This window comes from Phoenix dactylifera, chromosome 6, assembly GCF_009389715.1.
Source record: "Phoenix dactylifera cultivar Barhee BC4 chromosome 6, palm_55x_up_171113_PBpolish2nd_filt_p, whole genome shotgun sequence".
NCBI classification, from domain to species: domain Eukaryota; kingdom Viridiplantae; phylum Streptophyta; class Magnoliopsida; order Arecales; family Arecaceae; genus Phoenix; species Phoenix dactylifera.
In genome coordinates this window covers 16,170,388-16,235,398 of record NC_052397.1, presented here as the reverse complement: position 1 = coordinate 16,235,398, position 65,011 = coordinate 16,170,388, and the positions used below count along the sequence as shown (strand labels likewise).

The following is a 65,011-nucleotide window of genomic DNA, read 5'->3' as shown; positions in this document are numbered from 1 at the left end:
AAATTTGATTTAGACTTAGCTCATTAATCATAGCACATGAATGTATCAATATATTGGATAAAATATCAAATATCACACAATCACACATAAGGTAACAAGATAAGGACACAAGGACATAAAATTAATTGCATATCCCACTTCTCATCATCCAAAATAATATAAGAGCTCCTAGATGTGCACATGCCTCTTCTGCATATTACAATGTCGTCCTAGACGTGCACATGCATCTTCTACATATTTCAGTGTTATTTAAAACTTAAAAATGCATATCAAAATTGTATCTTACAGACTACCATGATAAAATTGAGATAAAAATAACATGAATTAGATCATTAGAGCCTTAAATAAATGTGCAGTTGACTTATAAATAGTATTTTACATATTTACTTGGAGATTAAAAAAAAAAAAGAGCAGTTTCAGTCAAATTTGGCCAAACACAACTAAAAATTTCGGTCAGTTTTGGTTCACTCTTGGCTGAAACCAATTTGTTTCAAGTTTCAACTGAAGTGGATCAGGGCCAAAACAGAACGGCTTCAAACCTTGATTTGGAGCAACTGCAGAAGACAAGAGATGTCATTGAACTCCCAATCGAGTTGCAAAATCAAAACGAAGCCAGCAATAGGCATATTGCCAGTGCCACACTCATTGGGCTGACTGCATTTTGTTAAGAGAAGCTTTTATGGCTTGTAGCCCCCACAACCTCTCTCATTCACCTTATTTTATTGCAAGATAATTCTAGACTACCTCACCCTCTCACATGAAGTCCCAATTTCCTCCAAATCTTTCTACCTATCATTTGAGATTCCAGGTGCTCATCAAGTCCTCATGTTGGATCACAGCCATCAACAGGTAATTGCTGGGTGGATCTGGTCATAGTTGTTTTGTATGAACTTCAGCATATTTCTTTAGAGAGGGGTTCCTTGGAATCAATCTAGATTGTGTTTTATGTAACACAGTTTCTGGGAGTTTGATTCATGAAAAAGAAAATATTTGAGAGTTGTTTCTTGGGGGGGCTAGGCTTCAGCTTTCACCACCCTTTTTTGGCTTTTAGCCCTTTTATTCATTTCACTGCTCAATGAATGTGAGTTGGACCGTCCACCATTGCTGAAAAAAGAAAGAAAAGATCATAGCCATTCACTCATGCTGTCTCTCTGATCTCTCTCATGTTAAATTACTGCAATCCACGTCACTTCTCATGTCAAGACTACTCCTGTAGTGCTAAAACATTTTCTGGACAGCATGTTTGCTTGGTGGACTGCTCAATCATGACTGAAGTTCTACTTCACCGTGTTGGTGTTGATCTCAAAATGTTTATCAACTTCAACGTACCAATAACTTGCAGTCTCATTCCAACTTGTACATGTACCACTTACGTTTGATGCTAGTATTTCTTATTGTTCAGAGGTCTTGATCAACAGGCTGTTGCTCTATGTCATTTGTATTTTGCTTGAAGTATGTAGACTGGCTGAACGAGTCTGCTTTGTCGCAGGAGGAGCTGCGCAATCGCATTGTTATGGAGGTTAAGCAATCGGTAGTCCTTAATGAAGAGGGTTCTGAGAAATTAAAACTTAGACAACTTTCCGATGGTATTTATCAAGAGCTTGGGTAAGCTGAGCACTTTCTCTTGCGGTTTGAGATTTGTTTACCTCTTCAGCTATGGATTGGTATATATATATGAGTGTACCATGAATGCCTTATTATTCATACTGATTGTTATAATCTTTGCAGGAGCAAGATAATGGGACAAATCTCAGATGAGGTGTGGAAGGTTATCAAATCAAATGAGAGCGACGTCAGAGGGACAGTGGAATCAGTGTATAATAGAATAGTTAAACCCGAGGAGAGGAAAGAAGATCGCTCTTCTCCCCTTAAACAACAATCAAGCAGTGGTAAAGAAGATCATGCTTCTCTAACAGCTTCTACAGGTGATTCAAATGCTACTGATAATGGGCCACAGGAACCACCAGGCTTTGCTGTAGCTGATCAGCAGGGCAGGAAGAGCAAAGAAGTGGAGCACAAGGACATGCTTCATGATCAGAAACCACACTCCAACAAAGATGAGCTTCACAGCCTACAGCCTGTAGATGATGCTGTACCACCTGGCTTTGGTCCACGAATTAGTGGGATGGAGCAACCAGATGGCGGCAGTGATGAGGACCCTGATGTGCCTCCTGGTTTTGGTTGACAATTATCCATATGTAGGCTACCATAGTTTGTCCCACAATGTGCTTGTCAATTTTGGAGCGCTCTCTCTCTCTCTCTGTGTGTGTGTGTGTGTGTGTCTGTCTGTCTGTCTGTGTTGTGAAGATATCATTGCTATGTTTGAACTAGTTTCTCTCCCAGGAGAAAGGTGATAACCAGTGGGCCAAAGTTCTGTTGGTATCATCATTGCTATGTTTCATATATAGAAGCTCCAGAATTCATGGGTGAACCTGAATGCTGAAGGCATAAAAGGTGTTTTCAGATGCTCTTTAGGCTTTGGAAGATATGGACCCGGTGTCGGTTCAGGCCTGGTTAAGTCAAGGTTGTGAGTTACGAATTTCGGTGGAAGGGAGCAGGGCTATAAATGGATTGGATTGACCTGCCTCCGATCTGAATTGATCTGGCCTAACCCAACGAAGTTATCTGGATTAGGTTTGGATTCAAAACATATTCTCTTTCGCATAGGGATGGAATTCGAAGAGCCAGAATTGATCCCATAGTAGTATAACATGCACTACAGCCTTGATTGTGAGAAATTAATTTTATTTTTATCTTATAGTTAGATAATAAAATATGCTGTTAACTATAACTATAGTATAAATGTGGTTACGTTCAAATATTATATAATATGTTTTTCATAGTGTCAACATATTTCATACTGCTATTTTATTGCATAATGTGTCAATGATAATAAGGTAATCTATTTATATATATTTATTACGGTCTATGTTAAGATTATTTTTGACCCATTTTGATTTGAAAAATCTGATGGATTGCTTATATTTAAATATACCTCTAATCTGATCCAACTTGAATGGAATTGGACTTAGATTTGGATTTGTTTTTTGTGACCTAATCCAAATATATATTGGATTTGGATTATAGCCGTCCCTAATCTAACCCGATATACTTGCAGCCCTAGTAGGGAGGGGTAAATATACCCAGGACCGAATAATGATTTTTTTTAAAAGGAAAGGGAGGGCAAAAGCCCCAACCCCGATTTCGTTAAGAAATGAAATCAAACATAAGAAAAGATTGCAAAGTAAAAGAGCCAACCAACGATCCTTTGAACTTTCAATCACTTTCAGTGATGATCAACCTGAGAATTCTTAGTCCAGCACGGCTTGATTTAGATAGGCAATGCCCGTTCCAAGATCTTAGTTTATTAGTTTATCATGCTCGACTCTATGCATGCACTAGCTTGAGTCTATATGCAATTGAGTGCAAGTTAATATTTAGATATGCAATTCATGGTGCTTGGAGTTATGACGTTGCCCATTATCTCTTGTTCTATTACAATGTGAGCTATGAAACTTATGTCGTTCACCTACAACTTTAGGGAGCACTCCTTTTTCTTTTTCCAATAATTTCTGAGAAGAACAATTCTTCCGCACTAAAAGTGAACCAAAAGCAACCAAAGTTGGAAATCCTATTATCATCTAATTTATAGTTTGACATTGTAGAATTGCAATCAAATTTTCCGCTTCTTATCACATGCATCTCGTGGTTAATACTATATTCTAACTAGATGTTCAAATTGAGTATCCATCTTCCATTAGTTATCTCTTCAAAAAGGAAAAAAGCACACAATCAAAATGGGAGTAAGCTTGCCAAATTGTATAAATAACTAAAAGTTCCTTTTTAATTAGGCAGATGATTCAACAATTGATACTTTTGCTCATTTGCATTTTAATGATAATACAGAGATTTTTTTATAAAAAAATTTAGATAGTCTCGTAAAAGTCATATTATGCAAAAAAATACATATTTGGAGAGAAATTATTAGGTAGACCAAGTCCACGGTTCATCCTAGATAAATTCATTTCATCCTAAGGTGAAATTATTACATGGATTCATTTCGCTCTAGATCTACAGTGGATCTGATCCACCTAATAATTTCACTATTTTGAGGAAAAGCGGTGTTCTGTCATTTTGAGATTTTAAGTTAAGGTCACATCAATTTGATTTGTTTGGAACTAGAATTAGATTATTTTACCAAATATAATGATTTAAAATACCATAATCATACACAAGAAGTTAGACATGATATGGATATCCGTACTTTGTTAGTTACAAACCTTGAACTAATTTAGTTTGTCTAGAATAAAAGATTTAGTTGTGCCATTTACTTAGTCAATTCATTGATTCACAAAAGATTATCATAATTAGGTTCAGACGTCCCAATTACCTCTTCTCCTATCCCTTCTTTTTGATAGGGAAACTAGAAAGAAAAAGAACACTGCCACCTTTGCAAAAAGAAACAATCTAACTGTATTCACTTGAGACTAGTAAGAATAAAAACCCAGAAAACCAACATATAACAAGCTATTTAAAGGTATATTTGGATATTTCTAAAGAATTAGGCTAAGAATTCTGTAAGAATTAGACATGTGGGCCCATCCGATTTAGATCCTAGTCTTTGGGCTGCAAGAAGTAATAAAAAAAAATTATGGGCAAAAAAGTATTTGGTTAATACGTTTATATGGATAGCTTTATTTATGAGAGTACATAATTTTTGCCGACCTAACTGCTTCTTGGATTTCCCCCAAATGAATTTGGCTGACATTGTGAGCCATTCACGTTCCAACCCTAGCTATTCTTATCTTGGTCAATGATTTTGTACTTCAATCTATTTATCCAATCGAACGTAGAGAGGACTATTATACTAACTCGGACCGTTGTGTCAAATAAGGAGAGACCCAGACTTGGAAAGAGGAAGAGAGGTATGGTTACCTTGGGAGGTGATGTTACCGCAAGTGGCTGCCGCCCTATAAACCTAGGGTTTGGGGCGCCCTAGGGTTTCTCTTGCTCTCAGAGAGGTGGGTTGGTGTCTCGGTATCTCCTCCCCCTCTTTCCGGTGTCCGTCCTTTTCCTAGGGTTAGGGTTTCTGCTCTTTCTTCCAAAACCCCCTTCTCCGATGACTACTGACGTCGAATACCGCTGCTTCGTCGGCGGGCTCTCCTGGGTCACGGACGACACCTCCCTCGAGAGGGCCTTCAGCCAATTCGGCGAGGTCCTCGAATCCAAGGTCCCGAGCTTTCGATTCTAGGAAAATAATTTTTTTTTTTGTTTTTTTGGTGTTTTCATTGTACCTAGATCTCAGATCTGAGGGTTTCTTGGTGCAGATCATCAACGATCGGGAGACGGGGAGGTCGAGGGGCTTCGGATTCGTGACCTTCAGCAACGAGCAGTCGATGAGGGACGCCATCGAGGGGATGAACGGGCAGACGCTGGACGGGAGGAGCATCACCGTCAATGAGGCCCGGTCTCGGGGTAGCGGCGGCGGCGGCGGCGGGTTCCGCAGCGGCGAAGGGTATGGCGGAGGACGCCGCGAGGGCGGTGGCGGTTACAGCCGCGAGGGCGGTGGCGGTTACAACCGCAGTGGTGGCGGCGGCTACGGCCGTGACCGTGGGTTCGGCGGTGGTGGGTCCCGCTACCCGAGGGGCGGCGGCGCGCCGGACGGGTACTGGCGGAACTGAGGCGTGTTCGCCGGCCGCGGCCGGCCGCGGTTCGAGAGGGCCGGGCATAAGGAGACGGTGTCTCTCGTGCTATCTATCTGTTTGCGGGGTGTGCGGTTTTATTATTTTTGGTTTAATCTTGTCTTCCGTTTAGGGTTCCGTTCCGTTTGGTTGAGAGAGAGAGAGAGAGAGAGAGGTGTTTGATGCTTTAAAAAAATTAAAAATGAAAAAAAGAGAGTTAGGGATAGTGTTTGTGTGGATAGGGTTGATGTGGTTTCCATGCCTTTCATGTTAATAGGTGCTTTACGTTCTGGACTAATGGAAGGACGTTGGTTGATGGTTGTAAAACTTCACATAGCATGCAGGATTACCAATGGAACCTAGTGTTATCTTGTGCTTTCGAGATGAACGTTCTTGCTCTATAAGCCACCTCTACATATGCTTAAACTGTGATGGAGTAACTATTTTTGCTGTTTTAATTAGTTGCTGTGATTGAAATTTATCTTGTGAAGTGCCAAAGTTTTGACAGATGATGATCATAAAGGTTTTCCAATTCAGCTTCAGGCAGCAGCACAGTGGAAAAGGCCAGTAAAAAATAGCATGGAATGTGTGTAGAATGGTTAATAGGTGATGAGCCCCACAATTACTATTCTTTTCAGCCATCGCTCAAAACAAAATTATTGTGCCGTGAAACCATGTATGGCAGAACGTTTTTCACTGTGATTATGAATCATCCCCAATGGCTGTTTCCCTGGTGTACCTGTTCGCAGAAAATCTTCATACCTTCTGCTAAGATCTTGGACAAAATCCTGGGCATCCTCTGCTGAATGTCGATATGTTGGCCGGCTTGGGAGCTGGCGGTACCAAGGCTGTAAGCATATCTTTATGATCTTGAGGCCGAAAATATGGACAGTGATCTCATCCACTCAACCAAATGGTTCATTTGTTATCCGATAGGTTTTTGAGAAAAGAATGCCAAGCAATATGAAGACCACAGCATTCCAAACTCTTCGAAGAAAGTTGCAGCCATACACCTAGTATTGCCAAGGGAATTTCCATTATTGTGATCGGTTAGAGATCCAACTGGAGGCCAGCAAAACAATGCAATAGGAAACAACATACATCATTTTTTTTTTGGTACAATAACAACAACATACATCATATGCTGATAACTTTATATCAAGTAAGGAACTAGGAAAACTAAGTATCATCTGGTGATGCTCAGCAAAACATAGAAGTTGCTTGCATCTGCTAGTACTAAAACGCCCAGAGAATGTGAGCACTCTGGAAGTTGGATATAAAGACACAAGGCATTGAACATCGCCACTTCCAAATTTTCACCGGGACACGGTTGTCTGAAGGGGCAAAGAACTATCAACTTCCTTGGCTCCTGCAGTCCTTTCCGCAACGGCCTTGGACATTCCAAACATCTGCAACAAAGAACCCAATGGAATTTTGAAGAAATGCAAAAATAATATTCCTAATTGCCTTTTCTCAAGATAAATAAACAAATCAAGTAGTCCTGCTCCACACGAATGTTGGAGTTTATGTTTTCGTTGCTGCTTACCTTTTGTATGGTCTTCGTAAAGCAAGTCTTGTGCTCATCCATGGAAGCATGCATAAACTCATCAACGTGATCTCTCAGATCTTGCAAAATTGTGGTGTCCTCTGATTTCTTCTTTCGACATGATGTCATTGCTGGATCGACCGTCGCAGAGGAATGCTGCTTTTCAGATTGAAATCTTTCGGACTCCATCCTGAGATCAAGGAACTAGTTGAGTTCTGTACACGTTCACATGTAACTATGATGCTCATACCCTTAATTTCTAGGGGCAGACGAATGTCTATCACAGATCAAGCACTAGTGCAACCAACTTAAATAATGTCTGAGTGCCTCATCGCCATATAAATGGGGTCAGACATTAAATATATATAAAAAAGCAGTCTAAAGATTTCTATTACACCTTAGCCTACCTGTATGCTATTTTTATTTTCCACCTTTATCTCTCTCTGTATAAGGAATAGAGAGGACAAGGCATTAGCAGATAGCAGGAATTAGATCAACTGCCTCACTCCCATCTAAAGTAGCTTTGAGACAAGAAAGTCCACAAATTTGACATGCAAGTTCATAGTTCCTCCAGAACTAAAAGTTACAATTAGTAGCATAGAAACCAATTTTGGACTAGATAGCTATATAATATTTCATAAAAGTTTCAAAAACTTTCTCTCTTGAGCTAAGCATACATCTTCTAGAGAAATGAAATTAAACTTCTTAAGATTACCCTATAACTAAGGGCAAAAATAAAAATCTTGGAACTTAGACTTGACCATTCATCCCTAATTTTCATAAAGGTCCAACATGCTAACTTTATGAGGCATTTAGTTACCTGACAGAGCAAAACGCCAACCCAACAAAGCGAAAGGCCCTGAGACCTTAGAAATTAAACATTTCACATAAAAAAGGAGCTATATTTAATCTCACATTACAAAAATCAAGATCCAGCCACCATCTCCAAGTTAATCCCCAACTAGATTCTAGATCAAAAATATTTGAAAAATCCTTAGTATTAAAAAGTTATATCTGATGCCTTCATTTCGGTCCATTTCACCTCCAATAAAATTTTTTGGTATAGATAATTGATTTTGAAATCCATCTTCCAACCTGTGCCTCCTCTAAGTTCTCCCATTTGACCTTCAAAAGTCTCACCTAAAGTCATTATCCTACGTACCAAACTTCCACATGTTTAAAAACCCATATGCCATCCTGTGAAACTTATATAGAAAGTAAAAATTTATATACAAGTGAACAACTGGATAGTAGGGAACAACTGCCACAATGTTATGAGATGTGTATTCAGCTAGACTCCACTAATGCTTAGAAACTATCAAAAGTTCATCTAAAAACCAATTACCAACAAAGATAAAATGAAAATTGCCTTAACCAACTAACCGAAATCAAATGACCTAATTAGAATTAGCTGATCAAACTATAATGAATTGGTCAGGAACTAAAGTAAATGAAATCACTAAAGCATATGACAAGACTAAGAAACACAAGAGAAAGGTCAGGACCCAAGAAGTTTGCAACATAAGACAGAAACTACAAGCCTAACCCGATTAGTATATCTACCAGTCAATACCCAAGTATTCCGATCCCAACTCACATGTAAGAATAAGTGGAAGGTAGATGAATTGATATAGATGATTGGACTCAAAACTTAACAGCTTAAACTTTTAAGTGGAATTGGATTTTGACTTGTATATCAAGGCCTTCTCCTGGTTGGACTCAAACACTTTGTTTCTCCCCGACAAATGCTATCACATGTCAAAGCCGACAGCAGACAATCCCAGACAAGTCTCCAAACTAAAAAGAAATCACAATCATAGCTTTTGTGAAGAATAGTAGCATGCGGACTGATCCTAGTGGCCGCAAGGTGTGCCGAGTGGTGTGGCAAGTGGACTCGATGAAGCAAGGTGATGAGATTGAGCATGGGCTTGGGCATGGTTCTTGGACGAGTGGATTCTTCTATGGGTGCAGTGAAAATGTGGCTCTTGAAAAGTGGAACTCTTGGATTGGAGCAGTAACATACTAGGTAAAGTGTAAGATGACTCTTGAACTGGAACGGTAACATGTGGTACATGCAAGACTAATTGGATATGGAGCTTGATTGAAGAGTACTAGTGCACCGGACTCAAAGGAGAGTTAAATTGACTCAAAAGCGAAGTGGGAGAATATTGAGGACCATATATCAGGTTTAGAATAATTAGTGGGAGGTAGATGCATGGATAGAGATTATTAGACCCAAAACTTAACGGCTTAAACTTTTAGGTTGAATTTTGGTTCTAACTCGTATATCAAGGCCTTCTCCTAGTTGGACTCAAACTCCCCATTTCCCCCAATACATTTTTGATTCATACAACTAGTTTTGCTGCACTCTTTGATGAAATTACCATTCAAGTATCAATTGTATCACTAATTACCTAGCAACCAGATGGTGCATCCATAATTGATCCAATCTCCAAACAGAAACTAGTTCTAGAAACAAATGCCTATAAAAAAATATTATGCTTGAATCAAATGCACATAAATTCACCCATATAATCTATTTGGTCGTTCAATTTCAACCATAATTTTCTATAATAAAATTGTTGACGCAGCTGAAAGACATCTACGGATCACTGGATGTTCCGATGGAGTTAGACCCTCACGTGGAGACCGAAAAAGATGGGACCTGCATGTCAAACTATGGAAGAGTCCTAAATCTTCTCAGGTTAGTAGGTAGTGGTAGCAGAACATAGAGAGGGAAAAAATGATGGACAAGTGAAGGTTCGCGACAATGAGCCCCAAAACAACTTTTTCCTCCCCAAAGATGAAATTTTCGATCAATCTGCCCATTCATGAATTTCACTCTCAATTAAGTTTTGAGATAGTCTCAATTAATCCATTCATGGATTATGAATGGACCTGAGAGGGAATTTAATGTCGACACTCCTTATATCGAATCGAGCAAAGTGGTAAATATCAATTGTCATTATTTTCGCCCGGCTGGGGTGGGGGGGGGGGGGGGGGGGGGGGGTGGGGGGGTACATATGATCAAATCCATAACCCATGAGGAAACGCAGAGAGGATCAAGGCGCTAAAGATTTAATCTTTTTTCCCCTTTTTTTCTTCGATCTTCAGATTGTCTTAAACAGCTAAAGAAATAAAGTTTTCTGAATCTGAACGAAGTAACAAATGATCATACAAATTCCGGTCTAAAAATAATATTGCATACGAAGAATAGAAAATATCTGAACAAAAATCTAAAACCATAAACCGCTTATTCGAAAGAACCCAAAGTCATTTGTGAGGGAAAAAGAAGCCCTCGAAACCCCAAAGCCATAGTTCGATCAATATAAAGCATGAAATTTAGACCCAAGAAAAGGAGGAAATAAACCGAGATTCGAATCGAGAAAGAGGAGAAGAAGTGCACCTGGGAGAGAGAAGAACAGGGTCAGCGAAATAAGGAGAGGGCGACTTAGGGCGAAGCGCTGAGCATCCACGTGTACTTATAGGACGGGAAGAACGGGCTTTTTGCAGGCAAAGCCGGAGTGGGCGGCGAGCAGCGCACGGAGCGACCAGGTTTAGATTTCAAGGTCCCGGCTTTCGACCATGCTAAGCTTCTGCTTTTTTTTTTTTTAACTTTTATTATTTTTATTTTTATTTTTATTTTTTTAAAGAGACTAATGAAATTGCGGCTGCTGAGATATTCGGAAAAAGTTGTGAAGATTGCTTCTAGATTTATTGTTTCTAAGTTTATTGGATGTATCCGTAAATTATTTATTTTAGCAAATACATATATATAAATATATTAAAAAATAAAATAAAATAAAATAAAAATCTCACCCCAAATCCCAAACCCACTGTTTTGACTTTGGGCCAATCCAATCCCGATGAAAATCTTAAAGGGGTGGTTCCACCTAAACCCTACCCATATCCATCTGGCTTGGTGACCGGAATGGGCATGTTTGAATTCAGCTACTCAATAGAACCATGCATAAAAACTAAGAAAACAAGAATGTATATAGCAATGGAGACCTTCAACTAAGAAAACAAGAATGTATGTATATATATATATATATATATATATATATTAATTATTTAAACTGTCTAATATTTTTGGTTATTTGATACATCATATTAGATTATTTGATTTTTGGTATATAAGTTGTTTAGATATAGTATATCCCATCCAATGATTTGAATCATTGATATGAGATCATCATCGTCCGCTATAGATCTGATCGAAACTGAATGAAAATCCATTCGAGTGCAGATGAATCTAATGCAATCTTCTCCCTCTCTCTCTCTCTATATATATATATAAAAGAATGACTAATTATTGTACATGGGATGACAAGCGTTGAAATCCTTTGATAAGAGGATATACAAAAGGCCAAATAACGGTAGTAAAAAAAAATTTCTTTTTAAAAGATAAAAATACAAGAGTAAAATTATAAAAGTTATATTTCTAGTAATTTATCCTGTTTGAGTGGAACCAAGTTTGGGTCGGGCATAGTTCTAAAATTTTATCTTTGGATCCAAAAAATTCGCAATCTAAATCAGTTTGTTGGGTCAAGTCTATAACTGTGGGTTGGCTTACTACAAGCATGACCATATCAAAGATCAAAGGTGGGGAAAAAAGGAGGAAAATATGAAATCATGCAGGACTCAGTAGAGCCACATACATATAATAAGACTATTAACTTCAAGAGGGAGAGGGAATTTAATTTTTTCATAAAGAAAAATAGTTTGAAGATTATGATAAAAATGATGTCATGTTCAACAATTACTCAATATCAATAATTGCTCAAAACTATGTTGTGATTGCAGAACTATTTATATGAGATAAATAAAATCATGAATTAATAAAAATACTTCTTAATTATATTTAATTTAAAAGTTAGTTATTAGATGCAGTGAGTGACTACAGAATCATTCTAACTTCTCTATGTCAATTGTCAAAACATGTGAAATAAAAAGTTAATAATGATCTCTCATTGTTTCTTTAATTATTTTTAGATGCACCTCCATGAAGATTTATTACTATTTGAAATAACTCTTAAGAAAATCTATCCATATAGCACTAAAAAACATTAACTAGATATTAAATTAATTATATATGGAGTGCACATGTATGTATTTACGTATGTATATATGTACATACATACATATACGTATATATAGAATGTACGCACACATTTTGCAAGTCATATTTTCATTGTCGATGGTTCCTATATTTTTTTATAAGGGAAAAGATAGCCGATATCACCTATACCAAAGATAAAAAGGTCCGTATATCAATTTTTTTTGGTCGCCAAGGTCTAACATTTTTTTATCCTTAGACTATGAGGGGCTAATCCTCATGCCAATTTATACCCATCATCATGACCTAGGTTAAAGCCTAAGCCTCGGGGCAGACCGACTCAAAATTCGCATGATCAAAACTTTGTTAATTGGGAATTGAGGGGCAACACTACTTCTAAATTGCTCCCTTGCCTCTTGTCTAAGGCACAAGTGCGTGCTTGGTGGTAGGTCGGACATGCATTTTGCCAATCAATTTATCCTAGCTTAAGAGAGTGACTCATTTTATTTTCCAATCTAATATGGCACTAATGTAGCATTGTGGCAGGGATATATTAGAAACCTATAATCCCTTGTGAAGCACAAAGATGCACTTGCAGTTGATTGTATGAGGAACAAACAATCAGCTAGTGGAACTAGGGTTTTTTCCTAAAAGAAAATAATCCAGAACTTTCCCATGGGCAACCCCAGAAAAGGGGCGTCCACCATTAGACCCAATTCCTGCTAGCAAATTGAAATTGCTTCTCATAACAGAAGATTGATTAATTAACAAATAATTCTAGGTTTGTATTTTTCTTTGGAGTTTGGAGAGCTTTTACGGTCAATTTGTTATATAATGTAATGTTGGTGTAACGAAATTAAAGTTACAGAATACCCAACCAAAATGTTGAACCATAATGCCAATTCACCAAACTTTAACGCATTACAATATACTATAGATATGTTTGACACTCTTGAAGTATATATGAAGTGATCTAGTTCTATAAAGCCATCTATCTTACAATTAGATAGACCAAATCCATAAGAAAATTCTTGTTTGCAATGTTCCTCCTGTGTTTAACCATCTTGAACCATTGTTTTCTTGGGTCTCATGTTGGATCTTTACCTCAAGCACTTGCATTTTGTGGACATCAAAGTAATCAACATCCAAGCATGCGCCAAGAATTATTCTAAATTTTTAACAGAGTTAAATGTTTCTTTTACAATCTTGTAGAACTGATTTCAGTGGCAGTGCAAGTGGAGATGATCATGAAGAAGTTAGCAACTTTGGATAATGGGGGGTCTCTTCCATAACCTCCTCTATACCTTTTTCACTTCCATGCATTATGTACTGCAAGAAAATATGAATATCCTACAGTTAATTTACAATGCACTGCTGCAGTAAAACTCCAATTCTCTCTTCTTCTTTTTTTTTTCAAAATAAGCTAACAAAACAATATCTCTTCCAGTCCATGATAAGACATTCTTGAGCTCTATCTAAGAACTTGGCCTTTGGGTGCACTTAGCAGACATACTAATGCAGTCAGGAGGAGGAAGAAGACAGGCATGCGGAAGGTACAAACATAATTCAGTGGGAAAACATTCATAGAGTTTGAAGGTACAAATGGAAGGATTCAATATTTGATTCTGCAATTACTTTTTCTGGGGGGAAATGTGTTTGTTCATACATTTAAAACCACAATACACAGGCAAACAAAAAATAAACAAGAAACGTGAACAGATATGATGATGAATCCTAAATTTGAATATTTTCAGTGTCCTACAGAAAAAGAGGTAGTTGGCATAAGCTAACCAAGAACTACAAAACTTAAAGCTAAATCATTACACTATAAATGTTTTAATTGATCTCAAGTATAAGAGACATGCTGGTTAAGGCAGTGTAGATCTTGTCACCATGGAGCAAAAGAAACTTGAGCAACTATCCAAGTGAATAAGCGAATATTTTCAGTGTCCTACAGAAAAAGAGGTAGTCGGCATAAGCTAACCAAGAACTACAAAACTTAAACCTAAATCATTACACTATAAATGTTTTAATCGATCTCAAGTATAAGAGACATGCTGGCTAAGGCAGTGTAGATCTTGTCACCATGGAGCAAAAGAAACTTCAGCAACTATCCAATTGCATAAGTGAATATGTACATAAGGACCGAAAGAAACACTCTGCAACTACAATAGAAACAAGAATTTAGCAACGTAATAACAAGCACTGGTTGCCAAATGGACAATACTCTTTGTTGTTTCATGCAAAAACTGCTGCAGTGGTTGAAGTAGTGCATACTCAGCTCAAGTTAAATTACTGTAACAATAAAAACAGGACCAGGGAAGGCATGACCAGTTGTCGGTTTGCAAGTGTTTCAACAGATAATAACAAGATCTCAAGGCTGCACATCACTAATTACTGAAACTAATCACTAAATTCCTCAACCAAAAATAGCAAGAGCCCCAGGATAACGCAATGAATCACAAATTACTGCAAAACTTCGAGTGAAAAAGTAGCTGAAAAAAAATGCACCATGGAAAGTGCGTAGAAGGTATCCACCATATGTCCAGTGCTTTAAAAGTAAAAAAGAAATTAGTCTTATGACCTAAAGAAGACTTCAAAGCTGCCAAGATGAATTCTTGCCACCTATGAAACTACTCTAAAACTGTCATCAAGAACAAATCATCAACCATGTTGGATCCTATAGTGATGTTGCCTCGTGGACCGACATCGAACTTTCTTTTTCTTTATCACCTGCTGAATCCCTCTCAGTGACATCCTTTGATGATTTCACCATCTGAAAACCCAATACCAAAATTCATTAACTGAAAGATTAACAAAGGGAAAGGACTTATCTAAATCAGAGCTTGAAGAGGAAAGGAATAGGGAATCACCGCGCCTTGTTTCTTGAGCCTAACATAGTCCTTAAGTTCCCTCATGCTCTTCTTGAGGCAAATCCTGTGCTGCTCCATTGAAGTATGCACAAGCTGATCAAAGTGGTCCTTAAAATTAGCCACGAAGCCCGCGTCCGCCGACTTCTTCTTCCAACAAGGGGAAGTAGGTCGCGGAAGCTCCATTTCAGTCTTACCTTCCGGCGATTCCATATCTAAACGCAACCAAGATACAGAAAAATGTTCTCATTCTCTCATATTTCAAACCCAGCTTATCAAACAAGCAAACATGAAAGAATGCTTTTTGTTCAATAAACAATATCACATAATTCAATAATATCATATCAGCATACTTCAACTCTTATCAAACTAAACACTTGTGAATTGCTATATCGGCTCAGCCGCAACATAAAAGATTAATTTAAGGTTTGATGTGAACTCAAGACTCAGAATTGAAAACCAAACTTTATCTCAATATAAAATATAAGCCATGGTGGCACTGTGTCATTAGTCGAGATGTCACGCTAACGTGAAGCAAGGCAATCTACTGAGTTAAATATTTAAATCTACATATCTTGAAGAAAGCAGAATGAATCTAATCCAAACACTGATGGATATAAAGCTTGCAAGTAAATTAATAAGATAGATAGCACACAGAATCAAGAAGGCAGTAATATAGACAACTAGAATATAGAGACTAATTAAGGAAGTCAACCACCAATTACTAGAAAGAATCAAGATGGTGGACATACCGAGGGAGACACAGTTCTTCTACTACCAACCTTGAAGAAGATTAGGAGGAGGAGGAGGAGGAAGAGGAGAGGTCTATATTTTTTCTTGAGGAGGGGAGGGAAGAGGAGGGGAATACTATGGAAAGGGGAAAGCTTGTGGTTGCTTGAGATGAAAGCTAGCATATAATATTTTCTCGGAGGGAAAGGTAGAGCCAAAAAGCCCGTGGGCTTGCGGTGTGGAGTAATGGATAGATAAGAATCGTGTGAAGCCGCTCCTCTCTTTGAATCCCGCTCCTCTTCTCTGCGGCGCCGCCTCCGCTGGGACTCGATGGATTTGGCGCCGCTTCTTCCTTTACCGCGGGCTTTCTTGTGGTCTTGCGACACGCGTCATTCACATGATGGGGACGCAGATTGATGGCGGGTCCCACGTCGTGGGGCACGTCGGATGGGATGTCAAATTCTGGAGTCCCCTTGTCATGTCTCGCTAGGAGGCACTATGCCCATCTTATATCTTCGTGTGCTGTCCCGCGGAGCAGTGTAAGAGACCGATTCTGCGCAGTTGGAACTCCTCCTCCATTATCGGGGCCGAGTTCCAGAGAGAAGAAGATGGCTTCCAGGGCTTCTCTTTTTAAGGTCCCCCCTCTCTCTCTCTCTCTGGTTACTCTATTTTTATAGAATTTAATCATTGTTTTTATTTATTTTTCATTATAACTATTTTAAATAATCGCAGGTAATACTGGGGTCGTCGTCGGCGTCTCGCCGACGAATACTGGCCGAGATGGGATACAAGTTCACGGTCATGGTTTGTTGTTATTTCTACCCACCTTGTCTCTCTCGTCACGCTCTTCCCGTCCTCTTTTTCTCTCTATATATATTACGATAATAAAAGAATAAAAGGGTAGATGAGGTGTCATGGCTTTATGGCTTTTAGGGTGCAGACATCGACGAGAAGGAGATACGGAGGGAGAAGCCGGAGGAGCTGGTGATGGCCCTGGCGGAAGCTAAGGTTTGAGTTCAAAGTGTTCGACGATTTAACTACTTAAGATTTACCGCATCTGGGTTTTAATTTGTGTGACATTTGATAACCAACGCTGGAAATGGATGCTTTTTGACCTTCTCAGGCGGATGCCATTGTAACAAGGCTTCGCAGCAATGGTTTTAAAGAAGATCATACTGACCCGACCCTTTTGATAACTGCCGATCAAGTGAGATTTCTTGTCCCTTGTTTCATTGTTGCTAGGCAATGTAGTATTGCAAGTAATACTGTTGCTATTGCTTTATGAGTGCTAGAAGTTCGATGTAGGATGTAGTTGGTATAAGCATGAGGGAGGATTTATAAGCTGACATATTGCGTTCATGCTAGCTGGTTATTTTTTTCAACTGAAGTGACAATGCCGACAAACCAATTGCTGGTTAGAGATTAGAGAGCTTTATGATGGAGATATATTGAACACCTGAGAAGATTTTAAAAGTGAAATTTGTTGTTGAGATGGTAGGAAGCTTCAAGGAATGGGTACACTAATGACAGATATAGCTGTTGCTTTGTTCTCTTTACACTTGTTATGAATGTGCTTACTGCAGATTCCTAGGACAAGTCTCTATGGTACATGTTAGAGAAGATGGTGTACCATCAATAGTTATGATGAAGACATGGATAAATGTTGGATTGAGAAATGAAGAAAATTTTGAAGTAGGGTCTAAAAAATAATCAAGTGATAGAGACGATGTTTATGATTTGTATTTGGACCAAAGAGGTTTAGCAGAGTTATATAAACATAAAAGTTAATGATCTTATTTTGTAGTTGCCATGTTCAACTTCTTCAGACTCCTGAATGAGAGCAAGAAGACAGTGGAATAGATTGGACTTGACAGACCCATGAAAGCAGGTTTTTTTACAAGGCTGCCAGTTGATTTTAAGGGGATTTCTTCTATGAGTCCCTTACTCTGAATAAAATCATATCTAATGAAAGACTTAAAACAGAGTACTCCTTTTAGTTCCTAACACCTCCTGATTAAGAACTGTCGCTTTGTGCAGAACAGATTGCCATTCAACAATACTATTAAATGTGGTAAGTTCAGGAAATTCACATAATATCGTTAGTAAATTCTTACCGATGGATGGCAATTGTATCTGTTAAAAGGATCTTAGCATAACGAAGGCAGTGCAATCCTATGTTTAAAATATCAATGTGAATTATGCTATTCATCATTTTTGCAGTGTTACTGTTTTACCATAAACTAGTGGAGGTATCTCGATGTCAAAGTTTTCTCACTTAACAATGATTGGGAGATCTTAAGGTGTCAATTTAACTTTTCTCATTTTATCTCCCATCGTCAACTCCTTACCTCTTCTCTTGCTCTGCTACATCCCTATCCTCTGCCATTATACCATTATGTGATCATAATCCTCTGAAGGGTGGCAGCTGCTTGTTGTAGTGCCTTTAATTCTTTTTGATTTCACAATTTTGAAAATCTCATGTTTGCATCAATAGGAGGTGTAAAACTATATATTTAGTCTAATGGATAGAAAAAATGATTAGTATTTTCAGCTTTGTTTTACATTTCATGGAACTGTTTATACACCTCAAACTGCATCCACCAGACTTACGTTTTCTTTTCTAATGGAATATTATGTTTTATATAAAGCACATTCTATCTCGGTGCTGATTTTTTTTTTTATACCTTGAAGGTTGTCGTCCATGGAGGGATGATTAGAGAGAAGCCATCTGGTGCAGAAGAAGCACGTGAATTTATTAAAGGTCTCTTTGAGAGGGTTTTTTTTTTCTTTTTCACTAAGAAGCTTATTCTGATGCAGCCTTCATTCGCACTGTTGTATGGGATGCAATTTTCAGGGTATTCTGGGGGTCATGCATCGACGGTGGGATCTGTACTTGTCACAAACCTCAAGACAGGAGCAAGAAAAGGAGGATGGGATAAAGCTGAAGTACTGTTTTTGTTTCACTTGTAGCATCTCAACTTTAATATTCGCATTCAGCAAGAATAGATAGTTTGGTGGATTTGAGTGTTAAAAAAAACTTAACTTAGCTCTTTTTTAAAAAAAATACACGGCATGTTTCTCAGAATGTTATCACGATGAATTGTAACTTTTTCGTCTTTCTTAATGCATCCATTTAGAGGACCTGATTGTATTGTAAGAAAAAAAATTAGCAGTCTTATGCAATGTAATAGGAATCTATAGTGGTGTCAGCATTGCAGATTTGTTTCATGCAGTGTACATTTTTTCTGATGAATTTACAGCAGTACATGAATTTTTATGTGTGGCTGATTTGCAGGTTTATTTTCACAAAATACCAGAAGAGGTCATAGAGAGTCTGGTAATTGCGTCTTTTATGCCATATGATTCTCAATATATATTGGTTTTATGGTATAAATTGATGGTCTCAATATTTTTTGGATAGGGATAAGGTTGATCTTTAGCTATTTTTGTATCGATATAATTTAATGAGCCTGTTGGTGTCCATTTCAGATCAAGGAGGGGGATGTGCTCTATGTTGCTGGTGGCCTGATGGTGGAAAATCCACTAACTTCGCCTTTTGTGGAGGCAATAGTGAGCTTTTCACATCTTTTTTAAATAATATTGTGTTAAAGAAAACGCCTATATTGCACCAAGTTTGCATCTTGTGCGTAATGGATTGATTGATTTATGTTGTAGGTAGGAACAATTGACAGCATAATGGGACTTCCAAAGGCTCTAACAGAAAAGCTTATTCAGGAGGCCCTTGAGTAGGCAAAGTTATCTAAAAAATCTTCCAGCTAATGACTTCAGTTTTTGGTGGCCTTATGTCACTCAATATGCAATGTTAGTTCAGGTAGACAGGCACTGAGAAACTTGCAGAAAATTGATTGTTAAGATTTTTATTGTCACCAGCAATGGAACACTCATCATTTTATATTGGTCTATGTTGCAACCCCTTAATCGATGCTGAAGATTTTCATAGTATTGGCAAAACAATACCGCCATTAATTATGCTCAATGTTTTTTTTGCAAAAAAAATTCAAGACACTTGCAGCCATCATAAGCTTTGGAGGCATCAAGATCATGCTATATCGAAACAGGATTTTGCTTCATTCTAAGATCAGTCCACTGTTCTTATTTGATCTCAGCACTGACATGGCAATGTGATGGCAGCAATACTTTATAAATTGTTAGGCTGAACCCTATAATTGGGATGCTGTTGAAGCAAATCTGAGGTAACAGATCCTAATATTTCCAATAATGTTCGACAAGCATTTTAAAGAAGATTATACTTGCAGTTGTTTGGAGTTCCTCTCGTTCTAGTACTTCTAGTAGAAAGCTGTTCATAGCTTGTTCTCTGTAAGCTTAGTGTGGATAAATAAGAAAATGCTGCCTTCCAGCGCCTGTTGGTTTTTGATATTAATTTCTGCCATGTATTTGTCCGTACAAGGGGTTTGATGCTGGGTGGAATGAAATGACATAAGCTTTCAATAGCAAAACGATTGTCCAATCTATCCATTGATGCAGCACCAGTGCGGGGAAAGAGGAGAAGAAGGAAGAACAAGAGAAAGAGAAGGAAGAAGAGGTTGTAGAGACGCAGGAAGAATAGAGGAGGAGAGGAGAAAAAGAGAAGAAAGAACGAAGGGGGAAAAAAAATTCCAAATCATTTAATTAAACCCTAATCATGAAAATAGTTCCCTATATATAGGGCCCAAATACACAATTTGCATAAACCCCCTTACACAGAAATAAATCCTAATAAACCCACAAATAACACAAATAAACCACAAATAAGCCCTAAAATGCAAATAAGCCCAGAAATAAAATAAATCACAAATAAACCCTAGAATGCAAATAAGCCCAGAAATAAAATAATAAAATAAATATGCAAATAAACGGGTCTGACTCAATCCGGGGGCTCAGGATCATCTGGATGAAGGGCTCTGATATCCCCATCAACTCCTCCCGGGTGAGAAAAACTCGACCCCGTCGAGTACAGGTCTGGCCGGCTGTCGTATTGCTCCAGAAGATCGGGGTCAAGGCGCTGCAACTGTGCTCTGGAAATCCACGTCACATCAGACTTTGGTCGACCTTTCCACCGAACAAGGTAACGTTGGTAATCACCGTTCCTGGTTGAAATAACCTGCTCATCCAATATATGTTCTATTTGTTCTCTGCGTGCATGAACTTTGGGAAGTGGTGGCTCAACAGCAGGTAATAGGTCAGGGTGTCCAACATGGGCAGGTACATCAATAAAGGGATCAGAAGGCATGAATATTATCTTTTTGTATGGGACCAAATCTTCAATATTAAATGAAGCACTAATCCCATTGTCATCAGGAAGATCCACAACATATGCATTCGAACTGATTTTCTTTAAGATTTTGAACGGTTCTGCACTACAAGTTTGCAATTTCTTAAACATATCTGAAGAAAATCGTTCAAGCCTAATTCTTATCATGATGTAATCTTTTTTACTTAACTCTTTATAACGTCTATGTAAATTAGCAAGGAATTTATATTTTAAGTTATTAAAGTGACTACAATTGCTGATTTCTTGATGCAATGAATGTGGATGTGATGCAATTGATTGTGCAGACTCAAAGACTCTATACTGATGAGATATGAAAAACAGGTCTATGGGTTGCCTAGGTTTGTAATCATGCACCAATTCGAATGGACTCATACCTATGGACTTGTTAACCGAACTATTACATACAAACTCAACTGTCGGTAACATTAAATTCCAGGTCCTAGTATATGCATTCGGTCTGAGCCTATGATGTGGAAGGTTGGACAGAGATGCTCCGGAAACTAGATCGATTGCGCGTTGGATATCACGCATTGGAGAAAGTGCATCCGGAAGATCATCAGGGAGTGCATCATGAAACTCCTCTAGAAGAGAAACTACTACTGGGGAATGTTCAAGGTTGGACTCCGCATGGGTATCTTTAGCTACAAGTGCCAATTCAGGTGACTTGCTCTCAATATCTGTCACTACCTCTTCCACAGTAGTGATGTGAAGTGGCTTGGTTGTACTTAGATCAATAGTCTCCCTTTGGAAATCATTTTGGACAAGGTCTAATTCTGTAGGTTCACCTTCAAAGTCTTCTTCATAGTCTTCTATATTTGGTTCATAGACTTCTTCGACATATTCGGCCTCTTGGTTCCTAACTTCTGGTTCAGTAATCGGGTAGGTCTTAGTGGAACATTGGGGCGCTATATGGCCGAATTGTTGACACCTAGAGTATTGGGTTTGGTGCCTAGGAGAGTGGGGAAGGATACAGGTGGTGCGACCAAACCGATTTTAGGTTGGGCTGTAACAGGGGTTGGCGATTTAGGGGTTCTAGAATTTTGCACGAGCTCATGGATCTCTTGTTTGAATTCCTTGTATCCAGCCCGCATGACAACGATCTGTTCTAAGAGAGACCTCAAAATGTCGGAATTCATGGTAGCTACAGGGGTTTTAGGTTGATTGAGATAGTACTCCATATCACTACAGGTTAGCATGCAATGATGACACTGGGTGATGATGTGAAATGCAATGTCACTAATGAAACCCTAATAAATATGATGCAAGATCAAATTTGATGCAGGACAACCTACTAATGCAATCTATTATGATTGCAGAGATCAGCAAGTTTTCACAAGAATAACTTAAAGTTTAAATGTTGCTGATTTTTTACTTCGATTATTCAGAATTAAGGATTAAGATTATTCAATTTAAGAAATTAGATTGCAATCAAGTAGTACAGTTGTTCTTCTCCTAAAGTAATCTGATCGAATAATGTTGAGAAACGTCCTGTTACTAGGGTGTGCTAATTTAATGTTAAGATTTAAAGGGTAATAGGACGGGTTCGGAAGTGAAACGTTTAATGTTCTGAATTTTGACAACAATATAAATTTTCAAGAATATAGCTATCATGCAAGAGAACTAGAACATAATTAAATGATCAAGCCAGAAAAAGTAGAAACCTATCACCTGTCGTGAAGTAGTCGACCAAAATCGTGTGCTTGTGGACTGGGGCGACGATCAGGGGCACGAATGCAGCTGGTAGGCTCTTCAATTGGCGGACCAAATTTGACTTAAGCAATTTGCAAACTTGAATAATTCTAACTAGTAGGCCTATACTCAGCGGTTCTGAAAAGGAGTGGCGTGCCTGGCGACAGTGGCCCGATTGCGAAGAAAAGGGTGGTTTTCAGGCTGGGTCTGATGGGAAGGAATGGGCCAAATACTTTTTTGTGATGGCCTGATGAAGGGGGGGTGGGGTGGATTATGCTTACGGTGGTGGCACGGACCTGACACTTGTTGGCCCGAAGGTTGAGGAAGGGGCAGGCGAGTGTGTGGGTGTGGGGCCTGATGAAACCCCCGTGGAGTCGGCCCGTGGGAGTTTGAAGGGAAGAGGGGTTTTGATCGGAGAAGAAGGGAGGGGAAAGGGGAACGGGGCGGGGGCGCCGGAAGTGGGGGAGGAGAGGGACAAAGGGAACCGGACGCGGGTTGGGGCGAGAGCGGAAGCGGCGAGAAGCGGCGAGGCAGCGGAGCAGAGGCAGGGGGATGGATCTCGGCGCCGAGAAAGAAGCACAGAGGTGGGGCGGCTCGGTGGTTCGATGGCGGCGTGCTCGGAGGGCACGAAGAAGCGCTGCGGGTGGTCTGCTTGGGGAAGGCGGCGTTCGGAGGGAAAGCTCGGCGGAGGGCCCGACGGAGGCGGCGTTAAAGCAGTGGAGCGACACTGCGGTCGGCCACGGAGAAGGAGTGTCACGACCCCCGCCCCATTCCCGGCGGGCCGCCGCGACGGTCCTAGGGTGCGGGTAGGCAGAAGGCCACCAGCCACCACGTAGAACCCTACTACCTATCAATCATCAATAAATTCTGAAAATTTTGGCATGATGCATGCACAAAATGATCACCTTTCCTATGGTGACCTGTCAGGATTATCTCATTACATACAACAACGCTACCTGTCAGAGCAGCAATCACATAATCTGTCACATAATAAACCTGGACAATATATAGCAATACATTATCACAGGCACACAACTGATCTGCACACATATATATATACCTGCTTCCCAATCCATCCATGGTCAAACCCATATCCACAACAGGATCTATGACTGTAACTATGCACTATATACAATAGAAGGTTTATAATACACCAAAAGGTATAAACCTCTATTTACATTATACTATACTATACTATGGAGCGGCACAGCTAGCAGGCAACCATTAATCCTGCTCTTCTCTATACAATACCTGCCCTGCAATCAAAAACACCAAACTGGGGAGTGAGTATATAAATACTCAGTGAGTGGAGTAGAGAGTACTATGCACATGAGACAGAATATAATCATGGCTCGAGATGAAATCTCAAGATCAATAACAAGATGAACATGAATTCAATATAGAGAATATGGAGTGAATCATCACAATCCCAATCAACACATCTGGAGCACATATGGAATAATCAAGTAATCATATATGCTACCCATGAATATGCTCAATAGGTCATAGTACTGAATCATATAAATCAGGTGTCAATAGGCTGAATCATCAACAAGACAGCTATCGGGAGGTGGATTTTACGCCCCAGGCGAACCAGCAACAACTCCCTACTGCCATATAAATACATCGAATATGACACCACACCAATATGTAAATCATCACTAGACAGCTGTTGGGAGGTGGGTTTTACGCCCCAGGCGAACCAGCAACAACTCCCTACTGTCACATGCATATGCAGGATAAGACACCATATCGATAATGTAAATGCTAGACAGCTGTCGGAAGGTGGGTTTTACGCCCCAGGCGAACCAGCAACAACTCCCCACTGTCACATACATATGCAGAATAAGACACCATACTGATAATGTAAATGCTGGCCAGTATCCAGGACAGAAATCCCTCTCACATCTATATACTAAACGGCACCTCGCGGGAATTCTACATCCGCGGAAAGCCATACTGCACCTCGCGGGGTCTTACTATGCCCGGCGGCAAGCAGAATATAAGTCGTAGGACCGGCCGATCCTACGCCTAGGGCCGTGTCCCCCCTAGGAAGGGACTGGGTTCCGCCCACCCAGAAGGCTACTATGTGCACAAAGGCCGATGTTCAACCCCATCGACTATAGGTGTCCTGCAGATACTGCCAAGCCATGCATGAATGCCATAATGCACCCTCCCAATACTCTACTAAAAAGGAGTATGATCAAGACTACCACTCACTCGATCATGACCCAATCATAAACTAACATCAGGGTTAGGAGTGAGGGTCAAGGAAGTGCAATACAACTCAATATATCACTAAGAAGGCTCTACAAATCTTTGAAATGGAGGAAATGAAATCAATTTACAAAAGAAGTTATTTCACAATTTGGAACCAATTTAATTACTCATAAAAGAGTATAATCAAGCTATGACTCACAAGTCTTTAAAATAGAGGAAATGAAATCAATTTACAAAAGAAATCATTTCACAATTCAGAATCAATTTGATTACTCATCAACCCCTCGTAATTCCTCTCAATGTTCCCTCAAATGCATGTACAGAATAATCAAGCATGGAGAATCAAGATTATAGAGGAATCTACTACAATATCAATCAATATGCTCAAGTGGAATCAATTCACACTTGGCGACATTCATGAAAATGAATTAAGGATGCTCATAGTGCAAAGTACATGACTCCCACTCACCTGTCAATCTGGCACAGCCCTGATACGCCTCCAAAAATCTACAGCTGGCAGTGGGGAACTTCTTCCTCTTGTTCCCTAGCTTCTTGCCTAACTGTGACATGCATTTACAATACATTTAGTTTTGTATCAAGGGCTATAATCTACGTGCCAATTATAATATAGGGAACTTTAATTGATTCAACTCCCCCATTCCCTAAATCTTTTCTTTTCTTTCTTCTTTTTCTTTTTAATTAATTAACTTACCATTTATATGTATTAGGGACTCCCTTGCATGAGTACAAGGTCCCTTTTAGCTTGATCTAGGCTTAATACCCTATTATAGCATGAAATCCCTTATTTTCCACCCGGATGAACAGTAACCCGAACTGACAGTGGGTTACTTCATCCCGGTTTTGATCCACTTTCAGGACTCCAAATTTGATGAAATTTTTACCTAACATTCTACGCTCATAGAGAATTCCAAAGAGGTAACATGCATTACTATCGGAGGTCGTTTGACCCCTTAAATAATTCGCCGAAGTTGAGACTTCGACACAGTTTTTCCGTAGTGTCGGAAAAATTTGTCAAAATCCGATTCTTCCTCTTTTAACCACCTCTACAACCCTTATCCGACCCCTCTAGACTATATCCACCCTTTGTATAGCCTAATGTCATCAAAAGACTAGATAGGGATGGATATTTACCTTTTTCTTTTTGGAAATCGAGGTCTTTGCGTAGAGGGGAAGGAGATCTACGTTTTTCCCTTCAGCTGGAAGTGCAACCGGGATCCCCCTCCTCCTCGAATCCCCTTCCTCTTCTTCTTTCTTCCTTTCCTTCCCTCTTTTTTTTTTTTTTTTTTTTTTCCTCTCTGTCGCCTGAGAACTCCTCTCCCTCTCTGTCTCAATTCCCTCTTCTCAGCCAACCCACCGCCAGACAAACCCCCATTTAAGTCAAATCAAACTTTAAAAATTCCCATTTTGCCCTTACCACTTCAACGGATCTACAGTTATGCCATTAACTTTTGATTCCTTCCAATTTTACCCCTTATATCAATTTTAAAGGACTATTCTATCCCTTTTTATATAAAAAAAAAATTTTGGGGTTATTACAAGGAGGCGCACGGCTTGGCGGCGCTGCGGCGACGGAGGGGCAGCGGGGACGACTGGCCGGTGCGGCGGCGCTGCTCGTCGGGTGGGCGGCGATTGGGCAGCTGCGGCTTGGTGATGATGCGACTCGGCAACGACGGCGGCGCGGTTCACAGCGTGGGCGGAGGTTGAAGATGAACAGTTACAGAGGTAATTTTTTTTTCCTTTTTTTCTTTTTTTTTAAGACACGTGAGATCACGTGTGTTGTTAAAACCTTGGATCTGGTCGGATTCAGGTTGTCGGGCGTGAACCGCTCCGATAACCCGTTAGTTCCTCACGTGCAAGGCACGTGTATTTTTTTTTTTTGGAATGGATCCGGGCTAGCAGAGAAACGGGTAACGGGTTTGGATCTTACCCGTTAGGTTCGTTTTCTTCAACCTCCCGATGGTTTCGGGAGAAGGCTCCGATCTTCACGGCGATGGCGGTGGCCGGGGCTCTGGGACCTATGGCGGCGGGCGGGGCCGGTCACGGGCTCCGGCCGGCGGCGCTTCCGGTGACGCGTCGGCAGTCACGGCTGCGGCTCCGTGACCTGCAGCGGGGGATGGCTGGCGTTCCCGGGTTTGCCACGGGTCCGCTGTGGGCGGCGCGGGCGAGCTGGTGGCGCTGCTAGCGTTATGCGCGGGGTGAAGGCGGCCGTGGGAGCGACGGGTGGTGGGATATGGCTCCTCCGACGACAGGCTCGGGCCTTCACTGGGCAGCGGCGATGGCGAGAATGTCCGACGGTGGCTCGGCGCTGCTGGCGGCGACTGGCGGCGGCGGTGGGCACGGGTGTGACGACGGGTGGGGTGGACCTGGCGAAGGGATTTTTCCCCTGTTCCTTGTGTGAGAACCGAGAGAGGGAAGAAAGGATTTTTTTTTTTTTTTTTTTTGGGGGGGGGGGGGGGGGGGAAGGCCTGATGAAGGAGGCGTGTGGTAGCGGGCAGTGGGAAATCAAAAGGATAAAGACGGAGGTGGAGGTGGTGGGGTGAGGTTGTGCAGCGGGCGTGGGTGACGATTCAAGTGGCAGCAACGGAGAAAGATGCTGTATAGGGATCCGAGGCTTTAGCACAGGGGCAAAGCCGAGGCTCTGGTACCAAGTTGATGCAGCACCAGTACGGGAAAAGAGGAGAAGAAGGAAGAACAAGAGAAAAAGAAGGAAGAAGAGGTTGTAGAGACGCAGGAAGAATAGAGGAGGAGAGGAGAAAAAGAAAAGAAAGAACGTAGGGGGAAAGAAATTCCAAATCACTTCATTAAACCCTAATCATGAAAATAGTTCCCTATATATAGGGCCTAAATACACAATTTGCATAAACCCCCTTACACAGAAATAAATCGTAATAAACCCACAAATAACACAAATAAACCACAAATAAGCCCTAAAATGCAAATAAGCCCAGAAATAAAATAAACCACAAATAAACCCTAGAATGCAAATAAGCCCAGAAATAAAATAATAAAATAAATATGCAAATAAACTGGTCTGACTCAATCCGGGGGCTCAGGATCATCTGGATGAAGGACTGTGATGTCCCCATCATCCATGCCTGATATTATTATAAAGGAATGATTGTTTGTTGCTAGTAGTGCCCAGTGCTCAGTCCCTCTAGATACAATTTGTTTGATGCATATGGTTCCCCGAGAGAACAATCATCAGCAACATAGCATTTGCTTGATATACAGCGCCGAAAAAAAAAGTAAAAAAAAATAAAGAAACAAGGGGGCCCTCTTTCATGATTCACCAGCTTGGTGAGCCTGGGTCACGAATATTGCCATAATTTCCAAGTATTCCTGGTAAAATATTTTTTTTGATGAGATTTGCCACCAGAAAAAAATTAGGAATGGAATTACAACATTCATATTTTTTTTAACAAAGAAACTTATTTTGACACATGAATTTGTCCTAAACTTTATGGCATCATGCCACTTGCTTGATATACTGAACAAAAACAGGGGCGGCTCACTGTCAACTGCCCACCTGGAAAGCCAGAATTGTGAATGTTCCCATTGTTTAGTGAATGTTGCTACTGCTTGCAAGGATCAGTGCTGGTAAAATCTGCTATGCAAGCATCATTTTGATAGGGTTGCGACATAAAGGACTCTAGCAAAGGAATTCATGAAGAATAATCTCTCTCATGCACTTGCTTAGAAACCCCTTCTTTTGACACATGATTCTATCCTATGCTTTAGATCACAAATGATGCATGATGTTATTGCACAAGTTCTGCCATTCTCAAGCTGCCTTGTCTCAGGAGGATGATGCTTACTGCACAGAAAGGCATCCTGAGTAACAATGAGAAAGGGGAATATATTTCACAGACAGAAACACACACAAAGAGAGAGAGAAAGAGAGAGAACATGTGGATATTAATCAGGAACCTTTTTCACAATTTATACCATGTACATTTAGCAGTTCCACATAAATGAAATGAAGATAAAACCAAACATTCTTCTTTGGTAGAAAAAACCATATGTTTTTCAATAGCCTATGTCTCTTCTAATTGCATTGCTGAACCGAAGTATATATAAGCTTAAAATAGTGGGAAGAGTATTTATAAATGATGAGGTAATATGGTACTTACACCATCAATATGCTAAAAAAGTGAAAGAATTACTGTGAACATGAAGAAGTTTAGACAATGAGAAGAATAGGGTCACAGGGGCTGCTGTCATGCAAATACATTGTACCATATAAAAGACTTAGCAATAGACTATGACTCAGCCAAAAGAGCCTCCCGAATGAGCTTTTCTGTAAGAGCCTTGGGGAGTCCCATCACACTATCGGTGGCCCCTACCTGCACAAGCAAACGAGCACATTCTTTCATGATTTAGAATATTTTCTTCATATATCAATGAGAAATTGTCAAACAAAAGAAATAATCAGAGTCATAGTACTACTAACCACTGCTTCAACAAATGGCAGAGTCAATGGATGTTCTAGCAGTAAGCCACCCGCAACTCTGAATACAACCCCCTCATCAATCTGAGAAAATTTAACCAAAAAACCTGGTTTATGCACCAATAAAGCTCAAGTTACAGCTGATGCAGCAAGAGTTAACTAAAGAAAAAACAAGGATTAATGACTCAAAGCGAAATCCAATGCGTAATTTTTTTTCTGATTTGTCCTTTTTATGTACTTCCCCCCAAATTTCCTTGAAAAATAAATCTCCCCAACATGAGGGAACTTATCAGTCTAAGATTGTACATTAAAATGGCAGCACATCAGATAGTCACATCTATGTGTGACCTAGATTCATGCTACTGCTGTTCTATATAACATAATGCCGGCATCGGACATGGACTTTCAGCAGGACTACTTACAGCTTTCAAAAGGAAAAGTAGATTCTGAACAAATGACTCAAATAACCAAGAGAAGAAGAAAATACCAGGCCCTCAATGATCTCATCTGGAATATCGTGGAAATATACCTGCAAGAAGATGCCAGAGAGGTATCAGCTCAGTCATTCTTAAATGCAGCAAACTTTTTACCACTGTTAGGAAAGAAAGTACCAATAGAAGTGCAAATATATATGCTACCATATGAATGCATGGAAATCCAGGAATTAAAATTTTGAATCATATATCAGTATTTCTTTTCCCTTGATAGGATTCGTTGTGGTAAGTGCTTATGTTCTCACCAGAACATAAAAAATTTACAGTTATGCACAAGGCTTCATATATTTGAGCTAAAAGTCTAAGAAAAATGATGCAGTGAAGATTTGTTTCACACCGAGGTGGAAGATAACTTCCAGTTAAATGATTATGCATCAAAATTACCTCAGCTTTATCCAAGCCTTCATATCTCCTCCCGGTCTTAAGATTGGTAATAACTACTGATCCTACAGTTGATACATGATCCCCAGAATAGCCTGAAAACAGTTAGGACATAAATACGACATACGAAACTAAATCCACAAGCATAATTAACTGAACCATCAAATGAAAAAGCATAAATCCTTTGGCGAACCTTTCAGGAACTGACGAGCTTCTTCCTTGCTGGTTGGCTTTTCTCTGATGATCCCTTCATGGACCACAACCTCCAAATTAATTATAACTTAGTAATTGGTTATGATCAAAATAAATTCAATTTAGAAATAAATACCTAAAGAGGGTTACTGATACGCTTCAAATGACATAACTTGTTAATGAACAACAACAATAGTAGATACACAAAACTACATGATGCAAGGATTAGCCTTGTAAATCTCTGTGCATAAACCAAAATGCAGATGTATATAAACCTTTGTCCCTCTTCAAACTATGCTTCTAAACTCTTCAAGCTGAAAGCATTGGGGAACCATGAATTACTGCCTACAGATAATAAAGATATACAAAAGCCTGTTACAGACTACACTTTATAGAGGACCTACCAGACCAAACCATTGCAATAACTCATAACCTGCTAACAGCAAGTTTGATGGTTACTAGAAGAAGAAACTAGCCTTCATGATTTAGGAGCCAAGGCTTCGATGATACTTTTGATAACAGAGCACTGAGCTTAACCTGGTGTAAGTGTTCTAGAAATTTCTTACTCTAGTTAGGTTTTACACTAGATTTTGAATGCCATTATCATAGATGTGGACTTCATGTGCTTAACAATAAATCCTCAAACAGCGACAAATAATGATAAATAAAGCCAACATTCATTATAGATTTGAAAAAAAAAGTTATCATGCAAAATAGAATGAGTACTCTAATATTAGCTTATAAAAAATGAAAGATATAGAAGTGTAATAAACTTGTTAAGCATTTGAAACTTAAGAATAGAAGAATTTGCAGCACAAAATATAAAAGCAATGGGCCCTTATTATACTAAAATTTTGCGATAGTTTCCTTCTTCTAAAATGAAATTCATCTGGCAGGTTCAGATCTTGGCATGCTTTCCAAGAAGACAAAATATATAACTAAAGTCAAATAGTAACCCGAGTAATTAAGTATCTCTTAACTTTTATAGTTTGAAGTTGAGAGTGTTTCCTAAAACGTCCAGCAATTTTTTTAGTAGGAAATACACCATTCCATCATTAGTATCTAAACAATCTCCACAGAAATATGTGTTGCTCCTTGTAAGCATGCTCTTATATTTTTATGAAAACATAGAGAAAAAAAAAAGCTTTTATTAAATCACAATTTACAGTTGAAATATGAATAGAGTTATGGCGATACATCAATTGAGTCGTAGGTCGACAAATAAATTCATTAGTATGCAGAGGATACAAAGCAAATGACACAACAAAGAGTGAGAAACTAAAGATTCATGTTATTGCCTCAAAAAAGTAGGCACATTGAAGGAATTGAGACATACTATATCAGAAGTTAGTAAGAGTGTCGGTACAGCATCCTTTTCACTGTAATCTGTAATTTTAATCCTGGAAATGATAGCATCAGCCTGAAAAGAAATTTCACATCAGCACAAGCAAGTTGTAAAGTCAAGGTGAGTGCCATGCTAAAACCAATGGGATCCATTTGCAATAATTGTGTTGGAAAATTGCAGCAAATATAGAAGTATTGTCTGCCAGCTTTCATCAACCAAGTCTTTTTTTTTGGTTCAAAAATGAGACTAGTGAAAACAGTCTATCCACATTCTAGTAACTGAATATTAAGAAAATAGAAGGATTTTGTGAGACCTGTCTTAGAGCAAATATCATCAGATATCTTCTGCTTCATTCAAATGGATAAGAATTGAAAATGAACAAGGGGCTTTAGAGATTACAGGACTTTATAAATCATAATTTGACAGGCACCTGTGATTACGGCCTTATGCTTAGAACCCTAAAGTCAAGCATATAATTCATGGTCATTTAATGACCCTTGACCATGAACCAAAAACTTTAATACTTCATAATTGACGGATGTCCTTCTCCTAAAAAAAGGGCCCACATATGAAGAAATTCTATATTGAAACAATAAGGCGAACATGAAAAAATTTCTGAACTGTTAACATAAATAACTTTGCCCTTAATTTATGTCCATCTAAATTTAATATATCTTGTTTTTGCCTTTCCTTTGTTTCGATTTTTTTTTTTTTTTTTTTTGTCCTGCTCCTCTCAAATCTCTCATTAAAATGCCAAGAGACTACCGCCACACGTTTTTTTCCAGATCAGCTGCAGTGGATGTTGCAAACACAGTTCAAAGCAGCATAATATGGAAGCATAATTTTCCAACAGTTATTGAAAAAAAATGCTCATGATTATATCACCGGATACATTTTTTATTCAGACATGATATGGATGGAGTTTCTTCTCTTTTTTCATCAGCATTGTATTAAGACCAATGAGAGGATGCATTTATTTTCAATTTTGTGGACCTTCTTAGTTCTTACATCTATGAAATTCTTACACATGCTAACATATGAACCAAAAAAAATTAAACTACATGAATCATCACAACCTAATCTATGGTAAAATAATATTTAATAATTCGTCTACACATCAAAGGCTAGTAGTTAATATGTTATGTACGAGCATCAAACTAAACACGAGCATCAACCGCTTGTCGTACTTTCTTTGAATATAAAACTTTGATATATATCCATCACCTCAGACTTCAACAATGGATTGAGTTTAACCTGCACAATATATCCAGGCAATCCTATTTAGGGCTACCTATGATGTTATTTCTTTGTTTCCTTTTCTTTTCTTGATGGAACCATGGATTCAAGTCTCTTGGTGACAAAAATGACCTACCTTTGCCTCGGCAAGAACCATCACTAATTCTTCCGGCTTCTCCCTCCGAATACTCTTCTCATCAATGTCCGCAGTCTGAACCACAAACCATCGTAACTTTAAGAGCTCTCACACTTATAACTTCAAAAGGTTCAAGAGAAACAAACCATGACTTCGAATTCATATCCCATCTCAGCTAAAATATGACGGCGAGCCACCGACGACGAACCCAAGATTATCTGCAGCGGCAATCACATTAAATTGGTTAATTTTACAAAACTAAACGACGAAAAATCTCCGCGGAGTCCACGAAAAATTTATAAATAATGATACAGCTAAGAGATTCCGATTTGATCGATATTTCTATCTGTACATCCCCCCAAAAAAATCTTAAACGAGAAAAATCAGCCGAAAAGATGTTACGAGACCGGACAGAAATCACGATCATTTGCATAAAAAAATAATTAAATTTTTGAAAACAAACCTTGAACGAGGGAAGAGGAGGGTTCGATGCCATATCTCTGCTCCTTTTTTTAATTTACTTGTTTTTGTGGAGAATAGAGAAAGGTGGGGTAAGAGAGAAGAAGCGAGGGAGGGAACGAGCTCCCGAGAGTTCGGCGAGAGGCTCCAACGGCGCATCCCGACGGGCTTCTATTCAGCTTATAGTCTCCTTCTAGACACGTGCGTCCACGAGATAAGATCCAACCATTGGTTTGCAAAATGTGCGCATGTTAAGAAATCGGCATATGGTTGCCGCTTTATATTGTGTGATGACGGCACGTGTGTTCTTCCGCTGGGTACTTTTAACCCTAACCTTCCATCTCCTGTCGCTTCGTTTCCTCCGCCCTTCGCCACCAGCGGCCAACCCAACGACCCCCCTCCGGCCACCGCCAACTTGGCTGCCCTATCCTGTTTTCTACCTTTCTACTCGAGGTAAGCTTGCCCCCTCTGAGATTTCGGATATATATATTTCTTTAGTTTCTTTTATTTTTAATTTTCGATCTAGTTTTTTTTTAAAAACATAATTATGTTTGTTCATGGAATGGCAGCTCTTTTTGATAAGATATGAGCATGTATGCTAATTTGTCTGAGCTATTTCAAGAAGATTGTTTATGATACAGTTTATACCGTAGTGATTGTTTGCCTGGCAAATTTCTTAGGACTCCGAATCACATACACATGTCCTTAGAATGTCAATAAGCTGATCGAACTAGAGAATTGAAATATTATTTTTAGAACTCTAGGGAGGACAATTAATTAATTTTCTAAGGGTAGATGTGGTGTAAATGATAAGGATGTTACTTCAAAGATCATTTGTTATGTTTCTCATCCGAAACTGTGATGATTCTTTGTTATGATTTTGGCTCATATCCATTTTCGACCAGTGGATGCATAGACTAGGGGTCTCCAGATAAATATATAAATTTTAATAGTAAGTAATTTAGAGATGGTGGAACACATCCAATGGCTTAGATTATTGGTGTCTAATACCCGGCCGTCCAGTCAAAACCAATCCTATTTGGGTTGTTGTTTCGCTGTCCTCATATTAGCTCTACTCAGCCCCCAAGATGGTGTCAAGAACATTAAACAAAGGCAAGGAATAGAAGCTCAAAATAGTGGGGGAGAGTAATAGAATTGGGGGCCAACAGCAGATAGAGAAGTGTTCGATAACAGATTCAGTGGAGGCCACAATATGGATTGGACACCTCCAGCACCTCGATAACCTTTGAATTCTCCTTGTCTGTTAAGGACTGAAATCTATGAAGAAAGAAGGGTCCACATTCCTCTCCAGACTTTGTTTCTACTCTACTTAACAGCCTTGAACTCTTACCCATTTCTTTCAAGACATACACTTCAAGGCAAAGCTGCAGCAGCCATGTCCAACTCCTCTCACATTGCTGCTTCCATTGTATTCCCTGCAATCTGACCAGTAGTTGTAGATTCAATCCCCTTAGGTTTAAACTCCATGCTTTCAGGAGTTCTTTCCGCAACGAAAGAGTGAAGCAACACTAGGAAAATATATAGTCTGTCGTCGCATCTTATATATCACGGAGTTTGCTATTGCACCAAAAATTGAGATTTTTTTGCTCAAGGCTATCCTTGATGACAACTTGATTTCTGCATAGTGCCCAAACAAAGATCTTGACCTCCCAAGCAGAAATAAGGTACTTTCGATATGATGACATGAAATTTTTTGTGTTATATTCCATCATTTTAGTTATTAGTTATTGCTTTTAAAGGATATCAATTTTCACTTAAACTAGTCCCCATATCATGCTTATTAAATTCATTTGATTTGCTTGGTTCACTTTTGTCTTTAATATCAGCAAATATGTTGCGGTTATATGGAACTAGAAATGGTGGTTAGTAGTTGCTTCCTTTTCTTCTCTCAAGGGCATGCAAAAGAAGCCAGTCAGCTATTCATGTTGTCTAAATTTTTTTGTCTTTTTGGAGAGTTGATTTTGAAAAATCCTTGGTCATGGTAGCAATTAAAATAGCTTATAAATCTGGTTTCTTTATCTGTCAAAGGTTATTGTCAAAATCCTCAATGAAAAATCTGCAGATCATGTAGCAAATTGGTGTTATTTTACACATGCCTGTAACTTCAGATGGAGATTTTATTTATTTGCATTCCTATAACAGGCAAAGCGTCCAGAAATTGTAGATGGAAGCCAAATTCTTTCGGTTTCTAAAGATTGTGGGAGTTGGGTTTAGAGGAAGAACTGAAGCAGAAGGTCGCCGACTGTTCTTAAAATTGGGCTACAGTCATGAGGTTGAATTTGCTGTTCCTCCTGCTGTTCGTGTTTTCTGCTTTAAACCCAACATTATTTGTTGTACGGGGATAGACAAACAAAGGGTACACCAGTTTGCAGGTGCAGTTCGTAGCTGTAAGCCCCCTGAAGTCTACAAAGGCAAGGGTATCATGTACATTGATGAAGTAGTAAAGAAGAAGCAAGGAAAAAAATCAAAGTAAAAGCAGAATGGATGAAATTCTTGTTCTTTTATGCTTAAACTGTTGAGTAGCACCACCATGCTCGACCATAGCAGGGGAAGGATGGAAGACAGTTGGCGAATGAACTACTTGTTCTGTCATTAAAATCCTTGAATGATTTCTAAAGTAATCACCCAGGGGGATCTTTTTTGATGGATTAGCATATCAAATTTGTAGTTGTTCTTGTGAGTGCTGTTGGGGGAAGAACCCCAAGCCATACATTCACGGAGGCGCTCGGCCGAAGAGCGCCAGCCGGAAAGTTGCTCGGCCAAAGAGTGCCGAACGGAGAGCTGCTCGGCCAAAGATCGCCGACCAGAAAGCTGCTCGGCCAAAGGATGCCGACCAGGAAGGCGCTCGACTAGAAGGCGCCGACCAGAGTGCGCGCCAAGAGGTGCCCAACCAAAATAAGCTGCTCGGTTAGAAAGTGCCGACCAAAGACAGCGCCGAGGCGCTCTGCTAGAAGGTGCTCGCCTAAAGGGCGCCGACCAGGAGTACTCAAAGCAGCCCCGCCACAGGGCGCCCCATTGGGCGATCAGCTCGGCTCGGCACCCTTGCCGAGCCGATGCCTTAACCAAATGTTCAACCTCCGCCTAAAGTCCAAGGGACTTGACAACTCCTACGGCTTGCGACCTGCCACTATCTCCAAGCCATCAAGGCATAAGATCTCCTCAGGCGTTCGGCACGACCTGCCATTAATGCATGAGACTCCCTCAAGTCTCCGATGCACTCAGGCATTTAATGAACACGGCCCAAGACGATCTCCGGATCACTGAACCATCAGAACGTATGGCTCTCCCTGACCGCCGGTTCATTCGGTAATAAATGCACTTACCATCCACGGACCCCAGGCCCACCACAGCCGGCGGTTCAACCACTCCAACAGGTCCGATCGACCGTGACAACTCCCTGATTCCGGTCTGATCCGGTCCCGTTCCCCATTACGCCATTAATGGGCCAAATCGCGCCCAATTATTACAAAACAGGACAAACCTCCTGTCACCTCCCAGGTAACAAAAATCCTCCTATAAAAGGAAACCTGGAGGGAAAAGGGAGGGAGGACCAAAAAACCAGAGAAAAAACCCGGAGCTGGAGAGAACCCTCCTAGACCGGGGGAAAAAGGAAGAAAACAGCACAGACACAATTGAACACAAGATTCTCTCTGTCTTCTCCACATACTCTCCTCCCTGCTCTCTCCACATACTTGCCCCCTCTGACTTAGGCATCGGAGGGCCGGCGCCGGGGAGCCCGACCACCGGCTTTTTTGCAGGACAGGACAAGACTGGACGCACCACTCCCCTCTTCGGACGCTCCCACGCCCCCCGTGGTGGAGGACGCAGCCGGCCGGCGCACCGCCGTCCGCCCCCTGTAGCAGCGGAGCTCCTCCTTCCCCGGCTTCGCGGCGGCCCCCGGGTCCAATTTCCAGCAACAGTTGGCGCTAGAGGAAGGGCCCGAGTTCGCTACCATGAAGCTAAGAAGCAAAGGAGCTTCCAACGACACTCGACGCCATTCGATGCCATTCGACGCCACTCGACGGCACTCGACGGCATTCGACGGTACTCGACGCCACTCGACGCCATTCGACGCCACTCGACGACACTCGACGCCACTAGATGCCATTCGACGCCATTCGACGGCACTCGACGGCACTCGACGCCACTCGACGCCACTCGACGCCATTCGACGCCATTCGACGCCACTCGACGCCACTCGACGCCATTCGACGCCATTCGACGCCACTCGACGCCACTCGACGCCATTCGACGCCATTCGACGACACTCGACGACACTCGACGCCATTCGACGACACTTCGACGACACTTCGACGACATTCGACGACATTCAACGCCATTCGACGCCTTTCCACGCCATTCGACGCCTCCTACGACAACACGCCCTGATCTGAGTGGGGGCACCCTGCTGAGTTGACCACAAGCCAAAGAAGGCCGCTGAGTAGGGGTGGCAATCGGGTCGGGTCAGACATAAACAGGTCGGGTCAAATACAAATCGGGTCAGAAAACTATAAATCTGAACCCGACCTGTTTATTAAACGGGTCAGGAATTACAAATCTGAACCTGACCTGTTTATTAAACAGGTAACCCGACCCGACCCGTTTAACCTGTTTAATAAACAGGTAACCTGTTTACCCAACCCGACCCGACCTGTTTAACCTGTTTGCCCAACCTGACCCGTTTAACCTGTTTAGACCTGTTTAATCTGTCCAACCCGACCTGTTTAACCTGCCCAACCCGACCTGTTTAGACCTGTTTAGACCCGTTTAACCTGTTTAGACCTGTTTAACCCGTTTAACCTGTTTAACCCATTTAACCTGTTTAGACCTGTTTAACCTGCCCAACAGTTAAACGGGTTAAACGGTTTAAACGGGTCAGACATCTAAAACCCGTATCCGACCCAATTAATAAACAGGTTAAACGGGTCGACCTGTTTACGACCCGAACCTGTTTAGGCCAAACCCAAACCTGTTTATGGCGAGTCGAACACGGGTCGGGTTGGCGGGTCGGATCATATTTTGCCACCCCTACCGCTGAGTCGACCTAAAGCACTATAACTCTAACTGCATGAAAGGTACATCCTGCTTGGCACGCACATCTCCATATATATTTGGCTATATTGCAGGATGATCGACGACTGGACTACTTCCTTCGTCCGAGCCAAAAGACAGCTCAGTACTACAACGCCAGGGTCAAAGTCAAATCTTTCAGACTAGGGGACCTTGTCCTAAGAAGAGCTGAAACCTCCCGACCAACTGAGCGAGGGAAGCTGGCCCCGAATTGGGAGGGACCATACCGAGTCACGCGCATTCGCCGACCCGGAGCTTATCAATTGGAGTCTCTAAATGGGACTCCCATTCCGCGGAGCTGGAGCTCTGAAAATCTCCGCGTGTACCACCAGTAGAACCCTAAGGGGTCCCTCATTATTCAACCATTAAATTCCATTCTATGAATTTCACTCTATGAATTTCATTTCACGATAAACTGATGGTTTGCGGACTTATTCCGAGCTCACCAATTTTCTTGATTATCCCATGGCATCAGGTTTATTCTTCTTCCCTAACCACGGTTAGGATGCCCTGATACCTCGGGATGATGGAGTACCTGCGTGGACTCCCTGAAGATGTCCATGAGTTTATGGTGCGCTCTCCATCAGCGAGCTCGGCTCATTCTCCTACCCTGGCCACGGTCAGGATGCCCCGAGACGTCGGGACGCCCCGGTTACCGGGAAGCTCGAGGCGTCGAGACATGAGTAGCGGTCCTCTCTGACCGGACGAGCTCGGCTCGTGCTCCATCGATTATTGAGTAGCGGTCCTCTCTGACCGGACGAGCTCGGCTCGTGCTCCATCGACTATTGAGTAGCGGTCCTCTGACCGGACGAGCTCGGCTCGTGCTCCATCGACTATTGAGTAGCGGTCCTCTCTGACCGGACGAGCTCGGCTCGTGCTCCATCGATTATTGAGTAGCGGTCCTCTCTGACCGGACGAGCTCGGCTCGTGCTCCATCGATTATTGAGTAGCGGTCCTCTCTGACCGGACGAGCTCGGCTCGTGCTCCATCGATTATTGAGTAGCGGTCCTCTGACCGGACGAGCTCGGCTCGTGCTCCATCGACTATTGAGTAGCGGTCCTCTCTGACCGGACGAGCTCGGCTCGTGCTCCATCGATTATTGAGTAGCGGTCCTCTCTGACCGGACGAGCTCGGCTCGTGCTCCATCGATTATTGAGTAGCGGTCCTCTCTGACCGGACGAGCTCGGCTCGTGCTCCATCGATTATTGAGTAGCGGTCCTCTCTGACCGGACGAGCTCGGCTCGTGCTCCATCGACTATTGAGTAGCGGTCCTCTCTGACCGGACGAGCTCGGCTCGTGCTCCATCGATTATTGAGTAGCGGTCCTCTCTGACCGGACGAGCTCGGCTCGTGCTCCATCGATTATTGAATAGCGGTCCTCTGACCGGACGAGCTCGGCTCGTGCTCCTACCCCGACCTCGGCCGGGATGCCTCGAGACGTCGAGACGCCCCGGTTCATCGGGATGCCCCGATACGTTGGGATGTTGTCCTTATTGGCCAAATGAGCTCGGCTCATTCTTTACCAGCTTCAACCAACGAGCTCGGCTCGTTCCTTCATCGATGGATTTCTCTGTCGACGCCCTCCAAAAACGGAGTCCGAGCAGAGAAGCGTCTTCAGTCGCCTCGGCGCAAGGACGCACACGGTACAAGGTACCCATTCATTTAATGTCTTTACATTATTTTATTCTTGGACTCTTCTCTGCCGACGTCCCCAAAGAACGGACTCCGAGCAGAAAAAGCGTCTTCAGTCGCCTCGGCGCAAGGACGCACACGGTACAAGGTACCTATTTACTTTAATGTTTCTACGTTAATGTCTCCATATTGTCTATTTTTGGATTTCTCTGCCGACGTCCCCAAAGAACGGAGTCCGAGCAGAGAAGCGTCTTCAGTCGCCTCGGCGCAAGGACGCACACGGTACAAGGTACCCATTTACTTAAATGTTTCTACGTTAATGTCTCCATATTGTCTATTTTTGAATTTCTCTGCCGACGTCCCCAAAGAACGGAGTCCGAGCAGAGAAGCGTCTTCAGTCGCCTCGGCGCAAGGACGCACACGGTACAAGGTACCCATTTATTTAATGTCTTTACATTATTTTATTCTTGGACTCTTCTCTGCCGACGTCCCCAAAGAACGGACTCCGAGCAGAAAAAGCGTCTTCAGTCGCCTCGGCGCAGGGACGCACACGGTACAAGGTACCCATTTACTTTAATGTTTCTACGTTAATGTCTCCATATTGTCTATTTTTGGATTTCTCTGCCGACGTCCCCAAAGAACGGAGTCCGAGCAGAGAAGCGTCTTCAGTCGCCTCGGCGCAAGGACGCACACGGTACAAGGTACCCATTTACTTAAATGTTTCTACGTTAATGTCTCCATATTGTCTATTTTTGGATTTCTCTGCCGACGTCCCCAAAGAACGGAGTCCAAGCAGAGAAGCGTCTTCAGTCGCCTCGGCGCAAGGACGCACACGGTACAAGGTACCCATTCATTTAATGTCTTTATTTTATTCTTGGACTCTTCTCTGCCGACGTCCCCAAAGAACGGACTCCGAGCAGAAAAAGCGTCTTCAGTCGCCTTGGTGTAAGAGCGCTCACAGCACCAGGACGATCGACGACTGAACTACTTCCTTTGCCCGAGCCAAAAAGCAGCTCGGACTCGGAAGTCGGAGGGTAGTGTTGGGGGAAGAACCCCAAGCCATACATTCACGGAGGCGCTCGGCCGAAGAGCGCCAGCCGGAAAGTTGCTCGGCCAAAGAGTGCCGAACGGAGAGCTGCTCGGCCAAAGATCGCCGACCAGAAAGCTGCTCGGCCAAAGGATACCGACCAGGAAGGCGCTCGACTAGAAGGCGCCGACCAGAGTGCGCGCCAAGAGGTGCCCAACCAAAATAAGCTGCTCGGTTAGAAAGTGCCGACCAAAGACAGCGCCGAGGCGCTCTGCTAGAAGGTGCTCGCCTAAAGGGCGCCGACCAGGAGTACTCAAAGCAGCCCCGCCACAGGGCGCCCCATTGGGCGATCAGCTCGGCTCGGCACCCTTGCCGAGCCGATGCCTTAACCAAATGTTCAACCTCCGCCTAAAGTCCAAGGGACTTGACAACTCCTACGGCTTGCGACCTGCCACTATCTCCAAGCCATCAAGGCATAAGATCTCCTCAGGCGTTCGGCACGACCTGCCATTAATGCATGAGACTCCCTCAAGTCTCCGATGCACTCAGGCATTTAATGAACACGGCCCAAGACGATCTCCGGATCACTGAACCATCAGAACGTATGGCTCTCCCTGACCGCCGGTTCATTCGGTAATAAATGCACTTACCATCCACGGACCCCAGGCCCACCACAGCCGGCGGTTCAACCACTCCAACAGGTCCGATCGACCGTGACAACTCCCTGATTCCGGTCTGATCCGGTCCCGTTCCCCATTACGCCATTAATGGGCCAAATCGCGCCCAATTATTACAAAACAGGACAAACCTCCTGTCACCTCCCAGGTAACAAAAATCCTCCTATAAAAGGAAACCTGGAGGGAAAAGGGAGGGAGGACCAAAAAACCAGAGAAAAAACCCGGAGCTGGAGAGAACCCTCCTAGACCGGGGGAAAAAGGAAGAAAACAGCACAGACACAATTGAACACAAGATTCTCTCTGTCTTCTCCACATACTCTCCTCCCTGCTCTCTCCACATACTTGCCCCCTCTGACTTAGGCATCGGAGGGCCGGCGCCGGGGAGCCCGGCCACCGGCTTTTTTGCAGGACAGGACAAGACTGGACGCACCACTCCCCTCTTCGGACGCTCCCACGCCCCCCTCGGTGGAGGACGCAGCCGGCCGGCGCACCGCCATCCGCCCCCTGTAGCAGCGGAGCTCGTCCTTCTCCGGCTTCGCGGCGGCCCCCGGGTCCAATTTCCAGCAACAGTTGGCGCTAGAGGAAGGGCCCGAGTTCGCTACCATGAAGCTAAGAAGCAAAGGAGCTTCCAACGACACTCGACGCCACTCGACGACACTCGACGACACTCGACGCCACTCGACGCCATTCGACGACACTCGACGACACTCGACGCCACTCGACGCCATTCGACGCCATTCGACGCCACTCGACGCCACTCGACGCCACTCGACGCCACTCGACGCCATTCGACGACATTCGACGACACTCGACGACACTCGACGCCATTCGACGACACTTCGACGACATTTGACGACATTCGACGCCATTCGACGCCTTTCCACGCCATTCGACGCCTCCTACGACAACACGCCCTGATCTGAGTGGGGGCACCCTGCTGAGTTGACCACAAGCCAAAGAAGGCCGCTGAGTAGGGGTGGCAATCGGGTCGGGTCAGACATAAACAGGTCGGGTCAAATACAGATCGGGTCAGAAAACTATAAATCTGAACCCGACCTGTTTATTAAACGGGTCAGGAATTACAAATCTGAACCTGACCTGTTTATTAAACAGGTAACCCGACCCGACCCGTTTAACCTGTTTAATAAACAGGTAACCTGTTTACCCAACCCGACCCGACCTGTTTAACCTGTTTGCCCAACCTGACCCGTTTAACCTGTTTAGACCTGTTTAATCTGTCCAACCCGACCTGTTTAACCTGCCCAACCCGACCTGTTTAGACCTGTTTAGACCCGTTTAACCTGTTTAGACCTGTTTAACCCGTTTAACCTGTTTAACCCATTTAACCTGTTTAGACCTGTTTAACCTGCCCAATAGTTAAACGGGTTAAACGGTTTAAACGGGTCAGACATCTAAAACCCGTATCCGACCCAATTAATAAACAGGTTAAACGGGTCGACCTGTTTACGACCCGAACCTGTTTAGGCCAAACCCAAACCTGTTTATGGCGGGTCGAACACGGGTCGGGTTGGCGGGTCGGATCATATTTTGCCACCCCTACCACTGAGTCGACCTAAAGCACTATAACTCTAACTGCATGAAAGGTACATCCTGCTTGGCACGCACATCTCCATATATATTTGGCTATATTGCAGGATGATCGACGACTGGACTACTTCCTTCGTCCGAGCCAAAAGACAGCTCAGTACTACAACGCCAGGGTCAAAGTCAAATCTTTCAGACCAGGGGACCTTGTCCTAAGAAGAGCTGAAACCTCCCGAACAACTGAGCGAGGGAAGCTGGCCCCGAATTGGGAGGGACCATACCGAGTCACGCGCATTCGCCGACCCGGAGCTTATCAATTGGAGTCTCTAAATGGGACTCCCATTCCGCGGAGCTGGAGCTCTGAAAATCTCCGTGTGTACCACCAGTAGAACCCTAAGGGGTCCCTCATTATTCAACCATTAAATTCCATTCTATAAATTTCACTCTATGAATTTCATTTCACGATAAACTGATGGTTTGCGGACTTATTCCGAGCTCACCAATTTTCTTGATTATCCCATGGCATCAGGTTTATTCTTCTTCCCTAACCACGGTTGGGATGCCCTGATACCTCGAGATGATGGAGTACCTGCGTGGACTCCCTGAAGATGTCCATGAGTTTATGGTGCGCTCTCCATCAGCGAGCTCGGCTCGTTCTCCTACCCTGGCCACGGTCAGGATGCCCCGAGACGTCGGGACGCCCCGGTTACCGGGAAGCTCGAGGCGTCGAGACATGAGTAGCGGTCCTCTCTGACCGGACGAGCTCGGCTCGTGCTCCATCGACTATTGAGTAGCGGTCCTCTCTGACCAGACGAGCTCGGCTCGTGCTCCATCGACTATTGAGTAGCGGTCCTCTGACCGGACGAGCTCGGCTCGTGCTCCATCGACTATTGAGTAGCGGTCCTCTCTGACCGGACGAGCTCGGCTCGTGCTCCATCGATTATTGAGTAGCGGTCCTCTCTGACCGGACGAGCTCGGCTCGTGCTCCATCGATTATTGAGTAGCGGTCCTCTCTGACCGGACGAGCTCGGCTCGTGCTCCATCGACTATTGAGTAGCGGTCCTCTCTGACCGGACGAGCTCGGCTCGTGCTCCATCGACTATTGAGTAGCGGTCCTCTCTGACCGGACGAGCTCGGCTCGTGCTCCATCGATTATTGAGTAGCGGTCCTCTGACCGGACGAGCTCGGCTCGTGCTCCATCGACTATTGAGTAACGGTCCTCTCTGACCGGACGAGCTCGGCTCGTGCTCCATCGATTATTGAGTAGCGGTCCTCTCTGACCGGACGAGCTCGGCTCGTGCTCCATCGATTATTGAGTAGCGGTCCTCTCTGACCGGACGAGCTCGGCTCGTGCTCCATCGATTATTGAGTAGCGGTCCTCTCTGACCGGACGAGCTCGGCTCGTGCTCCATCGACTATTGAGTAGCGGTCCTCTGACCGGACGAGCTCGGCTCGTGCTCCATCGACTATTGAGTAGCGGTCCTCTCTGACCGGACGAGCTCGGCTCGTGCTCCATCGATTATTGAGTAGCGGTCCTCTCTGACCGGACGAGCTCGGCTCGTGCTCCATCGATTATTGAATAGCGGTCCTCTGACCGGACGAGCTCGGCTCGTGCTCCTACCCCGACCTCGGCCGGGATGCCTCGAGACGTCGAGACGCCCCGGTTCATCGGGATGCCCCGATACGTTGGGATGTTGTCCTTATTGGCCAAACGAGCTCGGCTCATTCTTTACCAGCTTCAACCAACGAGCTCGGCTCGTTCCTTCATCAATGGATTTCTCTGTCGACGCCCTCCAAAAACGGAGTCCGAGCAGAGAAGCGTCTTCAGTCGCCTCGGCGCAAGGACGCACACGGTACAAGGTACCCATTCATTTAATGTCTTTACATTATTTTATTCTTGGACTCTTCTCTGCCGACGTCCCCAAAGAACGGACTCCGAGCAGAAAAAGCGTCTTCAGTCGCCTCGGCGCAAGGACGCACACGGTACAAGGTACCCATTTACTTTAATGTTTCTACGTTAATGTCTCCATATTGTCTATTTTTGGATTTCTCTGCCGACGTCCCCAAAGAACGGAGTCCGAGCAGAGAAGCGTCTTCAGTCGCCTCGGCGCAAGGACGCACACGGTACAAGGTACCCATTTACTTAAATGTTTCTACGTTAATGTCTCCATATTGTCTATTTTTGGATTTCTCTGCCGACGTCCCCAAAGAACGGAGTCCGAGCAGAGAAGCGTCTTCAGTCGCCTCGGCGCAAGGACGCACACGGTACAAGGTACCTATTCATTTAATGTCTTTACATTATTTTATTCTTGGACTCTTCTCTGCCGACGTCCCCAAAGAACGGACTCCGAGCAGAAAAAGCGTCTTCAGTCGCCTCGGCGCAAGGACGCACACGGTACAAGGTACCCATTTACTTTAATGTTTCTACGTTAATGTCTCCATATTGTCTATTTTTGGATTTCTCTGCCGACGTCCCCAAAGAACGGAGTCCGAGCAGAGAAGCGTCTTCAGTCGCCTCGGCGCAAGGACGCACACGGTACAAGGTACCCATTTACTTAAATGTTTCTACGTTAATGTCTCCATATTGTCTATTTTTGGATTTCTCTGCCGACGTCCCCAAAGAACGGAGTCCGAGCAGAGAAGCGTCTTCAGTCGCCTCGGCGCAAGGACGCACACGGTACAAGGTACCCATTCATTTAATGTCTTTATTTTATTCTTGGACTCTTCTCTGCCGACGTCCCCAAAGAACGGACTCCGAGCAGAAAAAGCGTCTTCAGTCGCCTTGGTGTAAGAGCGCTCACAGCACCAGGACGATCGACGACTGAACTACTTTCTTTGCCCGAGCCAAAAAGCAGCTCGGACTCGGAAGTCGGAGGGTAGTGTTGGGGGAAGAACCCCAAGCCATACATTCACGGAGGCACTCGGCCGAAGAGCGCCAGCCGGAAAGTTGCTCGGCCAAAGAGTGCCGAACGGAGAGCTGCTCGGCCAAAGATCGCCGACCAGAAAGCTGCTCGGCCAAAGGATGCCGACCAGGAAGGCGCTCGACTAGAAGGCGCCGACCAGAGTGCGCGCCAAGAGGTGCCCAACCAAAATAAGCTGCTCGGTTAGAAAGTGCCGACCAAAGACAGCGCCGAGGCGCTCTGCTAGAAGGTGCTCGCCTAAAGGGCGCCGACCAGGAGTACTCAAAGCAGCCCCGCCACAGGGCGCCCCATTGGGCGATCAGCTCGGCTCGGCACCCTTGCCGAGCCGATGCCTTAACCAAATGTTCAACCTCCGCCTAAAGTCCAAGGGACTTGACAACTCCTACGGCTTGCGACCTGCCACTATCTCCAAGCCATCAAGGCATAAGATCTCCTCAGGCGTTCGGCACGACCTGCCATTAATGCATGAGACTCCCTCAAGTCTCCGATGCACTCAGGCATTTAATGAACACGGCCCAAGACGATCTCCGGATCACTGAACCATCAGAACGTATGGCTCTCCCTGACCGCCGGTTCATTCGGTAATAAATGCACTTACCATCCACGGACCCCAGGCCCACCACAGCCGGCGGTTCAACCACTCCAACAGGTCCGATCGACCGTGACAACTCCCTGATTCCGGTCTGATCCGGTCCCGTTCCCCATTACGCCATTAATGGGCCAAATCGCGCCCAATTATTACAAAACAGGACAAACCTCCTGTCACCTCCCAGGTAACAAAAATCCTCCTATAAAAGGAAACCTGGAGGGAAAAGGGAGGGAGGACCAAAAAACCAGAGAAAAAACCCGGAGCTGGAGAGAACCCTCCTAGACCGGGGGAAAAAGGAAGAAAATAGCACAGACACAATTGAACACAAGATTCTCTCTGTCTTCTCCACATACTCTCCTCCCTGCTCTCTCCACATACTTGCCCCCTCTGACTCAGGCATCGGAGGGCCGGCGCCGGGGAGCCCGGCCACCGGCTTTTTTGCAGGACAGGACAAGACTGGACGCACCACTCCCCTCTTCGGACGCTCCCACGCCCCCCGCGGTGGAGGACGCAGCCGGCCGGCGCACCGCCGTCCGCCCCCTGTAGCAGCGGAGCTCCTCCTTCCCCGGCTTCGCGGCGGCCCCCGGGTCCAATTTCCAGCAACAAGTGCATTTTACATAGTGCTCCTGTTTCTCGAAGTTCTTCTGCTACAAGTTGTGGTAGTACGGTACGAAGGAATAGTTTCTCATTTTGGTCGATGGCGAACCTTCATGGTGATCAAGGAATGAAATTGTTTAGGCTGCCAGACACTTGTCATAAGATTGGAACAGTGTGTTTTAATTGACAGCACAGCTTGGTCTTGGTGATTTGCTTCTTTCATGCTTTGAATACTTTATACCAGAAATTTGTGTACAGTGGCTGGCATCTTTGTTGAATCATGACCACCTTTTCTTGGTGAGCAAACATAAATCATCCCTCTCGAAAATTATAGCCTCGCAAAAACTATCCCACAGACATCATCTTGAGCACACCATAACCTAAATCATTTGTTTTCAAATTTAGGACGCCTATTTTGCGTGCCTCTCACTGCACATGAGAAGTGGGAATCTGAGAATCGGTGGAAAGCATTCCCCTGAAGACAAGGATGGGCAGTCTAAAATCCCAATTGGAGATCCGGTGAATGATAGTTTGTGAGATACTCTCTGCCCACTGGCCTTCAGAGTAACTTGTACATGATAGCATCTTAATTATTTTTCAATGATCGGGGCAGCGGTATTGATCAGGCGCACAGCTCCAGCACCCGAATACGCCGACGGCGGCCGCAAGTAGCAAAACTTCTCTCCAGCAACAACAATATCAGAGAGTTGCATCGACCATTTCTGCGAAAAAAATATCGGCCACCATCTAATCTAGGAACAATTTGACCACTGTTACCACATCTTGTGACATACATGTATGAGTGTTAACCACTTAATCTGCTATGTTGATATTGTTAAGTTTAAATCTAGTATTCCAAGTTAAAGATCCTCGTCCCCACAGATCTATGACCGATGCATCCATATGCCAGATACAATACCCTTAAGAGCAGTACATTAAGCAAACTGGAAACAGAGGATGCAAGTTTGAGCCATCCATCCACCACTAATGCATCAATTGCAAGAAGTTGGTGCAAGACTGCAAGTTCACATCTCCTAGTCCATTTATGATTCCAAGTATGATCACAAGGTCACCCATTCAATCAGTTTTTTAAGGTTTTTATATACATGCATCTAAAGGCCAAGTATTCAGCAACCTATTTGATAAGCAGCTCTAGGCAAGGACAACTATGATCTCATAACTTGCCATCATTTGGGGGGGGGAGGATTTTTGCCATTAATTCTACCTCTATTTGATGAGATATACATACCATCACATTACACAACAAATATTATAAATGACAGCCTAAGATTTAACTAATACATAAAATATACACATTTCTGCTTTGTTGGTGATTTCATTGCCAATCTCTCTGATCACCCACTCTCTCCTCGCTCTCTCCCGATATCAAACAAAAAAGCATGAACCAGCAATTTTAACTTCACTATGATCATACCCAACAATGTTTCATTGCCACGTGGCAAACAAAATTGTGATCCCATCATTGGGAATAATTGCTCGATTAAACCTTGACATCTTCAAGCTTCGAGATATTAGCACTCTATGCCAAACAAATAGATTACCTCGCTGATGATTTGAAGCATATGGCTGGCTATCTCGATGCCCAGGAAATGACGAAAGCATAAATGGGTTATGGTGGAAAGAATATAGGATTAGCTCTGGAACCTTGGAGCCTTGAGAAGATGCACACTCTTCACAAATCCCTTACCCACTTCTCCAACTTCTCTTAGAATATCTGTTGGGTCTCTTCTAATCTCATCAGCTTCGTCTCGACCACGTTTCTGCAAGCAAAAAGTCTGTCAAAATTTGATCTACCTTATGTGCTATAACTGCACAAGGAGGATGAGATAATTGAACAAGAAAATGCTCTCCTGTTAAGAATAGCACTTGCTACCATAATACAGAGGAATTAGATATTCGACTGATTCTAAGTAACATGCAGGTGAGCACAGCTTTCTTCTGATTAGTTCCACCAATGATGATGTAAATTCTCCATTAAATGATCCAGTTACCTTTGAATCCTTCTTCTCCCATGTCAGACCAATTGCATCACCTCCAAGAGAATCACACCACACATTGAAGGTGCCTGGAAACTCCCTCTGTAATTTGATTAAACAATATAAACTTCTTTTCCCATCAAATGGACTGAACTTTGGTAGCTAAACAGTGATATGTTTACCTTCAGGTCCTCGAAAAGATATCTAATTGGATCAAAATTGACCAACAGCTTATTCCTTGCATCTTCCAAGCTTTTCAGTGCACCCCCAAGTGGCATGTAGGGATGGAAATCCTTGCTCGCTTTTCCCCAAATTACATGCTTTCCTGCAAGGTTGTCACAAAGTACCTTGCTTTAGAAAGAAGAGCAATTAAGTCCGTACTCAAGATTGAGCAAGTTAAGAAACCAACCATTATTAATCTCAGCAGGGAAAAGAAGGCGTCGAGGATCAGAAAGTCTATCTCGATGGAGAAGAACCACGGCATCATAGTTATTCAAAGGAGTCCGGAACAGACACTATGACCAAATACAGCAGTAATAAGATGAAATGATTATTGTAATCCACTAAAATCAATTGAAGCATGGAAATCAGGTGTCACCTCCCATGTGTAAGGGCCATTGTGACCCTGAAGGATCAGATTGGTCAAAAGGTCAGCACTGCTTCGGGCATAAGAAGCAATCCGCTTGAGCACCTTTTCCACACAAAACAAAAGGTGTGTCAAGGATCAATGAACAAGATAATCAATGTCTAAATTAGCATCACGTGCACTCCAAGTAAATCCAAAAGAAATAATTTGAAAGAGTTTCAGTTAATTGACATGATCATGGACTACGCATAGAATGATGCGGTACAGTGATGTGTTAAAAGCCTATATCTCATGATCACTGGACTAGCCAAAAATGAGGAGAATTCTTTTCTGGAACAAGGAGCTGGGTGTTGAAACAGTTGCTCATTCGGAGAAGTTATTAGTCACAGATACAGTGAAGTTATTAGCTAGAAATACAGTGGCATCTAAAAACAATGGTCAGGTTCATCACTAGCATCTAGAATCAACTAAAGGCACATCCAAAGACAACAAGCATTAAATTTTTAGGAAAAGGAAAGAAATTATCTGCCCACCAAGAAAGATTTGAGTTATTTTAAGTTCATTTAAACAGAATTATTATATCGCCCATTTCACTAAACTTAGCATGTTAAAGAAGGAAAAAAATTGACATCTTTGAGCTTTATCACGGTGCAGGGAAGTTTAGAGTCATCCTACACTATAAATAACCGCACAACCTCAACTCAATAAGTTGGATTCAGGCTATAATACCAAATACAGATGCCATACCATCAGAAGAAAAAGAGAGTTCAAATGAGATTTGTAATTCTTACATGCAAAAAATAAAAAAAAAATGGTTTGTGCAAGTTACATGTATAAGAGAAGATGTGAAAATGTGAAAATGGACCATATCAACGAAGGGTCAGGGTTCAACCAACCAACAAAGTTTAAGCCAATCTGACCCATTTGCATCCCTAGATTCAGGTGCTGGTAGTCAGATGACTAGGAATCCACGCGCAATAGTGGTTTCCAATCCATGACAGCTAAGAGAAGGCATAGCAACCTGCACTATAGCTGGTACAAGGCATAGCATTTTGACCCAATAGGGTACCTGTATGGTATGAGGGCTTGGTAAGCCTCTGTACTGATACATGGTTCAGCTGCGGTGTCAATCCCAGCAGCATAGCATGCGTCAGTACAGGGGCATACCGTACTGACCTGACCCATAGTGGTAGTGTACCGTCACTGAGATTGAAAACCTTGACCAAGAGAAATGGGATATATATATATATATATATAGGCCAAACAACCCACAAAAGCATGTTTAGACAGACAGACTGGTAGACAGACAAACACGCACACACTCAGAGAGATCTGAAAGAAGGGATCATTTTTCCTTAATAAATGGAACAATTTCTTTCCAACGGTGTTGACCACCAACATTAACATCACTAATGGTATAGCCAACAATACCATCATCACTATTGGAATAACCAACATGCATAACTATCATTGACTCAAGTAGTGAAATAGTATAGAAACTAATTTCTGCATCCATGAGAAAGAAAAGATGGCTTTTGAAATGGTTGTATGATTGTATCTGAGGAAATCAGCTAAATAACATTACTTGCTGCTAGCAATAATGTTGAAGTTCATTTCTCCAAAAATAGTTTGCATATCAATATCAAGGCAGATAAGAGATCATAAAAATATTACTTTTCGAGATTCATGCAAGTCAGCCTAGTTCTCCTATCTGCCAGTTAGTGGCTTAAAGGCATCGTTAATATATTACTATTCCTGAAAAAAGAAATTTATATCAGTTACTGTTTCACTTTCAACCTCTATCTATTCAGTAGCAAAAGAAGACATTTTCTTTGGCGAAACAATACATAGCAGCAGATAATTGTTTGATTGACTAGTAATCTAATATCTGAGAAACTGAAATTAAAGTTTAGAACAATACACTGCAAACAATAGCTTGTGATACCAGTTTTTTGCACCAATATTTATTATAGTTTCTAACTGATATGAAGAAATAGGAAACAATTCAAGGTGAAAATTTGACTATTTCTGTTGAGGATGAATACAGAGGAGGTAAATTACCAATCTGTTTGGTGAGAACTTGGTCCAAGCTTCAGATGCCTTATCATATGACGTGGCCAAGAACATAGCTGGCTCAACAGCTTGGGCATTTTCTTCATAAGATTTTCTGCTCAACATAAAGTTTTCCTGTCCAACAAAACACAATTATACACATCACATATTGACAAATGATATTAACAATAAATAATTTCTTGAGCATCAATACCAATAATTTGAATACAACATAAAATACTCACATTTATCTCCTTCTCATCCTTCGACGTAAAATCATTATTTATGTCAACAATCAAGGGAGAGAAAATCCAATCATAATTTGACAGTAACCGCAAGAACCTGCAGTTCAAGTTGGCGTCTTAATTTAATGAATAATAAAAGACATAGTAAAAAGGAACATGTCTTAACATAGAAGAAACATCACTCGAAATAAATTTCATATGGAAACATTTGATTCTATGACCAGAAGTTGTTTTCATTTAACAAACCAAGTTAAAGTTAGACCAGAATGGTAACCTACAAAGTAAGACACAGGATAAGTGAGATTATGATGACCAGCCATTTGAGGTAGTAGAGAACAAGCATACCTTAAAAATCCAGTAATCCGTGAGCAAGGAGCATGAAATGGAAATGGCTTCAAAAAGAGGTATGCAACCACCAATTCAATTGCCTCCTCAGCCAGGAATGATGAAAATAGATGTGAAGAAACCCAACGTTTTGCAAGCCTTTACAGCAGGGGAAAAGAAAAAGAAAATGAATGTAAGGTTAAACAAATATCAACATGAAAGATGCAACTTTAGAGGTAAGATAGAAATATCAAGCCACAGAAAACAAGATCTCACCTAACAACAGGTCCATACGTAGGGAAACGGCCATGCAAACCATTAATCATGCTAGAATGCTGGCTTCGGAGGAATAACTCCTTGTCTATAGATAGAGCACTTTTTACTTTATCGTTTCCAGCTATAAGAAATGGTTCATTTATTAGTTACACATAATGTGGTGACAATAAAAGGGAAATACAACTAAACTTTCAAACCTTGGATCCTTGACACATTCAAGCCTCTCTCATGCAGAATTCTAAGATGAAATGCATATCCAGACATAAGCACATCTACCTCATCTTCGCTAGCAGTACAAAATACACCCCAATGATCCTGAAGGCTGCCATAATAAAATCAAAGCAAGTCAAGAAGAATGGAGATGTCAATAAACAAAGATGCTCTAAGAGCAGTTAACCTTCCCAGAAAGCTTAATATTGCTACCTTTCTCCAATTTTTAGAAGAAATGCAGATTTAGTCTTCTCAATAGCTACATGGTCCAAGGGCCAGTTCCCTGATCCCTCTAGCTGTATATGGTCATACAAAAAACTTTCAGAAATATTATAAAACTGCAGTAATGCATGAAGCATCATAGCTTCCAAATGGTGGAAGAAGGCCAATAAATCAGTGAAAAACATGATTGGAGGAAATGCTAATGCAAAATTCAAGTAGTCCAGAAATGACTGGCTTGATGGAACACAAGAAAAGCTTAAGATAAATGAAATATCATTCGGGAAATACAACATATTTGATAACCACTTCTCCATAATTTTCTAGATGTTTCTTATATACTTAGCATTGAAGCCTACAAAATTTCCCATGATTAAAAAGATTAAAGTAAATTAACTTCCAACACTGCCATTATATAATTGGGATAACAAGTAGCATGTTTCCATCTATTAGCAAAATGTCACCAAGTCAAATCACCCAAAAAAAAGAAAAAGTAGCAGGGCATAGTACCTGAATCATAACTTCTAGCGGCCGGATACAAGTTGTAGTGAAATTTGGTGGTTTCTTATCAAAACCTTTTTCATAAGCCAGTGGATGAGGTTCAGGAGGAAGGACAGATGTGTGCCTGAAAGCTACACCAACAACCAACATATTAAATGCATAAATAAAATAAGAAGAAAAGGTTGATAATAGAAAAAGTTAAAATTAAAGGACATTGTTTGAGCTGTCATAGATAATTTTGCATAGCTTTTGCCACAAAACATTTGTAAGAAGACATAGGTCAAAGGATTTATAACTTCTGCTCGCATTAAGCTAGTTGCATTTTGGCAATGTCATAGAATATCTTTCTATGGCTTCATTGCAGACAGCAACTCTAAGAAAAAGTTCTTGCTTCTGCTCCCGTATTCAAGAATGAAGGATGACATATTTTCTGGATCAGAGCTGGTAGTAATTTCACAAGACTGCAGATTCCCAGCACCACTCCATTCCCTGCTCATAGAACCAGTCCCCTGTGGCAGTCCAGTATTGGTGCAGTACACGGGTCCTGTGGGTGACAGGTGGACCTTATGTATCATCCCACCAATCATCGCACGCAGGGACTGGAGCGGGGATGAGAGTGGTGCCATGAAGCATTTTCATTTCACAGGTTGCACAAAACCATACAACTGACAACAACAAATGTGGGATGCTCGAATTCCTAATTTTTATGCAAAAGAATCCCTAATTTCATGTGTATCTGCCAAATAACAAAAAAAAAGCCTACTTTTTCTCCAGACACATTCTTTGACTATTAAAGTGGGCATAACACCATCAAAGTCTTCTGCTGCAGAGCACATGCAACAGATGCTACACAATCAGCAAATATCCATTTCAAATAATCCTTTGCAAATCAACAAGGAACCAAATGAAAGAAAATTCAAATTGATGGGTACTCCAATTAACAAAAAGGCTGAAAGCTAGCAACTAGACTTTTAGCAGTAACTTCCCAAGCAAACTTTTAACCTGGTAAATTTCTCAGAATTTCCATCACTACAGTGATTTAGACACTGTTTTTCATGTAAATCTTCATGAACTGAATTGCATAATAATTGTGCAACCATGAAAATACGGTGGATCTACTAGGATATAAAACAGGCATTATGATGAACAAAGATAGATGGACCAAAGCAAAAAAATATAAACAAATACAGCATATAAACCAGCATGCATGTTGCTTTCTTTAATTTCAAATAAAACAAAACCTGGATCTAGTGGCTGTACACTAGATATTCTCAAAGGAATATCATCTAGAAGCCGTAACCGCTTCGCCAAAAGCTCAAAAGCTCTAATCAGACCTTCAGAAAATGATGTGGGATCTGTCAATCAACAAATGCAACTTGTCTATTAAAAATATGACAGCATAAGAAGAATAGAAGGAGTTTAAAAGAATATAAGAGCATGAGAAACAGATAAATATTAAATATTTCTAACAAAAAGCTAGCAACAGTCTCACCTTTACCATCAAGATGTAGGCAAAAATCAAGCTGATCTACTATGACAACCATGTCTTCTTTCAGTAGAAGAAAATGCTTAGTAAGAATAAACTCAATGATTATTTTGATAATAAGATGTCTCTCCCATGGCTCACACTCCCACACTGTAAACAGGCATAATGGTGAATAACTAATTAATCAGTCTTCCTGACATAAATAACACCATACCATATTCATTAAAGATATAAAGCAAGAAATATGATACAATAAAGCAAAATAAAAACTGAAGGATTGGAATTGCCTGTGCTCTCCGCAATGGTCCCATCTTTAAATCGCCTTAGTTCTGCTTTTTCACCCCAAAATTTTCTGAATTTGACAGCCTGGAAAATGATATATGTATCAGATTTTTCAGTTTAATATGATCATCATTCATTTCAAGTGACTTAAAAAACAAAAAAAGAAAATACCTCTTCTTTTTTCTCAGGGCTTGGACCGACATCTACCACTCGAAAGCTCTTCTCTTGGGAGCTAGTCATTATACCGACAAGCATGGGTTCATTACTGAACTTTGAGAAACCCTACATAAGCATATTGATCATCTAAATTATTACCATCAGATATTTTATGAAAAAAAAGTGATTCTTAAGGATCACATAGCGTACATCATTTATATTCCATTCAGATGGTGTGTTTCTCCAGTTCACACGTATTAACTTTGCTCTGTCACTTAGAGCTTGTTGAATTAGAGAGTTCATGTCCTTCTCACATATTCTCCAACATTCATCATCCAAGCAGAAGTCTGACGCATAAACTCTAGCATTTCCTTTCAAGTTTATTCTGAAAATGAGAAAAAAGGGAAAAACACTTAAGTAATTTATATTTTATATTTGCATCTTCAAAAATATAGACAACATAAGGCTTGTTGATTATAAATTAACACTTTGGGCAATAATAATAAATTTTGCAAGTTTCATGGAGTTGCTCAAGACAAACTGGGAAACTGATTATAGAAATACAAAAAGTTGACAAAATGATTAAGTTTTAGAATATATTGCACATGTGACTGGAGATTTACCGTGATTAGTAGTTTATTGCCTCTTCAATTGGAAAATCACGAATAATACTTAAGTTCCGATCTATAGGCAACTGTAAATAGTTAGAAAAGCGTATGCAGAATATTTTGTTCATAATTTCTTTTTTTGTGCTAATCTCACCCATCATTTCTGATATCTCTAGTCTAACACAATATACAAGCTATAAAAAAAGGAGATTTAAGTGATAAAAGTTCTCATACAATCTAAAAGAAAACAGTAGAATTGTTTCACAAATTATAAAAAACCAAAATGAAATATAATTGTTGATGGGCCTGGGATCTATTTAGTATTTTAAAAATGTAATGCCTGCCATTCATGTGAAATTATTTATCGAGGCTTAGTATTTGCATATTCTGGATTTGCCGCTTTTAAGTTCTGAGCATGGATATAAAATCATGGGAGTTTCCACTTTTTTCGTGCTTAGGCAATGCGTGTTGAAATATCATGCATATTATATAAACATAATTATCATGTATTCTGCCAGCTATTCAAAGTCAGCTTTACAGATCCTCATTTGCCAAGCATCCTATTTAGGGCTATCTCTAACCCTATTGTGCTCCACTATGGACGTTTTTGAGGCCTATACATACTAATCCACCAACTAAACAGCCAAAATTTCCCTATAAATAACAGAAAAATGCAAAGGAAAGTATCAATATGTTTCATAGACATTACAGCATTGAAAAATAGAGTAAAAAGAAGAAGAAGAAGAAGAAGAAGCACCTGCAGGAGGAACCAGTGATTTCACATGGCTAGATGGGCACTAAAAATACATATAATGAACATACGGATGGGCACTAAAAATACATATAATGAACATATGGCCATTTTGGTTGAGAACACAAATATCACTGGTACAGCTGAGAGCATTGACAAATCTAAACTACCCTATTTGCAAAGAGAGAATCATGTTAAATTACACACAAAGGAAGGGAAAAGAAATTTAGGGCGTCAGTGCTAATAATTCTATCACCCCAGCAAAGTTGTATCTTCTTTACCATTCTAAATGAAAAGTACTAAAAGGAAAAGTTTGTATTCACAATTTCTCTGTTACTGCCTCAGAGCCAACTTTGCTAACTCCAAGATCAAAAGCCACACTCTGAACTTTATAGTCTACTCTAGCACTTTAGAGTTTGGAAATAAGATGCTAGACTGAATTGAATGCTGAATGTTGAAAGAACTCCCAGTAGTAAAAATAAAGCAACAGCTAACGAAACAAAAGTACAATACAACAGACTCCAACAGATTACTTTCCTCGCCTCTTTTCTTCACCATAAGTTCAGTAGTTTTTTTGACAACAAATGATGGTCACTTTCCCCGTTAGAGTTTTGCCTGAGCAATGGTTGTGATGAATACAAATTTGGCCAACATGATTCTCTTCCCCGACATAACCAATAAGTAAGGTTCTAGCTCCTGGGCCAATCTCCCAAAATTCTTTATCACCATTCTTCTTATTTGAAAGATTTGGAGAGAAGAGGAGAGAATCAGAACCCACATTTGGTTAGAAGAGAAGACAAAGTCAGAATCTCTCATTTGGATAGTTAAATAAGGAGAGAGGACAAGCAGAGAGAAGAGAAACTCCCTTTCTCTTCTTTACTTTCTCTCAGGTCCAAAGTTCACCTCTCCTCTTATTTTCCTTCTTTTCTGTTCTCTCTTCTGCTACTTATTGAAAAAGAGTGCACAACTTTTTCACCGATAAACATGCAAATCTCAGTTCTCTACAGCAATAATTCTTCTGAACTTCACTACACATAAGCACACCAAATAAAAAGTTCTTCAGCAATTTAACCTTAGATGCAACTTCCAAGCTACAATGAAGTAAAGAAACATGAGCATACAACTTGGATGCATGCATTACATATACATATGCTGATATGCACATACATAAAGTATATCTTAGCATTAAACATAGTGTTTCTTCAACTCATTATCCCCTGAGGTGAACATATTTCTTTCTCTTTTATTCTTGCAAGATATTGGTTCCATCATAGATAAGCATTAATACTTTTTTCATCAGTCCAGGTGTATACAGGAATGGTTATGATGCATATTCATTATCAATTCAATCTGCTTATTCTTCCCTTGAAGTGACATGCCGCAGATCTATAACCCTCTTATCAGGATTTACGAGTACAAAATGTGAAGATATAACTCATTAGAAATGTCATTTAAAGTTTCTTGTTCTAGTGTGTGGAGTTGGGGCATAAGGAGTTCTTTGGAGATCAAGCGTTCGATAGCAACAAAGGGTGAAATAGAGAATTTGAACTTAACAAATGGAACAAGTTTGGCTTCGCTGACTTAATGAGATATAACCTTCGCCACGACATTAGTGGCTTAGCTCTTAGAGCTTCCCGCAGGAACGAGCGGATAGCGAAATGTTGGCTCTGCGATCGACATGTGGGGCTGTTCGGGTTAAAGGGAAGGGCCTCGTCGAAATCATCGGCTTTCTGCCCAACGCCACGGCCGTGGCCTTAGCAAAAGTTGGTTATAGTCCTTCAAAAACATGTGATTTAACAGTATAAATTGACACAATTATTATGCCAATCTGGACAGTCTGCTAAGGTAGCTAAATACTAAGTATGCCTCAGGCCAAGCCTCCAGAGATACTGATCGATATAATCCATTTTCAGATTAAGTACTTGCTTTAACAAAAGGAAATCTGCTTGTTCAACTCGTATCTCTTATAAAAGGATGAAACTAATTTGTAAAAGTCACACAATGTTTTAACATATTTCAGCTGAGTACCTCATGCAGTAATCAAACTTTGCAGCAAAATCAACCTTGGTCATGAAAATCTCATCAAATCCACCATCTCTGCATTTGTCGATGCAATCGAGCGTCCAAGAAGCCTCATCTTGAAGCTGAGTAACCAATTGCATTCAGATATATTCACAGGTGAGCATATAAAGTAAACATGATCATTCAAAAAAAAACACACACACACACACACCCTCTGTGTGTATGTGACAAGCACAAATCAGAATTAGGAAAATTGACATGCTAGTTTATATAATTGATACCGCAGAAAAAGCAGCCTTTGTCATCCGGAATGTCAAATTAAAATGGCCAGATGCATCACAGATAACAACACTAAACAGCTGCAAGTATTGAGCCATATCCTGAAATTTTGCATCATAAATATTATCAGAAAGATGATAGAAATGGAACATGCAGCATGCATATGTCTTTGTTTGATAGAAATAGATTTGCCTTGTAACAATTAAGACATTGGATAACCATTTGATGTTGCATAAAAGCACTCATGTAAATGTTACAATGAAGTAAGTGTGCAAGCTAAATGCAGCAATTCGCTAACCACCTTATCAGAATAAATAAAACAGAGAAATTTGCACTGTCACATCTGGAATTAAAAACAAAGGGCATGTGCATATATATAACAAAATATAAGCAACATACCTCCTTGGACAGGTTACCGTGGCCTAGAGGCTGAAGAGAAAGGCCCTTTTCAAATAAACTTGAAGTTGCTGCAAGGAGTAGTATAAAAATTCAGTATTTCAAGGCAAGCATGCAAATTTTTAAAAAAGAAAAAAAGAAAAATAGTGACAAGGTTCAAAAAAATAGTTCTGTATACCATTGCCTGGCTAACTAAAAAAAAAATGTTACTACCTAAATATGCATGGAGCACAAAAAGATTTAGTCAATCAAAAGAGTCAATGATAACAACATATTACTTAAGCAAAAAGAATTTCATAAAAATAAATAAATAAATCGACCAAAATAACTGCATAGACCTATATATTTTTGAGAAAAGAAAAAGGGAATGAGGAATGCATAGCATCAATCAAAACACAGAGAGCATCTTGGCTGAGATTATAGTGTCATGGTGATCAGAATGAAAAAGGATACAGTAAAGCCCCTGAGACCAGGTTTTAACAGTGTGTAAGCATAGGTGAATTTTAAATCATACATATCGGCCAACATTATTTTTTCCTCCATTTCAGCAGGTTATGGATTACACAACCAGAGAAGAAAACCATTCTTCCATGTACCGACCTTCGTTTAACACTACAAAAAATTCTAGGATCTCTTCATCCATGTGGAACAAAAGATCTGGACAATGGTACCCCAACAACAGACAAAAAGTACAAATATAAGTGTCGTCCTGTAGTCAAAATCTTACAAGCAGCAATAAGGGGCTAATCAAAAAAGAAACGAAACAATCCAACTGAATTTGGCATGCCCTGTATAACTGTAAAGTCTAATAATGTCTCAGTCATGCACTATATTTAAACTTGCAATAATATGGGCACAGGCACATATATCAAACAATGCTCATTCCTTAATCACCAAAGCATGACAGAAAATTTCTTCTCAGCAACTATTGTCATAACATATGAACTTGAACCTCAAAATACTGTGCATATCATCAACATGACTGGGAAACAATATGCACAGTATTGACTTAATTAATCCCTCGTTACTGCCCATAAGAGAAGTTAATTGAAGTGCATACCAATAAATTTCAAGCTGACCCGGAAAATTTGCATAGCGTTCATTGACTTGTTTATAAGATTTCCCCCAGATTGTACTGTCAGGTATGACATTATGACAGATATTAAGTAACCATTCAAGCAATCATGCATGTAGATGGAACTTCTATGTCGAGCCCAAACCTGCATCATAAAAATTAAAAATAATTTGTCTTCAATAAAAGAACAAAAGCAATATAGCTGTGTATGCAGCATCAATATTCACATTCAAGCTAAGACATGCTGCTTCAATATCTCAACCGAAAATGTACCCTGAGCAGTTGCAGCAAATTGTATAGGTTCTTTGAGTGACATATGAACCATCATTTCATAATGAACTTGGAAAACCCATGCTAAGAAATTATCATACTTACTTTAAGTAAAATTAAAGCCTCTTCCAAGCTCTTCCATTCAAGAAAAACTTTTCCGACAAATTCTGCATTTTCCTCCAAAAACATGTCTTCCATTATACTGCTATTGTACTTTGGAGTAGCTTGAGTAACACCACCTTCCAGAAAAGTACAAAGAGCAATTGTAAGAAAGAAAAGAAAATAGCCAGCAACGAAGCCCACACACAATTTTTATTTGAAACACAAGTTAACTAAAAATAAAGAGGAAGAAAGGTGATCTCAAAATTCCAGTTCTGGATGAAGAAGCAGGAGCTACCTTGGCTGAATGCACGAACGTTATTTCTTGTTAAATTCAATCTCGAGACATTAAACACAGATGTAGCTGTTGGTATTATCCGAATGAAAAATTCAAAATGTTCAGCAATCTCCATAACTACACCAACAAAGCATCACATCAGATTTTCCTTATCAAGATATTAACACCGTTTCATTAATAAGCCACCTAAGGAGGGCTACATTGAGTAAAAGAATATGCTGATTAACTGTTAATAATCATTTAAGCAATAAAATTATCATGTGGGTCATTACTCCATTAATCTATCAACGAACCAAAGTAGTGCATAATGCATGTAACTACAAACTGAGCTAAAAACTCAAAGGCAATATACGTAAAAGAACCTGGGAAAACTAACAGAACAGGCTTTCGGGCCTCATTCTGAAAGGTCGACCATCCAATCTTCCTCACGACAGGGCATGATTTTAAGCTCTTCTCAACCACACGAAGGTAAAGTAATCTCTTTGCATGGTACCGATGGTTCAAGTAATCCTTCTCGTGAAAGCACTCCTATAAACAGCAGCAGTGCCAACTAACTTCCAAAAAACACACCCAAAAAACGAATAAAAAACCCTCCTTTTTCGTTTTCTCACCTTGGGCATCCGAATTAGAAGATCAATATTGACATCAGGTTTTGCAATAGACCGGATGGAGTGGCTGCCACCGACTTGGACATGCTCCGGGCTCCGGAACGTGAGGGAGACCTTATCGGAGGGCACGCGGAGGTCTCTGATAAAGGCCGGAGTGGATTCAGAGCTCACCTCCTGATCTGGGATCGCTCTGATGGCATCTATGACCGAAGAGACAGCTCCATCCAGGGATTTGATGGCGGAAGCGTCGAGCTGGACCTCCTTCAAGAGCTCTCTCACCTTGAGATCCATGGAGTTCGTTTCGGGACCCATCGTCTCTCCGGCTCCTCTCCTCTCTGGGCTTCGTTTATCTTGGAGATTCGTCGCCGGCGGGGGTGGGAGGCTTTATTAGGGTTTTTCAGGGGGTGGCGGGAGAGAGGTCGAAGAGGGGAAGAGTTTGGGTTTGAGTGGGTTTAGGTTTTATCGAAACTGAGATACTTAACTATAATAATACCTTTTTCCTGGAGCTTTCCCAAAGATATCCTCGGAGCCGATTTTGAGCTAATAACGCGTTCCGTATCGTCCAATTTGTTCAATACTGACGAAAGCATTGTTACATATAGACCCCTATAAGTTGCACGTTTTGCATATAAGTACCTATTGTTTTGCATATAGACCTCTATTAGTTCTTTTAAGGGACTGCTGGTACAAAGTATTTCGTCGAAATCTTATGTTTCTTTTTTTCTCCACGGCCTCCTGAATATTGAAATTTATGTTACCATCCTTCTTTATTTTGCATGTATATTCTCTTTAAATATATATATATATATATATATGCAAATATCAATTTCAAAAAATATATATTTATGTAAATTTCAATGTTTTAGAAGATATGTATAAAAAAATTCAATTCTTATTACCCACCCTAAGATTTTCCATACATGTTGGATTCGCATTTGCATATACTTTCTTGTCCATATTCAACTAATTATACCAAATGATTTGCTTTATTTAGTTCATATACATCGCCAAGTATTTATTTGCCTTTTTTTTTCTCTTGAAGAGTACAAAGGCATTTGATTCACTTTATCTCGCCCTCAAATATGCAAATTAAAGTGGACTGTGGGCATGCAAGTGTCTAAACTATGACCTTTAATTTGTAGCTTACTTGTAACGCTGACTATTTACATGACTTTAACTTTTGGTGAGAGTTATAGTATACGCGATCAAGTTGCATCGAGTTAAAACTATATTAGATTATTATAATTTTTCTTAGTCGCTAATTTTGTATCTACCGATTTGATTGCATATAGTTTTCATTCACCATTTTGTCATCTCTCATATGTCATGGAAAAAATAATTTATGTGAATAATATGTCCGATAAATCATATTTTATTGGCATATTTTTGTTTTGAAGAATATCGAGTTGTTGCTCTTTTTAGGAAATATTTTTTATACCATATGTTTCTATCTCTAGATACTATGATGCTTTAAAAATATCTATGCCACATGGTTAGTCTTTTATGAAAACTATAGGTCGGCATTTTTTGCTATGAAATAAAATAGAGAAAAATTTGCTACTGAAAATATCACGACGTAGAGTTTAGTTGAAGTTACTAATATCCTGTGCAAGACGAGAATGTATAATAGGGTTTTTCTTTTTCTTTTCTTTTTTGCAAATCATATCCAGCTTGTTATCAAAATTGTGTAGAATCTTACCTTATCATTATTTACAAATCAATGTTGAAATTGCCTATCTAAATTGCAGATACCTTCGATTTAGTTTATTCGAGCAGATTAGCATGATCATTTGTTTAAGCATTTGGGTGGGACCATTTTAAATTTGGAAAGAGATTACATGTAGATCTCCCTTCCTTCCTAGACGCTCTCTACTACAAACAAGAGCATCTAAAGCCCAACGATGTAGCCCCTCTACTCTCCAACATGAACTTGTCCAGCATGTGAGCTAGATAAAGAGCATTTTTGCAGATAACAAAAGGAGAAACAGGTAAAAGCTTAGCAGATTGTTTATCTTCCTCTCTTTCCCTTCCCATCTCAAGCTCGAAGCCTATCGAGTCTCTCTTCCTCAACTCCCTCTCAGCTCCTATCCCACTCCCAACCCACCTAGCTACATATCAAAGCTAAGACTGATGAGAATATTGGTTTAATAGTTGCTGCAGGGCGACCATGCTAATGAAGTGCATAGTGGCAGATATGGTGGCAACCGTCAGAATAGGCAATTATTATTTTTTAGTATAAATAAGTATAAATTATACTTTATATAGATTATTCAATGATCCAAATCAATGCATTTTATTTTATCTTAGTTTTTAATCTACCGACAGTTTCTATCTTAAGAGTAGTTGTAATGTAAAATCTCTACTACCGTAGCCCAGTGCTCCACCCATAATCCTA

General features: G+C 41.3%; 7 protein-coding genes across 12 annotated transcripts in view; 4 read left to right on the top strand and 3 right to left on the bottom strand.

Annotated features, from left to right (window-relative positions):
* Positions 1-2,431, top strand: part of LOC103707611 — a 4,685-nt gene extending 2,254 nt beyond the window's left edge. The window contains exons 2-3 of the mRNA XM_008792159.3: positions 1,490-1,605; positions 1,729-2,431. Of these exons, the coding sequence (XP_008790381.1) occupies positions 1,490-1,605; positions 1,729-2,185 (573 nt within the window). The 3' untranslated portion in view covers positions 2,186-2,431. The remainder of the gene's footprint in view (positions 1-1,489; positions 1,606-1,728) is intronic.
* A 2,433-nt stretch (positions 2,432-4,864) lies between these two features.
* LOC103707612 (glycine-rich RNA-binding protein GRP1A-like) lies at positions 4,865-6,095 on the top strand. Its single transcript, XM_008792160.3, has 2 exons — positions 4,865-5,230; positions 5,328-6,095. Exons 1-2 carry the CDS (start codon positions 5,120-5,122, stop codon positions 5,679-5,681), a joined length of 465 nt encoding a protein of 154 aa, XP_008790382.1. The 5' UTR covers positions 4,865-5,119; the 3' UTR covers positions 5,682-6,095.
* Positions 6,096-6,700: 605 nt separating this feature from the next.
* LOC103707615 lies at positions 6,701-16,231 on the bottom strand. 3 transcript variants are annotated; one of them, XR_003385822.2, is made up of 6 exons: positions 15,909-16,231; positions 15,160-15,371; positions 14,871-15,062; positions 10,634-13,615; positions 7,228-7,417; positions 6,701-7,090 (listed from the first exon to the last, which is right to left on the bottom strand). XR_003385822.2 is itself a non-coding variant. In XM_039127592.1 (3 exons), exons 2-3 carry the CDS (start codon positions 7,414-7,416, stop codon positions 6,998-7,000), a joined length of 282 nt encoding a protein of 93 aa, XP_038983520.1. In that variant the 5' UTR covers position 7,417; positions 10,634-10,815; the 3' UTR covers positions 6,701-6,997. The 3 variants fall into 3 exon arrangements, 1 of the variants encoding a protein (XP_038983520.1); XR_001879485.3 differs by lacking the exons at positions 6,701-7,090; positions 7,228-7,417; positions 10,634-13,615 and adding an exon at positions 13,706-14,237 and having other exon boundaries at positions 15,909-16,218; XM_039127592.1 differs by lacking the exons at positions 14,871-15,062; positions 15,160-15,371; positions 15,909-16,231 and having other exon boundaries at positions 10,634-10,815.
* A 55-nt stretch (positions 16,232-16,286) lies between these two features.
* On the top strand, positions 16,287-19,850 carry LOC103707614 (7-methyl-GTP pyrophosphatase-like). Of its 2 annotated transcripts, XM_008792162.3 has the most exons (9): positions 16,287-16,520; positions 16,618-16,689; positions 16,819-16,893; positions 17,009-17,092; positions 18,577-18,646; positions 18,740-18,831; positions 19,181-19,222; positions 19,375-19,455; positions 19,561-19,845. In XM_008792162.3, exons 1-9 carry the CDS (start codon positions 16,302-16,304, stop codon positions 19,633-19,635), a joined length of 810 nt encoding a protein of 269 aa, XP_008790384.2. In that variant the 5' UTR covers positions 16,287-16,301; the 3' UTR covers positions 19,636-19,845. The 2 variants fall into 2 exon arrangements, with proteins under 2 accessions (XP_008790384.2, XP_038983519.1); XM_039127591.1 differs by having other exon boundaries at positions 18,577-18,831; positions 19,561-19,850.
* Positions 19,851-29,180: 9,330 nt separating this feature from the next.
* Positions 29,181-33,956, bottom strand: LOC103707613 (7-methyl-GTP pyrophosphatase-like). Of its 2 annotated transcripts, none has more exons than XM_026804853.2 (9): positions 33,803-33,956; positions 33,486-33,557; positions 33,340-33,414; positions 31,959-32,042; positions 30,624-30,693; positions 30,434-30,525; positions 30,043-30,084; positions 29,559-29,662; positions 29,181-29,451 (listed from the first exon to the last, which is right to left on the bottom strand). In XM_026804853.2, the coding sequence occupies exons 1-8, from the start codon at positions 33,833-33,835 to the stop codon at positions 29,594-29,596; spliced, it is 537 nt and encodes a 178-aa protein (XP_026660654.1). In that variant the 5' UTR covers positions 33,836-33,956; the 3' UTR covers positions 29,181-29,451; positions 29,559-29,593. The 2 variants fall into 2 exon arrangements, with proteins under 2 accessions (XP_026660654.1, XP_008790383.1); XM_008792161.4 differs by having other exon boundaries at positions 29,559-29,639; positions 33,803-33,953.
* Positions 33,957-34,089: 133 nt separating this feature from the next.
* LOC108511333 (60S ribosomal protein L6, mitochondrial-like) lies at positions 34,090-48,119 on the top strand. 2 transcript variants are annotated; one of them, XM_039127590.1, is made up of 3 exons: positions 34,832-35,483; positions 35,962-36,499; positions 47,886-48,119. In XM_039127590.1, the coding sequence occupies exon 2, from the start codon at positions 35,984-35,986 to the stop codon at positions 36,290-36,292; it is 309 nt and encodes a 102-aa protein (XP_038983518.1). In that variant the 5' UTR covers positions 34,832-35,483; positions 35,962-35,983; the 3' UTR covers positions 36,293-36,499; positions 47,886-48,119. The 2 variants fall into 2 exon arrangements, 1 of the variants encoding a protein (XP_038983518.1); XR_003385823.2 differs by lacking the exons at positions 34,832-35,483; positions 47,886-48,119 and adding an exon at positions 34,090-34,251.
* A 926-nt stretch (positions 48,120-49,045) lies between these two features.
* Positions 49,046-63,073, bottom strand: LOC103707616 (nucleolar protein 6). Its single transcript, XM_008792165.4, has 25 exons — positions 62,620-63,073; positions 62,371-62,536; positions 62,009-62,125; positions 61,717-61,850; positions 61,327-61,486; positions 60,270-60,337; positions 59,873-59,971; positions 59,598-59,713; positions 56,421-56,595; positions 56,226-56,336; positions 56,060-56,138; positions 55,779-55,922; positions 55,528-55,641; positions 54,296-54,417; positions 53,780-53,862; positions 53,554-53,678; positions 53,357-53,477; positions 53,102-53,239; positions 52,757-52,853; positions 52,521-52,646; positions 50,472-50,564; positions 50,283-50,388; positions 50,056-50,198; positions 49,889-49,975; positions 49,046-49,657 (listed from the first exon to the last, which is right to left on the bottom strand). The coding sequence occupies exons 1-25, from the start codon at positions 62,926-62,928 to the stop codon at positions 49,529-49,531; spliced, it is 3,162 nt and encodes a 1,053-aa protein (XP_008790387.2). The 5' UTR covers positions 62,929-63,073; the 3' UTR covers positions 49,046-49,528.
* Between the last annotated feature and the right edge of the window lie 1,938 nt (positions 63,074-65,011).

Coding starts and splice junctions, on each gene's coding strand:
- LOC103707615 (XM_039127592.1), bottom strand. CDS start 7,416: ATGGAGTCCGAAAGATTTCAATCTGAAAAGCAGCATTCCTCTGCGACG. Junction 7,091..7,227: donor TTACGAAGACCATACAAAAG/GTAAGCAGCAAC, acceptor TCTTTGTTGCAG/ATGTTTGGAATGTCCAAGGC.
- LOC103707616 (XM_008792165.4), bottom strand. CDS start 62,928: ATGGGTCCCGAAACGAACTCCATGGATCTCAAGGTGAGAGAGCTCTTG. Junction 62,126..62,370: donor TGTTCTGTTAGTTTTCCCAG/GTTCTTTTACGT, acceptor TTGTTGGTGTAG/TTATGGAGATTGCTGAACAT. Junction 53,679..53,779: donor CTTCTAAAAATTGGAGAAAG/GTAGCAATATTA, acceptor TTATTATGGCAG/CCTTCAGGATCATTGGGGTG.
- LOC103707613 (XM_008792161.4), bottom strand. CDS start 33,835: ATGGCATCGAACCCTCCTCTTCCCTCGTTCAAG. Junction 33,558..33,802: donor CTCCTCTTCCCTCGTTCAAG/GTTTGTTTTCAA, acceptor TTGCCGCTGCAG/ATAATCTTGGGTTCGTCGTC. Junction 30,526..30,623: donor AGCTCGTCAGTTCCTGAAAG/GTTCGCCAAAGG, acceptor AACTGTTTTCAG/GCTATTCTGGGGATCATGTA.
- LOC103707614 (XM_039127591.1), top strand. CDS start 16,302: ATGGCGGGTCCCACGTCGTGGGGCACGTCGGATGGGATGTCAAATTCT. Junction 17,093..18,576: donor TTTTGATAACTGCCGATCAA/GTGAGATTTCTT, acceptor TATACCTTGAAG/GTTGTCGTCCATGGAGGGAT. Junction 18,832..19,180: donor GAGGATGGGATAAAGCTGAA/GTACTGTTTTTG, acceptor GCTGATTTGCAG/GTTTATTTTCACAAAATACC.
- LOC108511333 (XM_039127590.1), top strand. CDS start 35,984: ATGGAAGCCAAATTCTTTCGGTTTCTAAAGATTGTGGGAGTTGGGTTT.
- LOC103707612 (XM_008792160.3), top strand. CDS start 5,120: ATGACTACTGACGTCGAATACCGCTGCTTCGTCGGCGGGCTCTCCTGG. Junction 5,231..5,327: donor GCGAGGTCCTCGAATCCAAG/GTCCCGAGCTTT, acceptor TTCTTGGTGCAG/ATCATCAACGATCGGGAGAC.